Consider the following 72,089-nt stretch of genomic DNA (forward strand, 5'->3'; position numbering starts at 1 on the left):
GGCAGACTGGGGACTTGGGAATTTGCTCTAGCTGGTACCATTGCTGCCTGTGGCATCCAGGCATTCAATTAAACTCTCAGCCAGGTAGCTCGTGGGGAGCAGCTCTCATTCTGGAAGAACCAAGTTTGGACGAAGCCTAGAGTTCTGGACTCTTTGCCAGAAAGAGGTGATGTTCTCTTCTTCTGCCCATCCCTCTGCTGTCCTGGCAAAAACTGTAATCTCAGTAAAATAGGGATTGTGGGTTCCTAGCCATCTGCAATCACCAGCAACTCTCTCAGGAAGAGTTTCCTGGTGCCAGCTGCTGTTGTATTGATGCCATTGTCCTTATTGCCGAGTCCAGAGCCAGTTAGAAGGATGTGCTGCAGAAATGTCAAGAAAAATGCTCACATTGTCAGTAGATGCTTTCCTAACATAGGACAAAGCGATAAGATCAAACAAAGGCAGGTCAGTATGAGGAGGCCCATAGACAGTTAGCATGGTTGTGATATAAGGCCAGGTGGCAGTACATGTCCCACATGGCCAGGGCAGCACTGCAGGGAGGAGGATATGGGCAATATGAGGTAGAGCAGGAAGAATAAGCAGAGTGACACCAGGCACTGAGCCTGGAATTCAAGTGGAGTGCAGAGAATAAGAACAAAATTTTAACCCAGACAAGTACCTGGATATTGACAGAAAGAAGCAGAATTATAAGGAGCTTCCTTGTCGGGAGTGGGATTGAAGTCTACACATCTAACCCTCCTCTAAAGCTTAAAAACAACTATTGAAACAAGAAATATAAATGGCCTCATGACCATGTAGAAGATTCAATTTCAAAGAGACCTGGAGACCTTTACAACCTTATATTTGGGACACATTTCTTATGCATGCATTTCCATTGTATTTAATACCGAATCACTTCAGTAATCATGGCAGTGAGTCTTTGCACACTTTTCTGTAAACACTTTCCTGTTAGGAAATGGTAGTGGCATTCTGCTGATGCTCTGCTGAGCACAGTGGTCATCCTTTCATTCAAAGAAATGCAAGAAGCTAGATACTGTTTTGGCTGTTGACCTGAATTTCTGAGGTTTAACAAGAAACTGTCATGGATATTCTTCAACAGCATAAGGAAGACTCTTCTTTCAGTATGCAGTAGAGTAATTAAAAAAAGATATGCTGGAACTAGGAAGGAATTTTCTGTTTTAACATCAGCTGGCCATATATATTACATCAATGTTTTGTTTTACCTGCAAGTGCTCTTCACTGACCATCACGGGTATTGTATCTGCAGAACATTTACCCAGCTTCCTATAACAAGTCCCACTGTCTTACATATTCATAAATGGTAAGATCAGAAAGGATCATTTTGGCCATTAGTCTGACACTCTGAGTAAAGGAGGGAAGTTCCTTTCACATGAATTTTTCCAATGTGTCCTATGACCTGCAAAGGATGAACAGTGTCCAGGCTATGAAAACTTCTGGAAAACCCTCAAAGCCAGATATTTCCAGTCTCATAACTTTGTGTGGCTCTTTGGATGCTTTTCCAAGCTGACTTAAACCTCTTGACCTATGCAGCACTCCCTACAGTTGAAATGCATACCCGGACAGCTGGAGCCAGCACATGCTGTATAATGTTGCTCAAGTCTCAGAATCATAGAATCATAGCAACTGGGGATTGTAGGTCAATCCGGAAGTCATTCACTCTGTATCCTGTCCCTAAGCGGAGTCAGTTCAAGGTTTCAGTTTTACTTAGGCCTTCTCATGGCAGTCTTCTGCACAAGCATGAGTTTCATTGCATTTGTCTTTCTCTAGCTACTACAACAGACTTCCTCTCCCCCGCAGTATGATTCCTATGGAAGCTTGTCCTTTGCTTCAGCTCTTGAGTCACACATTCAGTGCTGGAGCCATGCCGCTCCTCCACATTATCTATCTTCATTTTGACTGTTAAGCCATCACAGACACCAGAACTGCTCTCACGACTTCCCACACAGAAGACAAGCAGGCAGTACTCTCCCATCTGTCAACTGTGCTCAGGAGGTGGCAGGTCTCTACGCTGGTGCATCTGTATGAGTACTCAGATGTATGGAATATGTGTGAGCATCTGATACCTTGGTAAGAGTCTGCAGTGTTTTACACTATGTTTTAGGTGATTTATTGCACTTTAGCACATTCATAAAATACATCGTGTTAAGCATATGCATAAAAATAATATATAGGTTACCACAAAATTTTTATGACCTTAACCAGATCCGTCTTGGAAAGTCGTCTTGAATATTTCACTCCTGCAGGTGAAAAAACATATTATTTCAACTGAGCTTAGGGTAAGTTGTTTAGTCAAGACAACAATATTGTGAAGAGAGCCGTTACCTTGGTAGCACTTTGTCAATTTAAGTACTAATGAGAGTGGTTGATTTCTACCTTACATCCAACATAAGGTGTCTATGACTATTGTGTCTACAGTCTGCATTCCTTGGGTGTCCCATTCTCCCACTGTTTTCAGGCAATACAGAGTCAAGAATAACATACATATACGGGATAGTTACAGTATCCCTTAATGGTAGCAATGATTTCTTTTAAGGAATATTCCATTGGTGAGAGACTGGGGAAAATGACAAGATTACATATGTGACAAGAGAAAGGATAGGTTTCTGATAAAGTGCTATACTTCAGAAGAGATTTATTTCTGATTCTGCCACTTCTTCACCCATGTAGCCTTGGGCCTTGATTTGACCCAACTAACTTCAGACATCAGCTGAGGTGGTTGCTCATGGCCAGTTCCAAAGGGGTTACTGATGTCCCTGTGCTCGTCTCTAGCTACTACACTATCACATGTTCTGTGCTTGGCTGATCTCTTCTCCAAGGGGGCAGGACAGTGCTGGAAGATGAAAAAGAAGCAGGAGTGCCTCAAGTTTTGGTTAAATAACTTCACAGCGAATGATCTCACTATGCACTGGAGAGAGGTACAGAACTAGCACTCTCCTTAGCTGGCGTGTTTACACACACATCATACAAAAATGTTAGTATAAGTGCTGACAGCCAAATAGCCATTTTAACTAAGTGCTACCCTGAGATAATAGGTACTACTAGACAATTTCAGATCACACTGGTCCAAAAACAAAATACTCAAGGCAGCCCAGGTATCCTGCAGCTGGAACAGAAAAGCGTTTTCTTGGAGAGGGGAAGAAACGAGGTTCTTTCCTTTTATTCCTCCCACCTCATGAAAAAAAAAAGGAATTTGGGGGTGGCATTAAATATCATTTTGGACTCTCAATACCAAATTAAAATAAACAGATGTAAATACTCAGTCTTAGAAGCACACCTCTGTGGTATGCAGGATGCTGGAGAGGACAAGGCTGCATCTCAAGGACTCACCTCTAGATATCTAAATCAAAAAGAGGAGTTGTGTTCTGTGGAGATTTCAGTTTTAGTTTTGGTCTTGAATTGTGGCAGAGACCAAAAAGGTCAAAGTGTCTAAACATTTAATGAAGAGTCTGACAAAATGGATTCTGTCCTTAGATTCTCATTATAGGAGACATATTGCTATGTATAGCTATATATGTGTGTGTGTGTGTGTGCGTGTGCGCGTGTGCGCATGTATATGTATACATAAAATTACTTTAAAAGGAAAAAAAATCAGGATTATAATGGAGCAGCTAATGGATGTGTCCATGTGTCCATACAATGCCAAGCCATCCCAACTTCCCTCTATGACAGATTCACAGAAGCAGAAGATATTACATATGTATAAACGTATATGACTTTAGTAAGAGTTTTAATACTTGTGTTATTATAAGAAATCTAGGGAATTATGAACAAGATAGACTAAGCTGAGAAAAAATTAAAGCTATCAGTCTTTCATTGTCAAACTGGAATTATCAGACTGAATCTTATTCAGGGTGTGAAACCTGACTCCTACCGAGGCTTTAGCTAGTTTATAGAGAGTGAAAGATATTAAAGTCATAGAGACAACCCTTTAAGCCCTGGCCCCATCGTGCGATGTGTCCCCAACTTTGGTACAGCATACAGCCTGCTCTGTGACCCATGCACCAGATGCAGCTGCTTGGGAGATTACAGATGAAGGAACATGAGAACAACCATATCTCTGTGTTGCAACGGTGCAGGATGTAGTCCAAATTATGAGAGAACAAGAGGTGTAAACCTCTCTGTGAGTCTCAGACTCACAGCATGAGAAGGTCAATAATCCCTTTCACCAAACTGTTTCAGCTGCAGTACTTAGAAGAAACACAGTGATCTTTAAGTTAATAATAATAATAAAAAAATCCACTGATTTTGAGGAGGGGCTGACCTGAGCCTGAGGTTACTGTAGGAAAAATATTTCTGTCTCTTTCTGTCTCCTTTTCTATGTGTCATTGTTTGGATAAGGCTTCCATTTCTTGTGTTTTGGCTGCAAAGGACCACAGCCACATGATGACTTGGTGGTATCTTGTGATCACCTATGTGAAGACAGTTTATCTAAATTTCCTAATTTGTCTCATCTTCAGTGGGGGAAAATAAATGAAAACTCTGCCTCAGACTCTGACCTATCTGACCAATTCTGAGGTTGAGTGAGGCTGAAGGGACTCAGGCAACTGGGCCTGATTATTCGGAGACAGCAGCCAAGTATGATAGTCAAGAGAAGCCAAGATGAGAAACCAGAGAAGCCAAGGAATGATTCAGTCCCAAGCGCAAGACAAGAGAGTGGGAAGCCAGAGTGCCTACACTGCATGTACAAGCAGGGCAAGGAGCCCGCAAGGCAAAAACAAAGTCAGGTGGGCTGGTAAGCGGCAAGAAAAAGGTGTCAGAGCTAAGACAGGCGGGTGAGAACAAGCCACGGAAACATGGCCACAGCTGAGCAGCACACTGAGCAGCCAAAAGCAACTGGTGTGACTCCTTCCTATCCCAGATGGGTGGAGAAACCACGACTTCGGTTTCCAGCCCCATTTTCAGTCTCCTGGGGGACAGGCTGTGGTCAGTTGTAATTTGAGTGGCCAAACGAAGAACAAAAAAGGCAAGGGTGGTGTTCCAGCATTTACCATGGGAAAGGGGTCAGGTGGGGCTTGAGATACTCTCTGTTAATAACAGCTAGGCAAGTCTTTGAAGGTCAGGTGCTCAGAGGGTGCTTAGGTCCAGATCGTCACAGGTAGGAAGGTGCCTCACTCCCTGTGAAGGGCAGCCAGCATCTGAGACCTCTGAGGGCTCAACAGCACAAGAAAAAGCCCCAAAGCTGATTTTCACTGAACTCAGCAGCACACAGCAATGCACAGAACTGGCATCCAGAACTAGATCTGGAACTTCTCTTGTTTTATTGCCAGACGTCCCGTGGGAGCAGTAGGAATCCTAAGCTCTGCTCTGGAGGGAAAGAGATGTATTGCATTATTTGTTCTCTCATAATACTAGTAAAACACAGCCCCAACACCTTGTTCAATGATAACAAAATCATAGCTCCCAAGGGTTCTAGAGGTCCTCCCCGATCTCCCACACTCAGTACAAGACACATCCCTGGCCCTTTTCCCCACCGTCCTCTGCACCAGACCTGTGCTCCACGACTGGTGTGCAGGGCTCTGGCGTTGCTGCTACTCTGTGCATCAGTCCCAACCTGTTGTCCTGATGTGAAAGCCAACCTCCGACAGCATCTGCTGTGGGAAATCACGAGCTATGAAGGAGGCCATGGTGCTGCTCTGCCGTGAGAGGTTGTGCTACCTTCCCACTCCTGGCTCTCCCCCTGCCAAGCTGAGCACTCCGACCTTCCCTCTGGTGTTCGGCTCGATGTTCCAGATGTATTTGCATGATCCAGTACAATGCGGCCCTCCCACATCAAAGATTATGGCTTAACGAGCTTGTTCCTTGTGCTTTCTCTGCAGACACACGCCTTTTTTAATTCTGTGTTTGTGCAGCATCGAACATAATGGGTGCCTGCCGTCTACAAAGGCAATTGATAGGTATTTGTGCAGTGATAATAAAAAATCGTTAATTGCTTTCCATTGATTCAGTTTCAGGAGAAGCTGTAATAAGCTGTTCTTTGCTCCTTTAGAAACAAGGGAAAAATCATACCACTTTCTCCTTTTTTAAATATATATATATTTTATATTTTGCTGTGGTGTGTTCCAAGTACCACGAGCTCTTGGCGGCTGAGGAAAAACATGGTGCTGCCAGAACTTTCGCTCTTATGTCTAGTTTCCATGTTTTTTCAGAGAAGATCATGCCAAGCTTTCACTGCTATTGTCTTTTCAACAGGAGAGATATGCCAACCCTTTTCCAGCCTTTGAAGGTCGTTTTATAGTGGGATGTATCATGACGTTGCATCCTGCGCCCTTCCTTGTTATTTTCCAAAACTCCGTTTTGCCAGGACCATTTGCTGGAATTTCCAAACAAGTTATCCAATGGTCATTGCTGTGAGCCATTCAAGACTTTTCTTACACTAGGACTTTTTCCTCTGAGCAAAAAACAAACAAACAGTGTCTACTATTTCTCCTTTGTGCGTGCTAAGCAAAGAAAAGGGGAAAAAAATAGAAAAGCATTTTGAACTGCTGGATGGATTGTTTTAAGTATGAATTGAAATGGAATCAGAGAAATAGTAACTCCTTATCTCTCGTAACATACCCCAGCCACAGAAGTTGACTTTACTGGGTATGACATCCATGCCATGGGACCCCAGGAATTAGGTGCTAAATAGATTTTTATCACTAGAAGAAGAATCCTAAAATGGGCTGTGCAGTGGTCTTGCATGACTAATACTTCAATGCCTAGAGAGAAAGATCCAGCAACACCATAGGACAGTCCCTTCTGGGGATTCAGGTATGCCCTTAGTGGGCAAGTAGTAATTGCTTTCTAAGAGGTAAGAGTAAGACCAGCAAGCAGCTTTACATCACCTTGGCTCTGCATTGGAGAAGGCTCTGGTTCAGAGAAAGACACGGCAGCATCATCCCAACTATGTGTAGGACCTTTTCAGGGCAACCTGCTGTGACAATAGCAGCTCTGGAGAGGAGGCCTTGGGAAAAGCCAGGCAATATGCCCTAGTTTACCAGCCATGACTGCTACTGAACAAGGTTTGTCCAGCATATGCATGCTGTGGAAAAGAAAATATGGCTGTGACAGTGCTTTCTGGCTGGTGATTCAAGCTGTGGTCTGGGACTTTAATGTCAGAGCCTGGAAAATAGAAAAGAGGCTCATTCTGTTCACTCAGGCCAGTGAACAGAACTGCAATGTGGCTTCATGTCCTTAGCTAGTCCCCAGGTGGGTCTGTGTTTTGGAGGGAGAAAAGAGGTTGGAATAAGGCACATCACCCCATCAAAACTTATTCTTCAAGAGACACTTCCTATCTTGACTGGAGTCCATGGATTTGCCTCAGAGTCATAAAGAGCCTTTACTAGCTCTAGAAATAATATTAAACTGTCCCCAAATTCTTCTGAACAAGGGCTAACATGTTTGTCATGTTAGACAATACCATCACATTGCTTCTCCTTCACCTGGCATTGCACACCCCATTTCTCCTATCTTCTCAGCAGCTTTGGGATGTCCAGGTAACAACAGACTTCAGTGCTGTGCTTTACTGGTGTTCCTGTTGTGTCCTGTAAATGAAGGATACTAGGCGTCTCAAGCAGCAAAGTATGATTCCCATATGTAGAAGTGCCTGATTTTAGCCCCTGGAGCTATCTTGAGGAGAGTTATACCTCCCCAGTTTGTAGTGCAGCGCTGTGATTTTTTTTTCACCTGATTCCTGATCTCATATACTGATCTATTTTCCAGAGGTCAATCATGACTGATACACGGAGTCACAGATTAGTAGAGTACACTTGACCTGTCACAGCATCTAGCAGGTACTATGCTTAATGAAGCCTTGTGAGAAGGCATGTTCTCCTACTGCTATCTGGTGTTGAACACCTTTTCTCCATGCATGTCCTGATGTTGAGATGTCATGCAATGGGAGAATAAAAACTTGAGAATCCTATCCTGTGGCCTATTCACCCAGCACATTCTGAAGTTACCTGTGCATGAGTAAGAAGTGTGAAATACTACTAAGAGTTTTATACTTTCTATGATCTTTCCATCTACATGAGACCTACCACATGGAGCCTGTGGACTGCTGGAGCATAGGAGTGAACAGAAGCTATGGGTACAGTTGCTTTTAGCTCTCAAGGTTGCTTATTCACTTTCCATTATGCTGACATTGATGAACAGCCAGTCTTCTGAAACTTTGTGGCTTTGTTCATGTCTCATTTCAGAATAAATCAGGTGTCATATGAAATTTCAGAACTGCCCTTGGACCAGGAATCCTGCCTCCTACCTCATTCTGCCACCCTCACTTTCATCAGCACCCATCCGTTCCTCTGACCTTGTCTCCTATTTTGTGCCCAGAGCATAAGTTATTTTGGGTGAAGGATCTCAGTTCTCTGTTTATAGAAGACATGACATGGAGGGGATGGTCTGTAAGTACTACACTTAGGATTTTTTTTGGTAATCAAAAGAGACTAATACCAGCTCAGAGACTGTGGCTATAACAGGAAGACCCTCCTCTGCCCTCTGCCCGTAGAAGAATGCTATGATATTTGGGACGATAGGTGTGAGGCCTGACAGCCTTGTTCGTCCTGCTGGAATTCCACCTGGTTTGGCAGATTATTGCTAATGTTACATGCTGATGAGCAGCTGTTCAGACAACATTATGTTGCCCTGATGATGCAAAATGTCCCTTTTCTCCCTATGGAGTTAGGTGCACCTTGTTCAGTGCTGTGGTCACTAAGGAGAAAGCCCCCAGCAATATCCCAGCATCAGAAAGTGGGTTCATGCCACAAAGGAAGAAGCCATGGACTGAGAGAGGAGGGTGAATTGCAGGGTTTGAGGGAAATTTAGAAGAAAAAAAGAACTGATATACTCAATTTGCAGACTGATATCTCTTACTTTCCTGGGGTAGCAAGCCCTGTAAGGGACACTTGGAATAGGAGATGGGGGACATGTGACACCCTGTTCAGTGGAGAAAGACAAACTTCTCCAGAGGTCAGCTGGGCTGAGGTGGGTGGTGGCTTCAGGCTCTCTCTTTTCAGGGAATGAGCTGGACGATGAGCCCTCAGATGGCTAAAGTTAGGCAACGTGAACCCTGACCTTCATCTCATGGCCCCGCAGTCCCCATCTGATGAAGTGAGGATGCGAACCTGCCCTTCTCTGGTTGCGCTACTTGGACCTCACCAGGCTCAATTATATCAATAGCAGCAAGTCCCAGACGTACCTACCGCGGGAGCTTGACAGCTCTGCCGTCAGTTTTCCTTAGCAACGGCAGCTCTTTCCACTTCTCCTCCAAGGACCTCGGCTCATGCAAGTGAACGAAACCAGGCTAATGCCTACGTGAGGGCAGTAGGCATAATCATATCCATTTCACTCCCTGGTAAACCGAGCAGAGGGGAGAGGCCTCGCATGAACCGTGCTGACCTGAGATGAACCGCAGTCAGCTTTCCTCCCCTCGCCATGTGCTCTGGCTATTTATTCCCCACCTCCCGGAGGCCCCTTCTGCATCCTGCTCCCTTCTCCTCCCGGACGCTCCTCCAAACGCTCCGCACCGACAGCTGTGCTTTGGCAGCAGAGGGCACTGCCCCCTTCTTAATTTTTTTTCCACCCTCATCCCCTCTCTCCCGCCGCTCCAAGGGCTGCAATTACGGCTCTCGGTAAGTGGTGCTGTCTGTCTGCAAGCTCCTGAGAGTTTGATTTGTCTTGGCTCCCAGCTCTGACATGCCTGGGAAGGGCAAGGAAAGGAAATGGGTGGGAGCTCCCATCTAACCACGAACTTGTCCTACCCCCCCCTTTTCTCTTTCTCCCCATCCCCTGCCCTCCCCCATCCCAACCAGAAGTAAGGATCTTGCTGCATTGTTTAGAAAAAGTCTGGTTTGGATTTTTTTTTTCTTTTTTTTTCAAATGAAATATGCTGTGAGTTTCTTCTCTTTCCATTCACTCACAATAAAGCAGGTTTGTTATTGCAAAAGACAGCATGTGTATGTGTGCGTGCCTATAATGTGTGTTTGCTTGCTCACGTGTACTTGTGTGTGGGTGTGTAGTGAACAGTGGTATGAACTTGTGAGAAGGCAGGAACTTCTAAATGTCTATGCATTTCATGAAGATTTCACTGCAGAGTGTTCCCTTGTGGTTTAAAAATGCATCCCTCTTATTGTCCTTCTCCAAATTTATTTATCTTCTTCAGGCTTTTCTTAAGCTATGGGTCCATGATGACAAGTGCTGAATCCCCCTGAAGGACAGCCAAACACACCTTTTGGGTCTGAGAAATGCAGAGGAGGATTCAGGCATCTGGTCTGCCCCTCATTTTTCTGCATGTGGCTGGATCTCACATTTACACCGCAGAGTACTATCGCCTCCCTCCCATTTTATCAACATCTCATAAGAAACAGGTGAATTTCTAATCTGCCTCATACCTGTTGAGGAATCCCTGACATAGTCTCTGTTTTGGTGATCAAGAAAGGTCATGGTACAGCCAAATCTGTGCTGCTTCACAGGATCCCAAGCCTTCACCTGACACAGTGGGTCAGATCTGTGCGTGGACATGAGCCATGGCACAGTTTCACAGTGAAACGGGACAAGCAAGAAGTCTAACAGAAGTGCAAGGAAGTGCAAGGAAGCTGTAACTACAGGAGACCCCGATGACAGATCTTCAGGGTCCTGTGTCATCAAAGGCAGCATTAGCAGACTGTAACACTGGGGGAGGTTAAACCCTGGTGGTTTAGCACCAGACCTATATGGTCCCTGCCTCTGCTGTTTTCCATACCCCATCCTCACCCTCCAGATACATCCAAGTGTGCCCAGAGGAGAGGGGAAGGCAGGGAGGATGCTAATCCAAGCTCCTGCTGTAGGCATCAGGGCCACCGAGAAGCCCTAGATGCAGTCCCTACATCTCCCCCAACACAAGCAGCATGTGCTGATGAGAGACACGTGTACCCCTCCAGTAACCATCCACCTTTAAAAGCATTGGCTGCTGGCATCAGTCTGGTGGTTAGAGAACCACTGTCATGGTCAGGGCAATGGGGCTCAATGCTTCACCCTCTGCCCACTGTGGTTTCCTTGGTACGCTTACCCAGTGGGCCTTTCATCAGCAGGCACTGACATTACTGAGGCGTGAAAAGCATCCGTCTCTCCAGCACTTACCAGAACAGACTTGTACAACTGGGCCATCTTGGTGCCACCTGGGGCTTTCAGTTGCATCTATAGCAAAAAAAAAAAAAAAAAAAAAAAAAAAAAAAAAAAAAAGTACAGATATCTTGCTGATTACACTAAGTCTCAATTAAAAAGTTGTGAGGGAGGGAAAAGCCTAAATACATTAAAAAAAACAAGCCACTGAACTTCTCTTCTTTAAAGTGTGAGCAACCCTGCAGAAAAATGCAGTGGACTCGCACCATGAAGTCTATCTCCAGAAGAAAAGTGACTGTCATCCTATCTGCCATATGCTTTCAGGAGGAGATGGTGCTCTTTCCAGTTGGCAATGGGCCACCACAGGTAAATGTTCAGAGGCCTATTTGAAAGGGAACACACCTGACTGTTCTGTTTTGCTCTTAAACCTGCACAGGCATCTTTTTCTTTTTTTTTTTTTCCCCTTGGCTCTGCGTGAGCATTTGACAGCCAGTGCTATCGTCTGACCTGTTGTCCTCTCTGCTTTGGTGGAGCCTCGGCAGGGAAGCAAAGCGAGGAAGCAGCTGGGCTCTGGTTTTCATTTTGCCAAAGGCTGACATCCTCAACACATAAGGGGTGAAAGATCCATGGGAGGGTCTCTGTGCTTGCAAACAGAAATGAGGCAAATGGGAAGGAAGAAACAAATATGCAAAATAATTTCCCCTGGTTTGGAAAAGGAAACATGAAAAACTAACAGCCTCAAAGCACAGGTTGTGGCTTTTGGGAGAAAGAATGCAAATAGTCACTTTCTCATCCTGTTTCTGTCATTCCAAGACTTGTGTGAATGGGCTGATGTTGAATCCCAGCTAGACATAAAATAACAACAACAAGTCTGCCCAGTGGCTGAGAATTGCCAATTGTGAGCTTTCTGCACCTACAACAGGGCTCAGCAAGAAGGAAGTCTGCAAAACATCCCAGCTAGGAGTGCCGAATCCTTGAAAAATTTAATCTCACCCGTGGGGACAATCTGATTAAATGAGTGTTACTTATTGTTCCAACACCATGGCAATGTCTCCAGAAGGAATACAAATCACTTAGCTGAACAAGATAGAGCCAGCTGAGCAGGTACAAGGAATGTGGGAGTTGAGTGTTAGTCACGCTGGAGGAAGACCTACTGCGTTTTTGTTTATTCACTTATATTCCCCCTTGCCCCCTCCCACACCCTTGTTAAAGGAAACTAATAAGATAGAGCCTGGTCAAGCAGATGCTGAGTCCCATTCACGTGTCTGCTGCTTCAAGTCCCCCCACTTGAAGTCGGTGAGGTATGCCGTGATGGACAGGAGCTGGCCCAGGAGTTGAATTCCCCCTTCCCACTCGTGGCAGAACTTTTCCATTGGCCGTGTGAACCAGGTGGGACCGTTGCGCCGGATCTTGGGCTAATCTCAGCGGATGCAAATCCGCACAGCTCCACTGAAGCCAGTGAGGGGTTCTCATCTATCACTTGTTTTATTAACATTGCTCTGTTTAACTCCACACGTCCAGGTTCTCCAGGAACAGATCTTCTATTTCATTGCCTCTCAGTGAAGTCAGTGTGTGAGTGCTGATTTGCTCAGGCTGAGGATATGGTCCAGCTCTTTCATTGTTTTTTTTCCTCTCTCCCTTTCTCCCTCTCTCTCTTTTATAGCAGCGTTGGAATTGCTGTAAGGTTTACAGTGCAGTAATAATCACCTCATTATTATTAATAACCATGGCAACAGAATGGAAATTAATCACACTACTTCTGTTTATCCCCATAGAAACAGAGCCAAAACAAACAAGACTTATCCACAATGCCTATTCCTAGAAATCATACATACTACATAATTACCAATGAAACGAACTAGCAATTACAAGCTGCCTAGATTATCCAGTAGCACCTCTGTAAAGGTCAAGGATATACAGTCAGGTCACTACTCAGAAGGGATGTTTCTTCTGGTTGAAATTGATGGGTGACAAATATTCTCAATAACTTTGCTCATTTTGTTGGTTGGTTTTATTCTTCGGTATTTTTGCTGATGGCTTACTGCTGTGACACCTTTAGAGGACTTATCCTTTTTCCCTTTTTATACATTTTATGGGATAAGTAGGTGTAAGCTGGTTAGTATTTGGAAGGGAGACTTCAGAGGAACATCAGTTTCTGTGGTCTTCTGAAGAAACTCCATAGACAACAGTTCTTCCCATATGCAAGCAATAGAGAAATGCACCAGTCCAGCAGTAAAGAGAAGTGGGAAGCATGCGAACACTATAGAGATATTTTTCCTTTGTAGATATCATTATCCTCGCCTACAGGATATATGGAGGATGCTCATTTCCTATGCAGAGAAGTGAAACTCCAAGACTTACTTTTGCAGGAGTATCTGTGTTTTTCCACAGCCCTTCTTCATTCAGATACAGTTGCATAGCAGCCCATTCCCCCCCAAACCGTTGCTGTATTTTATCTAGGCTGTCACCAATAGATAATATAACCCTTGCATTTTGGATTTTCCCATCTGCTTTTGCCTACAGCTTAATGACACACACAAGAGACTACTTTCCAGGCTTTCAAAGTAAACAATTCATCTCTGGGATGATCCTTCAAAACCAGAGGTTCTGCTGACTCTTATCTGCAGATGCAGCAGCACAGATTAGAACTGGTGCAGAGAGATGAGAGGCACTGGATGTAATGATGGTTAAAACCACAACACTCTGTGAAGCCTCTTTTTTCTTTTTTCTTTTTTGCAATAGGATCTGGTCAGACTAAAACCCTAAGGTTACTTGAATTCAGCTGTATGTTGTAAACCTATAATGCTCTGAGTAAAGAAGTCTGTACCATAAGTGAAACCTGACCATGTGGAGGAGGGACATGTGATTACCAAAGCCTCCAGAGGTCTTGATTCAACTTCTCACTCAACTACAGATTCTCCTGTGGCTCTTAAAAAATCGCATCATCTTCCTCTTATCTCTGCTTCTCACCTGTGAAATAGAGATAATGATCTTCACATTTTCCTAAACACCAGCAACTTCATCTACATAGAATATGAACTTTTGGGGCAGAGGACATCTTGCTATGTCATTGTATTGTGTGTTTGTGTAGTTCTGCCAAAACATGTTCAAGAAGTAGGAATTCAAACTGGAACTGATAGAGGGAACAGCTCTCAGGACAATCTGCTTTATGAGGCTTAGTTGACCTTTCAAGCTCACCAACAGAGGATGAAAGAGTATAATTAGCTGGGATGAATCCCCTCTGAATTTCCTCCAGACAGTCCTCCTGAATCCAATTAAACACAACTTTTCTGTTTCCAAGGACAGTTGAGGAGAGTGTGGTATTGCTATTGGGCTGTGTCAGGACACCCAGAAATGTTTTTCTCTGTCCTATATGGTCCACTCCCTGAATTATTATTTTTAGTTCTAAAGGCAGCAGCACTGACAGTTCCCTGAAATTACAGATCCTGTGTAACTTAAAGTCCACAAAAACACCAAATGAACCAGCCAATGCCTTTTGTAGTTCTGCATCATATATGTATTAACAGGCTCTCCACTGACCATGAAGAAATTCTGGAGTGATTTCCTCAAATGCAGATATGTGGGATGTCATTTGTTAGGTTATTTGACTAAAGGCTAATCGTATTAAGCAAAGACTTGGTGAGGATCAGATGAGCAGTGATAGGCAGAGGAACCCTAGTAAACAAATCAGTGAAAAGGAAGCACATTGAACCAGCTGCTCCTAAGACCCTCAGAGAAAAACTGGACCACTCTCCCTGGTGTGAAACCCACCGAGATGTCCCCAAAAAAGAAACTCTCCATCCACAATGCCATGCAAACTAAAGAGGGTGATTGCCCACAGCAGTTTAGAAGATGGTATGGGATGCAGGGGAAGGAGAATTTTGGGATAGTGGAAACGTCATTATGGGATGTTTTCAGGAGATTGTGAGAAGTTGCAAACCTTATTACTGGGTGTTTAGAGGAAGGCCCAAAGGGAGGGATCAAGGTGGATCAGGGAGGAATAAATGTGGAAAAATAGTTGAAAAAAGGGATAAAGGCTGGATGTAAGCTAACTGTAGTCAGTATGTTTGTCTGACTGAAACCTGTGAACCCCAGAACGGGGTCTGAGGGGCCTGTGGGTCTGGGTGCCAGCACTTGGGTAGACTGAGTGTCCAAGGCCAGCTCCTGGAGACACGCACAGTGGAGAGGCTGGATCAGCTGGAGCGGAGGAACAGGATCGGGCTGTGTTGCTCATGTTTATGTGACTGCTGCATGTTTACATCCGTGCTGATAAAGGCGCTGCTCTCATTGATCTGTATAGCTGGCCTTGTGTGTGTTGTGTATTGTGTGTGTGTGTGTGTGTGTGTGTGCGCGCGCGTGTTTGTGCCCAGTGTGTATCACACTGGGACAGGAGGAAGCCACTGGGTGCTGAAGTCCACATAGTTCAGTAACTTCTAAGATGATTCAAGTGTGTAAACATTGGTGTCCAGGACCCTGATGTACATTAGGATATCCCTCCCAACCTCCACCTTCTGATCCAGAGGGTCGCAGGCTGCCTGAAGGCAGTCGTGTGTTTTATCTGCAGACCCTAGATGTCTAGGACACCTCAAATGGTATGAGATACTCCAGGACAAATGAATTGCAGCCTAAAATATACACATATACTCAGATGAATACTCAAACGAATATTCAGATGGATCAGATGAATCCAATTCATTGTCAGTACGGGTTCAGATTGTTCACTCATCATCATCAAATGAGGATTATTCATCTTTCAATGTTCACATGAAGACTTTCCTGCAGAGGATCTGGTCAAACCTAGTTTTGAGAGGCTTAAAAGAGGAGTTATTGGCTGAAATTCTCTTCTGTGCTTCGCAGGGAATCAAGATAAATGACGTAACAGTCCATACTGGTCTTAAAATCTCCATGTCAAATTGGCAGTTAATGGTCTGATTTTGCATATGGGAAGATTGTTGAATATGTAAGTGTACAGTGATACCTGTTTCATTTAGTTATTTCAAAATCCATATAAATACATTAACGTATCCACAGAAACATTCTTACAATGTTATGCAGCGTGCATAGCACACAGCAAATCATTTGCTTTGGGGTCTGAATTATTCCTACAGATCTCAGTAATATCACAGAGAACTTTTACTGAAGATGAAGTAGGACAGAGAGACAGTGCACTTGTTCTTCCAGCTCCCAGGAAGGAAGATTCAAATGACACATTATGAGTAACAATAAGGACAGTGAAGTGCTGTAATAAGTTGCCTGGAGCGTTTGTGGAACTTCCTTCATTGGAGGGTTTTGGAGAAAAACTAGACAATCATGTGTCAGGAACTGTGTAAGTACAGTGGTTTCTCCCCCAGAGCAGGAAATTGGAGATGACCTTATTATGCACTCCTCAGCCCATTTTCGTTTGTGCCTGTGGCTAGACCCACCAACTCTCTTTGAAAATGTCGGTGCATTGGCATAGTAGTTTATCTATTAACACCAGTTTTATATCCCTGAAATTGATAACAATAGTATGATAATGGCTTGGGACTTTGCATTAGAGACCAATCAAAATAAGTACTCATGTGTCTAGAAGACCTATGTTCTGTTCATTAATCTCTGTTCATTTATATTTACTTCCTACCCTGCTGAAGCTGGATATTTTTACAAAGCTGCTATATTCTGCAGGTTCCAGCTCCTGTCTACAGAACCAGTTTTAAGACTGGCAGACTGTCATTTAAATGTTAACAATAAAGGACTCAAAAGCATTTTTTGATCCTCAATAGGCAGCTCATCTTGGTCTTTGGTACTTTAGCAAACCCTCTCCAGTAGATGTCTTAGGTATTTATTTGATGCTGCCTTTGCTGAAGACATCAGAGTATTGCTCTTGTTGGGATTTCACTACAGCTTGTCACTTCCCATTTTCATAAACAAAGAACTTTTTTATCATTCACACTTTTAAATTCAAAGGCCTTCCTTTAAGAGCTTCAGGTGAGACATTTGAGTCCATCATCAGATCTGTATGAACAAACAGGTAGGGAAAAGGAATATAAAAATACAAAAAAAAAAAAATCAATTACTTAACTTCTTAAATAATTTAATATTCTTTAATAGGTCTATATGAACAGTAAAATTCTACTTAGTATGGGAAAGTCTTGACTTTTACAATTTTTCTGAGCCTAAAATAAATCATAAAGGATTGTGTCCTGGAATAAAAACATTTGTGGAAGAGTTAAAAAGGTGAAATTGTCATTCAGCTAAACCAAGTTAAATGAGAGACACAGATTTTACACTCAGTGACACAGGGATTTTGCTTTAATCTGAAGCAGAATCTCGCACTAATATCCTTCCTGCTACTTAGTGAGGATACAAAAAACATTGTATTTCATGATTGTACTGCCAACACAAAGTAATATTTTACACCAAAGACTTTTACCCACAAACTCTGACCTTTAAAACATTATTAAAGACTTTTATTAAGAGTTACAAACAGTTTGTTAATGTTAGGAGAAACAGCGAAGGAACAAAAACGTTTTTCTTCCCACAAATTGAAGACAGAGTTTGTTAAAAATATCAGCTTACTTATGTGGGGAGGATTCATTATTTCAAATCTTTTAGCTCTGGGCTTGTCACTGAAGGATTTTGACAGAGTATTGGTACAAGAGATGTAAATATCATGACATACTGGTAATTTGGGGTTTACCCAAACAAAAGCAGGAAAGACATCCAGCCCTCAAGGTGCTCATTCTTGTTCTTAGAGGACGTTAGAAGCACTCTTTGGTGAGATAACGCTACTGAAGATCCACTGACATTTGTAAATCCCATTTGTCTGCCCTCTAATGGAAAATGATCTTCAGCACAGGGTCCTGAGGCTTTCTCTGGCTCTTTGCCAGCCCAGTGTTTAGACTTTCATGGAAGTCTGAGTAATTAACCTAAATAAGGACAAATGAAATGCTGACTGACCTCTGCCTTCTCTTCAGTTGTATTTCCCTGCTGGCTTTCTTCATGTTCAACATCTACTTCTTCACACTGTGTTGGACAATGCTGCCCCATGACAAGAAAATGTGGAATAAGAGGAGTGCTTCTCTGTGCTGTAGGGAAGGGTATCACTTTCTGCTGCCTTCCGCTTCCTCCTTCCTTTGACCACTCCTACAAGTTTCACAGCTCAGCTGGTTTCCCTGAGAAGGACTCTCCCTGAGACACAAACAGCTCATAAAACAGCCTGCAGCAAGAAGCTCCACTGCTGCCAATGACATTGACCCCTTCCAAACCTTCGTCTTCCAGAACCGCATTGAACTCCACCATCTCCCCATCATCAATACTGTAGAGCTACCTAGCAGGCTTATTCTTTTTTATGTCCATCTGAATAGACAAACAAACCCATCTTCCTGTCATTCCTCATAATGTTGCCATTCCCAACATTAAACCATTTTTCCTTTCTCCAGACCTTTATTTCAGTGATCTTCCTCTCCACAGGGAACAGGGTTACAAGCTTTCCAGCTGGCCTCATTTAATTTCTGTTGTTCCAGCCTGGTACTTGTGCTGCATTGAGTGTTTGCTCCTCAAGACCGCCAAATCAACTGCTTGCCAAGACATCATTCGGCTCAAGACTCACAACACCTTTGGTTTTAGAAAGCAAGGAAACCCAAGAGTGGAGTTGCTATCACTGCTCTGCCAGTTTGTTTTCTGTTCTGAGCTAACTCTAGCAACCGAATTAGAGCTTTGATCATTCTCACAGTGAACAAAAAGAGCCCTATATAACATTTCTTAACCAGTTGGAGGGCAGATAACAGGTTTCACTGAAAAGCCATGATTGTTTCATCTGTGTGTGGTGTCACAAAGCTAAAACAGGTAAATTACTTCGGTATTCTCAGCATAAAAAGATAGATGAAAACAAAGTAAGTCTTTTTAGAAATGGGAGAATGGGAAAATGGGCTAGAAAAGACTGTTTTGGAACAAGCCTCTTGTATGTTTTTGGAAAGCCGTGTAGGCCCTCATTTTCAAAGGTGTCTACCTGAATGGCTGCTGAAGTCTGTGGCAAAGGGACCTCAGACGTAGCCTGGAAATGGTGAGTTCCCAGATGTGTTGATGGCATAGAACGTGTTCCTTAAGGATGAAAGGATAAAGGAAAGGATTATTTCTTTCCTCTACTTGCGAATGCACACATTAAAGGGATAATTGGTACCATCTGATTGCTCTCTTTGTGGTACAAAGCCACAAAGCAGGAATTGAAGGACTGATATTGCTGATTTATGCAGATGTAAATCAGAAATTACATGAATGACTTAATGCAATTACTCTTTATCTGCTTTGTATGAGGTCACAGTCAGTCTACCACTTCCATAGCCAGAATCAGTCCTTGATGAACCTCAAAAGATTAGCGAGTTTGGTTTAGGAATGCAACCTATTTTTGTTTTGTAATACAGCCCAGGGACCCGACTTGAAATCAAGGCTTCACGGTTCCCAAAGTTGCTTTTTTGTATAGGAAGAAGGAATTTCAGCCCCCAAAGGCTTAGTGTCCTGAGACAGATGGTGAAATATGGCTATTCACATGAAATAGATAGGATGAACCAAGGCCCAGGGAAAGTACACAACATGCCTCAGGTCACAGAGGGAGTTTAAGTGAAAAAAAATGAAGCCAGCCCTTTGAATCTCCCTCACATTCAGTCCCTGGACCAGGACACAATCTTTCCTGTCATCTCACTTATGTCAGTTGTGCACTACAGCAATTCCAGTGACTCCGCTGGCGTGACTCTGGATTTACATTTGGCATAGCTGAAGGCAGCAATTGGTCCTGATGCTCTTGGTTCTTTCCGTTTTGCTCGACTGTCTTGCTTACTTGCCAAGTCAGTATTTCCTCAGTTTATGTCTCCATTGGTATGATGTGTCTGCCCTTAAGGAGTTTCCTGTGCCCTTTGTTACCATTTTTGTGTGTGTGTGTGTGTCAATGAGCAAATTTTCCACTTTCTTGAAGTTCCTTAACCCCTATTAATCACTCTGCCACAGGATGGGGATTGTTTTTTTATTTTTTTGTCAGCGCAACTGCTTCCTACTGCATGAAGTTCAGCTCTTTCCGTACCTTGGCATGGGTGTTCCCCCGTAAATAACTTTGGAGGAAGAGATGCTCTGCTTTAGTAGGGTTGAACAGTCCTCACTTCCTGAATGATTCTGGTAATACGGTGACCTGCAAAAGGAGTGTAGTACATTGGCAAGAGGGATAGTGACTGTGATACGGTTGGAGTGTGTGAGGTCGTCGTCTCCTGTTTTCCCATTTGCATCTGATCAGTTGCTGCTACAGCCTTTCTCTTACCCAAATATTGCGTAGCTCTTTGAGAAACACCCAGATGGGGTGGATTACTGATTAGTCTGAAGTACAAAGGGTAATGTCTGTTATCCCTGCGTGGCCACTGAGCCATTCAGTTCAGCAGGAGTTGCAGTTCAGGGGGAATGTTTCTCTTTCTTTTGAAGGAATTGGAGTGTGGCAAAGACCAACTATCTGTAAGGCAGGGACAGACTCATATTTATGACTTTTTTTTTTAATCTTTTTCTTTCTTCTATTTTTTTCCCAGAGTTAATGCCTGAATGAAACAGGCTATTTATTATCTGAAAAAAATGGCTTAAAAAATTTAAAAAATACTCTGAAATAACAGTATTTAATTATTTAATTTGGTTTTCTTACTGCCCAGTTCTCTACTATCATGTATAGCCCTATGGAATTGATGTATATGACAGGGTGAAGAGTAGGTGTGACGATAAGAGTAAGGGCCTTAGACCTTTTAGTGCAGGCTTGAGGTCTTTCCAGTGTGGATTCTGGAAAGGGTAATTCTGGTGTTCACGGTAGGCACAGATTCACGTTTAACTGGCAGACTCCGCCTCTCCTCTTGTTTTGCTTGTCATTTTCTACATGTGCTGCTATCTCTTTCACGAATGTTTTGTTAAATTAAATGCAGGGAAAATGGAGCAGGATAATGTTGTGGATTCCTGTGCAGGCTGTCTCTGTGTAGAGTAGCTGAATTATAAATCAGAGCAATGCCATTTTTATGGCCCTGAGGCTGGACTCAGGAGATTGAAAAGGTATGTTTCTGGTTGTGGTTGCGGTGTATTCTTTTCCTTTTTTATTGATTCCTTTTTATCATTATTTTCTCTTGAGTGATCAGGGAAAGGACAGAAAGTGGGATGAGCATTTCTGGTTTCTTTTTATGGGAGTCTAGAGGCCTTTGGTGTTGGATGGGCCATTAAAGAAACAATAACTAAGGAGACTGATCACCTGTTGGAATTACTAGAAGAGCCCTGTTACGTTTTGCTAACCTTCCCCTCCTGCTGCAATGCAGGAGGGCACTGAGAAGACCATTAGCTGGGGGGGTGCACTGAAATCACATCCTTCTCTCTTCTAATCCTAAGGTTTGTTCCTCCAACTTGCTATGTTTGATAGCTTGCTCTGCACAATCAATGGTACCTTTACTAAAGTCAACAAAGAGCCCCAAGACACGTGTTGTATGTCGCACAACCTGCCCGTTGACAACTATGTGGCTTTTTGTGGACCATCTGAAGAGAGACCGGCTGAATGTAAGTTATGCTGTGCCAGTTCTTGGGCTTGATCAGACACGTGGCGTCATGAATGATCCAACAAGCATATTAAGGTCATTGGAAAAGTTTCTAAATCTTCAGGCTTGATTTCTTCACAATAGGCAAATCTGCTTTCCATGCTGGAAGCACAGACATTCCCATTTTAACTCAGGTCCCTGGGGATGGAACAATCCGACTAATAGCAGAAATGACCTACTTGGTCCATTCATAACATTTTGAGTGAATGTGAGTGAATTGCTTTTCAGAATATATACACTTCAAAAACAGCTGGAGGTGGGGAAGAGCCAGGATTGTGTCATCTGGGAAAAGGTACCACGTAATGGTATTCATTTTTTTTTTTCCTAAAACTAGCTAGAAGAAAGCAATGCATCTCATCCAGGATAGTTTTTGGGGTTGTCCTCATAATCTGTGGTGAGAAATGAGTGAGACAAATACACCCTGGGAATGCCTTTGATGGGTCCTGTCACATTTGCATCACCAGTTCACATCTGTGTTAGTTTAATGTCAGCCAGAAGGAGTGTTTAAGTTCAGTAGCAAGGTTCAGTGTGACCACGGTAGTGGACGGATCTTGAAAGCTGACAGTAGGGATCTGTCAGGTTTTAGCTACACATTTTCTGCAAAGCAGCCCAGAACATAACACACAACAGAAGAATGCCAGCTATCAGGGCTAAACTGTTCTCCAAGCAATGCCTGAAGAATGCTGCCCAGAAACAGCTTGCACCCTTCATGCCCCTGAAGCTCTGCAGCAAAAACCAGTCTCCAGGGCTGTGGTACCAGCTTATTTCAAACTGCTTATGTTCAGTGACAAGCAAGTGAAATGGGGAACTAACAGAACTATCCTGTGTCCAAAGTGTGGGGTTAAGGAGACTTTGCTGTCCATGTAAACTGGTGCTTCACTCCTGGACATTTGATTTCTGGATAAGCACAAAGTGGTGAGTCTGAATAAATTCTTATTTCCACGTTCTTCAATTCTGAGGACCAGAGAGTCTAGCTTGTGGAGCCAGAGGGTATCCTAAACCTGCCCCAAATCCTTTATGAAAGTGCCTCAAAATTCAATTTAGCGCTCTCTGTTTATCACCAAAGTGATTCAGACATGGTTAAATCAATATCAAAAATCTAAATCTACTGTGTTGCGTTCATGTCCAACAACAGTGATGGTAAAGCAGGTTCTCGTTGTGCCATGTGCTGTTCAAACCCACAGTAAGACAATTCCTTCTTAGAGATTCTGTAATAAATCTCAGGTATATAGAGGTTTGCAGAACTGCCTATTCTGTCCTGGGAAATACTGAGATATACTTACTGGGCCAAATTTAATCTAAAATTGCAGTCATGAAGTCAGATCTAGTTGACTTCTGTTTCAAAAAATAGAAAAGTAGTTGAATTGTCTAAATGTCTCATTCTGACATTGTTGAAATACAAAGTTTCATGTTTCCAGCTCAAAAAAAGTCTTTAATATGAATGTAATGATTTTATTTCAAAAAAGATGTCATTTAAAATGAAAACTGCATTAAGATGTCTCAAACCAGATAATAACTTGCTATTCATGGAAGATATTGTGAGAGTCTCATCATGATTCAGAAAAGGAAATGCTTTGATGTCTCATTCTCATTAAACAGAAAAATAAAAGATTATTCTCCCTTTTATTCTAAATTTGAATACGCTGAATTTCCTTATAATTGTTAACACAGATACTTCTAATAGTCAGTTGATTTAAAGAAGGATATTACCTCTGCTTACGGATTTGGTGTTACTGATAGATTCTGTAGAGACATCTGTCTCTTGATGTCTGCTTTCTATCAAGATACTAAAGTATGGTACAGTGATTCTTAGAAGTTTCTTCATTTCATATTACATTATTTCCTGATTACATCATTATAATTCTCCAGTAAAACAATACTGAGTATAAGCACAACTTAAAACACAATTTCTCCTAAACTACTCAGAAATTTTAGTTATTTCCTTTTCCCAGTAGAGTCTGGAATATATTCTTTATTTTTATTTCCTTTTTTTTTTTTTTTTTAATCAGGGACTGGTGCAATCAGAAATGCTGCACAGAGTTGTGGCTACCTGTCAGCTATCTCATTATCACTTTGTGGGAAAGATGTGCTGAAAGGTTAGTAGGATAAACTAAGGAATGGCAACCCTGTCCTATAACATGAACATCGAGTAAGCGTGACTTGCTTAGCCCTCCAAAACAAAACGTAAGAAGAAATATTCGTTCTACAGAAATAAAGCAAGAGACCAGTCTCCAAAAATAGGTGAGAGCAACCTGTGCAAATGGCTGGTCACTACAACGTGTCTGGAAGAGCTGAGTGAGGCAGCAGGTTGGCAGCTTCAAATGCTACAAGCAGATGTACAAATGCTACAGGGCTTGTTGTGGGTGGGGAATGTGCGTGGGAATAGAGGACACCCTAGGCAGACATCAGACAGGCATGAAGTTCATGAAGTTCAACAAAGGGAAGTGCCAAGTCCTGTACCTGGGGAGGAATAGCCCCCCGAGCCAGAACAGTCTGGGGGATGATTGGCTGGAGAGCAGCTTTGCAGAGAAAGACCTGGGAGTCCTGGCTGATGGCAAGTTGACCAGGAGCCAGCAACGTGCCCTCAAGGCAAAGAAGGCCAGTGGTATCCTGGGCTGAAATAGGAAGAGTGTTGCCTGCAGGTCAAGGGATGTGATCCTTCCCCTCTACTCAGCCCTGGTGAGGCCATACCTGGAGTGCTGTGTTCAGTACTGGGCTCCCCAGGACAAGAAAAACGTAGGTTACAGCAGGAATTCCAGTGAAGGGCCACAAAGATGATTAAGGGAGTGGAGCTCCCTTGTTTTATTTCTGTCATTTCTGAGAAGCTGGGAGAGCGGGGACTGTTCAGCCTGCAGCAGAGAAGACTCAGGGGGGAATCTTATCAGCATATATAAATATCTGATGTGAGGGAATAAGGAGGCCAGGGCCAGACTCTTTTCAGTAGTGCCCAGGGACAGAACAAGAGACACCGGATACAAGTTGAAACACAGGAAATTCCATCTGAACATCAAAAAATACTTGTCGACTGGGAGGGTGACTGAGCACTGGAACAGGTTGCCCAGGGGTGTTGTGGAGCCTCCGTCCTTGGAGATATTCAAAAGCCATCTAGACATGGTCCTGTGCAACATGCTCTAGCTGACCCTGCTTGAGCAGGGGTGCTGGACCAGGTGACCTCCAGAGGTCCCTGCCAACCCCAACTATTCTGCGATTCTTTCTTTCTCAGGTAGCTAGACTGGCTTTCGAAAAACCCGGATGAGGCAGAAGATAGCAGGGACCTGGCCATTTCTGTCTGTGCTGGGCACGTGCTACAGCAAATTGCCTGTGAATTTTTATACAGTGATTGAAATAATTCATGGAGGGGTAGTTTATTTTTTTCCTTTCTTTTTATTCTGCTTACTTTTACTCTACAAACAGTTCAGAGAATGTTTCAGAGAGTAAAGTGCAATTGGCATTAGGGATGGTCACTTATTTACTTTACTTAGTTTTTCCAGTATAGAAACTCCTTTTCATATACAAAGGAAACTTTGATTTTTTTATTTTATTTTCATATTGCTTGAATTTTCTAAATGAATAAAACAATAAAAACAGAAAACAAAATGTTTTAGTATAAATTTGCACAACTGGTTCTTCTCAGTTGAAAACAAAATAATTTTTCCTGAAAGTCATTTTGAATAAACCAGAATTTCCTCATTGTTTCAGTGTTTATTTTTCAATGAAAACCTTAGAGGGTAAAAAAGAAACACCATGTGATATTTTGAAGAAAATATTTTACAATTTTTCTAAAAATATTTATATTTTTTACAAGTTCTGTAAAATATACATGCCCCAGATCTGACCCTTTGATTGCATTCTAGCCCATTATATTTCAGAGGGTTTTTTTTTACTAATAGACAAGAAATTCAAACAAGACAGCTAATGGAAAAGCAGTATATTTTAAATTAATACTGTAAAGTATTTTCAGAAAGTAGACTATGCCAACAGATTTGAAATTTTGCATCATAAATTTAAGTTTACCCCTACAACCAGAACATAATGTTTTTGGATGTAACTAAAACTCTGCAAAGTTGCACAGCAAATTGGCACTATATTGACCCAATCTTCATTGACTGTAATGAGAGGTTATGCCTAGCTCACATGAAAACCCTGGAATGTAGGTATCTTAGTCTGTGATACGAGTTCCAGTCATGTTGTAGGCATTTGAAAAAGCAGCTTGAGTTGTGGCTGCTGTCATCTCCGTGCAAAGCAAAAGTATATCTACTGGTGTAACACAACTGGGGTAAGTGGGAAGAAAAAAAAACTTGCATAGCAGAAGTGTTAAGGGTCCTAATTTTGCAAAAGTTGTTTGACTTAGTAGAACATAATAGGTTTCTTTAAATCAGTCTAAATCTACAAAAAAAGGAACAAAGTAGTAAATCCTACCTCAAAGTGTATTAAATAAGGAGTAATGAGTGAATACAAAAGGTCAGGGAAATTCAAAGGACAAGAGACTATGCTAGTCGACATGATGCAAGAGGAATTTCAGTAAGCCAGCAGTCCTAAGTTTTATAGGCATCTTGTAGACTCCGGAGGATTAAAGAAGGAATAGGTAAAGGACAATATGATGACTCTATAAAAATGTTGGTGGATTTCTCTTCCTGCTGTGATAGAAAACCTTGGAATTTCAAACCATTTTAGCAAATTGTCTTAACAATTCATTAATTTTGGAGAAGACTTAAGATACTCTGGGAAAAAGAAAGTCTAAATAATGTAATATGAGCAAGAATAACCTTTCTCTTAAGTTAACATCTGTTTGAAGCAGGAAAAAAGCAAAATAAGTCTTTTTTAAACCACCTACAATGATGCCTAGAATGTCATTGGAGCTAAGTGTGTATTAAGTCATTCAGATCTCTTCCTGTCCCATGCTGCAAGGGTTTGCATGGCAACACAGCCAGTTAAGGGGAATACATGTGATATAGAGGCATCTTTCAACAGGTCCCAGCTTTGGTGTCCATTAATGCAAGACACCTTAGTAGGTGGTCCAAAATACAGTCCCCAGTTATTATGGGGATCCTGCTGAGTCACTGGAAGATAAGAGTGATTCCTAGAGAGTCTCTTGCATCTCAGCTGGGGAGAGAGTTCATAGTTTACCATTCAGGTTTAGTTTCCCTTAATTGGATGAGATTAGAATGGACTGGAAATTCACTGTATCCCAAAGAATAATACAATAGTCTGTTAAAAGGATCAATGGAATTCTTATATTTATTTTGTCAACTAAAATTGAGGGGAAAGATATTTCATTTTTCTAATTGTTAACACTCTCACAATGTTTGCCAGATGTGGCCTTTAAGTGAAGGAGTGGAAAATTTTCTTCATAAAATTAAAGGCTGCAGTTGTGCAGTGTTCTGTAGAGCTGGCTGCATTTTTCTCACCTCTGTTTAGCTTGGATTGCACTTCTTAGGCCTGTGTTTCTTCATCAGGTGCTTTGCAGTGTCTGTCCTTAGCACTGATGGGCAACCCACTGAAGATGCAGATATCCAGCCTGAGTGCTCGCCTGAAGAGGAGCTGCATGATTGATGCAGGGGGGTTGAAACTGAGAGTTGTTGCAGTCTCTTTGCAGCTCTGATCCTGTAGCCTGGATGAAACCAATTATCCAGTCACTTTCAAATGTAGATGTCTCACAGAAAGAAGCAGCCTCTTTATTTTGACATTTAAATAAGCTGTTGGCTTTCAGAATTGCAAAGGAGCTGCAGCTGCTTCTGAACCCCCAGGTGTGGACTCTCGGTCTCGCTCCTTAAATCTCTCATTTCGCAAAAACAAAACTACCAAATCTGATTTAGATAAAGAGAAAACACAAGTTCAATGATTTAAATTGCTTTGAAGTGGGATAGATGAACCATAGAAAGTTCTGCCTCTCCACCACCGTTGAATGTTGGACTCTGATTGATGTGCGTAGACAGAGGTCTGATGCTTAGATGAAGTAAAATCAGCATAGCTTCAGCAAAACTGTGTTAATTTACACCAGCGAAGGAACTATCCCAGGCCCTCAGTAATGGTCCCAGAGCTGACCAATTTGACCAGACAGAAAAACCAGACACATCTGTTTCCTGCCCTCCACTTCTCCACCACCACACCCACTTTTATCTGCAGTGCAATCCATGGTATGACTCACTCTAAGACATGGGACTTTCTCTTGCTTGCTAGACTTGAAATTAGGAAGCAAAAGGTAGACTGTTTTGAGGAGTCCCTGGTGGACTTCTGGGTGGAGAGCTGAAGTTCCTTATATACATACATATATGTATTTTTTTTCCCGTGGATGAAAGATTACATTACAGAAATAATGGAAAAGTTGTTTATTACTTATGTATATTTTACATTTCTAAATAGCGTCAAGGGCACTAGTCATACGGAAAGACTACCTTTGTGTGTGGCATAAGTAATAATAAAAAATATAAATAAAACCAGATATATTGGCTACAGATGAGCTAAGAGTAGTAGATCATGGTTTTTCCCTGCATTCCTATAGTCCTTTTGCATGGTCACAGGACAAACAAAGGAAACATCCGTCAGGCCATTTAAGATGTCAAACCCATCGGAAAACCTACAGCTCTCCTGCTTAGACTTTTGAACCCGACCTTTTTGTTTTTCACTTGGCTGGATATGTTGTATTGGGCAGCCTCCAGAGCACGCACTGCTCCTACCCCAGTCCCCATACAATTAATGCTCAGGAACAACCAGAGGAAAGAGGAGAAGAATTGAATAAATTAGACCACACCCCTGGTTTTTGAGGTCCGATGTCATGATGCTTGCCAGGGCAGAAAAATGCTGTTGGGAAGGCCAATATTTTCTGAAGTGCCAAGAAAGAAAAAATCAAAGCATTAGACCCATATAAACAGGATCAGCTACGCATTAGGAGAACTTCATAGCCAGTGGAAATTTGGAGATTCCCCCAGTGATGAATGATCAGTCTCACCCAATGGACCATGCTAAATCTGAAAATTGTTGTAGGAAGGATCGCCTACCCGTTAAGAGTACTTTTCATGACATGAAGAAGTTGTTCCTGAGTGCTAGAATGAGTTGGGTTACAGTAAGTACTGACTGAAGCTGTTTCCACAGTTCTGGTATTAGAAAGGTCTCTGTTTAATGCAGACCAGCATCCAATCTCACTGCAAACCAGCAGCAGCTGTACTCACACCTGTTCTCATTTCATGGCATCCTGTACAAGCCCTGGCCTAGCTACGCCCCTTTCCATGCTTTCATCCAACACATGCTCCTTTCTCATTACTTCTGGCATTGGTGTCTCTTGTTCCTACTCTATAAACTTCTTATTACATCCCCACTAGCCTTCTGTATTCTGAGGGAACAACCCCCATTAATACTCATTAGAATTTTTTTGGTCTTCTTGAACTATTGGGAAGAAATTTAGTAAATTTTCTGTAGTGTATGAAGATGGAGGGAGAGGACTTTGGGCTAAGGAAGAGGCATCGCTGTATTTTTAACAAATGGTTGGTTTCTAATCTGGACCATCTGCATATGTGCACAGCAAGTACAGAACTGGAGCTCAGACTGAAAGCAGACTACACCTTTGTGCCTTAACTTCTGGATTATTATTTCATTATCTACTTCATGGGCATAGTGCAATTCACTTATCCCTGATGCTGGAGACAGAAAGATGTGAGTGTGCTAAAGCAGCTATATGGAATAGACAGTGACACAATGGTGATTTCAGGATAAAGTGACTGTGAGTTCCTTTACAGTCCATGCAGGTGTAGAAAGGAGACAGCGCTGGAGCATGTTGCAAGACCTATGACCGCAGATCTTGAGCACAGGCGAAGCAGCTCAAAATGCAAGGAGCTCGTGTCCGACACTGTAATAGGAAGGCAGTTGTGTAGGACCAGGAGACATCCCCTTAATGTATAACTACCCCACTAGGAGGGGTGGCCTACTTTACATGTATGGACATGTCTTCTTTGACGAGCCTTTTTCAAGTTTAGGGAGCTTGTACAAGACCAGAAACCTAAAGTCACGGCCCTCAGTGAACTACTGCAGCTCCTGAAACAGGGAACAAAGTCCATAACTGACCCCATATTAACTTTCCTCATGGCTTTGAACAAATCATTTCATTTTCAGGTTTTCCTTCCCAATATAACAGCCACTTTACAATGTGTCTTATGTACATCACAAGAACAAGCTTGAGATTAGCTGGAGGATGCTGAAGATGTCCAATTACTGTAATTATAGTTCTGGTGTCAGAGAAACCTTATCTAGGTTTGGATGACACACATCATGGGAGTTTTTCTGGTCACCACCTCTCCTTTTCCTTTCTGCTATCTCAGGAGCATAAAGGTCTCCTATTTTGGCCAGAGACTAAAGAGCATTTCTGAGCTTCATACTGATGTTCAAGGAAGGAAGTCGTATGTGTAATCTTTCTGCAAATGGTTCCAGTCCTTGGAGAGATCTCATTGATTGCTGTTCTGTACCTGCCCAGCCATTAAAGGTTGAACTCATGGCATTAATGCAGCCTTCCTTCCGGATTAGACCTTCTTGCTCACTGTTAGTCACCTGATCTCACAACCTTTGCTCCTTCAAGTGACACCACCGAAAAGGCATAAATGATGCCTGCGCTGGGAATCCTTGGGCAAGGCAAGAATTGAAGTTTACCTTTGGACAAATGAGACATTTTTAGAGGAGAATTTCATGGGAATGAGATGAAAAATTTGCAGAGAACCTCCCCTGCCTGGGTTAAAACATTGAGCTATTTAATTTTTTTATGTGCAATGACTTTTTAACTACCACAGTGTGGTAAGTTTTACTAATTCTCCATTACTTATTCAGGGCCTTTGAAATAGGTTTCATTTCCAGTTTCTGTACTTTCAGTGGCTGAGATTGGACCAATACGTGACTCATCATCTTGCCTTTAAGCACGGCCAGGCTGTCCCTCTCTATAGCTATAACAGATTTTTTTCACCTTTTCTATCCTCTAAATTTGGTGAGGTATTAATTTTCGCCCACGCTCTTTCCACCACTCTCCTTAGATCCAAAAGAGGTCTGGTTGATTCATGCTCCCTCTCCAGCGTCTCTGTGGAAGTGGTTCCTCATACATCAGATTTGGAGAAGTATTTGCACTCAGGTGGCTGGAAAACAGCAGGGAAAACTGAGGTTCTGTTTTCCTGGTGTTGCTCTTGCCTCCATGCAGAATCTAGGAGCTACCACTTTTGAAAGTTATTGTGATTTAAGTGGTGTCTGATTTTTTTTTTTTACTCTTCCTCTCAACCCAATGAAACTTATGGCTATTTTCAGATCACAGCTTTGTTCAGATATAAACTCTCGCAAAGTCATAGAAAAGAGTTATAGTGAGAAGCTGTCTGATGCATGCTTGTAGTTTCATAATAATCTCTTACACAATAATTTCTTATAGCCTGTAGCTGGTCCGCTCAGATAACTTCTAGTCAGGGTGGAGTTTTGCAAGGCCCTTTTTTGATGTCAATCACAGTTTAAATATCCCCTCCTCCTTTCCTCTTTCCTGCCCTCAAGTCATCCCCTGAGCTCTTCCTAAACTACTTTTTGCATGAACATGAAGTGAACCAAATCAGGGAACTGATCCAGCGGAAAAAAATAAATCATGATTTTTTTTTTCTGGATTATTTTTCTTCTGGATTAGTTCCTTGGTCAGGTTCAATGAGTGGCCACACAAACTTGAGTGCAGACAAACTGTGTGTGTGTTGTGGAGATGACGGTAGAGACATGGGGTACAGAAATGCAGAGATTTTACCTGCTAGCCAAGAGCAGTAACATGAAACGCAGCCACAGCCTCCCTTACGAATCTGGGTTGCTTTCATATGAATGACTGGAGGATTGGAAGATTTCAAATTCTCAGGACCTGGACTCAGAAAGATAGAGCCCGCAATGGATGCACACATATACACACATGAGCACAAGCACACAGTGTGATCCTTTGTTTCCACTGAAATAATACAGCGCAGAAATGATGAATATTTCCTTATCTTGGCTGCTTTCCTGCAACTAGGGAAAAGTTGGCTGGTACAGAAGGGAACACCCAGGAAAACATTTAGTGTATAGCCTGGTTATTCACTCCTTGCTGTACTACGTGTTCACTGAGATCAGAAAGGTTTTCTCCAAAGGTAGAAAATAAAAGAATAAAGTCAACCCCCAAAAAATAGTGGAACGGACTCAGTTATTTTCCCCATGCTATCAAGGGGAAAAAAAGACTCAAGCAAACAGAAGTCTACACACTGCATCTACCAACAGAAAAGCAAAGACTTTAACAGTAAATTCTTTCTCTTTCCATATACATTTTATGAGCCAGTGTTACAGGGGTGAGGGAGCAGCCACTTACAAGTGAGTGGGATGGAAGGAAAAAAAAATCAGCCTAATAAAAGCCAGTGGAGTTAGATAAATTACTGAGAAATGGGAGAGGCAATTTCTGTCCTGTTTAACGCCCACATGCAAGAGGGAACAAGTGAAAATCAGACCCAGACATAATTTATGGTTTCTTTTTCAAATCTACATTCGGGCTCAGAAGACCCCAGTGTACAAGAAAGTTAATCAATAACCAGCCAACTCCCCTCAAAATATTGTGGCAAAGATGGAAAAAATAATGACTTGGAAGTTAAAATGATCTGTATTAGTGGAGGTGGACATATTGGCAAGCACTTTTTTTCTCTGTTGGCATTTCATGGAAGCAGGAGATCCCATTACAAGGATGTCTCCACTGCTACTGATACCATCTCGATCAGCGCTGTTTCTGCTTATGGTTACCCAGATGCCAAAGATTTACTTGGCAAGGAAGACTGGCAAGTTCACATTATAGTTAATCAGGGGTCTGAGGGTCTTGGTCCCCTATATATGTTCTTTACACGAAAGATGACTTCAGGACACATCTTCAGCTAGAGTGCCAGATCTTTCCATAAAAGCACACTCAAGCAAATCTGATGCCTTAGTCCAAACTCTAGTGTTTTGGGTGGATTCATCATTCTCTGGCATCCAGCCACTGACCAGACGGTCTAGATCTCTTTTAAGTCTGTATTATATTTACCAGCTCTACATGGATCTCAGTCAAAAGTGGCATGAGGAACTGTATGTTTAGGCAAATGATTCTTGCCTTTTTTTCACATGGAAAGACCTTTCAAGTGTGTTTCAGCTCACTGAAAATCTGCATTGCTCTCTGGAGGGGGCTGTCTCTCTCCAATGCCTACAGAGGGGCCTAGCAAGACTCGTCTATTACATCCCATCTGAAGTGAGATTTAGGGAGGATAAGTCTTGGATTTCCTGGACCATACCTCCAGGTAGGATAAACAATTGCATAGATTTAAAAGCTCTCATTTATGGGGTTCACCTTATTTGCACCCACTGTTCAGTCTGGTCTTTTGAAATCTAGATGCAAGTCTTCCATCCTTAGCAGATGTCTCTCTGGATGCTACACAAAATGCATTAATAAGCAAGCTGGGTCAGCTGATACAACCTACTGGTCTGTGTAAACTCTGTGTGCCTCTCTGTGCCTCATCTGTTCCAGATATGAGTTTTCTACAGCTCTTGAGGCTGATTCTGGGCTCCATATCTGCAAGTCCAAGTTTCGTACTGGCTTGCTGACTGGTATGAAAGTCCGCACACTAGTAACTGTCTTCTCCATGCTCCTTGTTAGCTTTTTGTCTAGGTAAGTAAGGAGCATTATCTGTTCTAGGATTATCATGCTTATATTTTGGCCAGAAGTGGAGTCACTCTAAAGATCTTAATAACCACCTTGTTCTCTAAGATTCAGTAAGTTCTATCAGCTATTACATAACGAGGACTTACAGACAATAAGTGTGCTTCTATAGGAACCATAGCAAGGGAAGATTTTGTAAAACATAGACATCTTGTGAGCAGCACAGGTAATCAAAACCAGAAACATGTGGGAGAGACACACATTAGGACTGCCTCTCATCAGACACTGATTTTTTTCCTCTTGCTTTTTTAGGCAGCTAGTTAAATAATGGGACTTCATTGAAGACTCCTTACTTCCACAAAAACATCACAAACAGTTTCCAGTGCAAGGATAAGGTCTTAAATAATCTATGCATGCTCAAGATGAAGAGGCAGTGTTTGCTCCAGAGAAGACTAATACGGGAAATGTGAGTGTTTGCCCCAAAATTTAATGTTGCAGGCTTCACAAACAGGGTCAGGGAGTAGCTGGCGTGCAAGGAATGAAATGGGATCCTCAGACTGAATAAGTGCCAGCCCTCTTATGAGACTTGCAAAGGAAAATGGGGAGGAAGGGATGGGATGTAGGTTATATCCCTCCAAAAGAGGGCACCAGGAACTCTTTACAGCTCTTCTGAAGACAACTTGAGTCAGGTCAGGCTGTTTTCAACCACATTTAAACCTCTCTCAAGACCCAAATAAATGCATCAAAGAAATCCAGAGCAAGTCGTTTACTAAAGATAATGTGTCTGCCATTTCATTCGCATTCACTTCGGCATGCAGTTAGCCGAAAGCTGTCACAGTTCTGGCCTGACACAAGAGCAAAACTTAACAAAAGGCAGCAGCGTATTTTCCTCCCTGTGCTGCTCCTGTCACTCTCCCGAAACCCTGGCATGTGAAGGTAGACCTATTGCATTTCATGAAGAGAACAGAGAAGCTATAAATCCTGACATGGTATATTTATTGAAAAATGAAGGTAATAACATTAATCCAGATAATGAGCCGTACGTTTCACTGCCTCAAAAAACCTCTTAGCCAGCAGAAATAAATCCACCTGAAACTTAGCAGCACAGTCACTTCTTTTGTTTCTTCTTTTTTTCTTCCTCCTCCTCATCTCCGGAATTCCTTCCTCATATACTGGTGGATTTGTAAATATGGGTATGAGATTTTTTTTTTTTTCTAAGAGGCTAAAGAAGTGAAATGGAGTAAGTCATTTATTATAGAAATCTCAGTAGATGTAGGGTTCTGCATCTGAAGAAGTCACCCCAAGTTCCCTTAAGAGTCAGTGGACATCTAAACAATTAAGATCTGGGAGCCTGTGGCATAGTTTCATCTCATCCTCATGCAGGTATGTAAAATGAGGCAAGTAAATTGCACTAGGGATATACTTTTTTCTCTCCAGTGTCAATAAAATTGTCTTAAGAATAGTTCAGCTATTGCTGTCTGCTCTGTAGATATTTAAACTGAGGTGAGATGAATCCCATTTCTTAATTTCTTACGTCATAGGATCATAGGATTCGGTGAATCACCTTGATGAGCTGAGCCTTGTCTTTTCTATTGTGATTTCTATTTGATATTGTGTAATCCTTCATACAAGAATATGAAACCTTGCTAGGATAAATCTCTAAGGAATTTATTGTAAGTGACTATAAGGCCTTGCTTAAAGCCCACCAATAAAGACATTTTTTTCTCTTCTCAGGGTTATAGTCTATTGTCCCATTATTTCAGAACAGACTCAGTTCCTAACATCTACTAATCCTGCAACAGTCTTCAAACTTTACTTCCTGCTTCCTCTTTCATGAAACACTGTCAACCAAAAGCACTTTAGGAAATAATAACGATTATATATGAGTTACTTTTTCACTCAACAGAGAACATTTAGCTCCAACTGAACCCTTAGGTTCTAAAGAAATCTTACAGCAGGTGTCATAGACTAAAGCCAGTGTTGTCAAAATGGATGCCTCAAGCAAATATCCTAAATCTATATTTGACAGAGATATCTTCATCTGTTTTCCAAGTGTGCTTAGTGAATGTGAAGTGCTCACCATTTTGGAAAATCAGGCTTCTTATAAAATTAGAGAGACATTATGACCATTAATTACCATGATGAACATGTCACTTGGCTTTTCTCACACAGCTATATGCAGTTTGTTGAAGGATTTATATGACATGATTGCCCACAAGAGCACAAAATCAGAGTCAGTTAAGAGATTTATTCTTATGCTCTTATAACTCAAGAAAGGATTTCATTGACTAAGTCTACTCCAAACCCATAAGTTTCGTTTGGGCTATAGCGACCTTTCAGAAAATTAAAATGCCATTTAACAACCACAAAGCATGAGAATTCTCCATGTTTTGACATGCATTTTTCCGTGTTCTTCTTCCATCCGCAGGTACTTACTGGTCATTTTAAAATAAACTCTTCATGTTCAACTGCTGAAATTCAATAGACTGAGCTTTCATTGTCAACAAAACTGCCAGAGTGCAAATATGTCCTTTTTTCTCTTCTCTTTACGAATGAATGAGAAAGTACTTCCACAGAAGAGATGGGCTGGTCCTTCAGGCCATGACTAGAAAATGTAAAATGTGTTTCTGTATCTTTTGCACTGGCTAGGAACCTTCTTGGCTGCAATGTCCAAAGCACTGGCCTGTAGTGGTGGAGGAGAGATGACCATTCATGCCATCTCACTTAAAGCATCTGAGATACGGGCCTTTACTGGGAGTTTTGGCTTATTGTAGTCAAAGAGTTCCCCACATGGCAATTCTTGGCATGTAAGTAGCCCATTTCTCTCCTTTGAGCATAGGTTCCTAGTTAGGCTCCTATGTGAGATGCCTGAGCATAGAGAGTATGTCTTTGGGCAATATGGGTATACTAGGAGGGTCTGGGAATACCATATTGGGTCGTGTCAGTGGTTCCTCTCATGAAGTCCTCCAAGTGCACCAACAGGCAGTATAATATTACTTGGATGAAAGTGTAAGAAACTGAATGAGGAATGGATTGTCTGATTTTGCTTTGAAAAATTTTGGTTTTTTGTTCTTTACTTTCACCAGTTTAAGGATGGTTTATGTCCTGAAACATTCCTTCTTTTCCAAAATATCCTAGTTCCTGAATACTACAAATTTATGAAAATTACTTTCGTTGTATACCTAAGTCCTGTATGTTCAGGCTTTTTTGTTATCTTATAGATCTCCTGGTCTTACTCTCATTTTGTGGCAGTGGAATTCCATGGGACATAATTATATTGCGTGGTAAAAACATTATCTTTCAGTAATATTATAGTTTTCTGTTCTGTGAGTTTCACTGAAATGTACATGTCCTCCAGAAGTAAATGGAAGTGTCTGCAGTGCTGCTTTGTGCTCAGTGTGCTTGTATCCTTTGGAAGGTGATCAAAAGTTTATGGCCAGTTTTGTTCACTAGTTGTGCATGTTAGAATAGTTAAATACATAAAAATAGACAGGGAGATGAACTTTTTCAACACAACAAATCTGATGGATAAATTTCTTTTCCCTCAGACTCCAACACAATTAATTCCTGAATTTGGGGGAAAAACATACATATTTATTGAGTAAGTATCTTGGACTACAGGTTTTTTCTATGGTGACTTGCTTTTGAATTGTTCTCTTCAAGTATTTGCCATGGTAAGAAAACATTTGACCGCAACGGTTTATTCTTTCTACTTGATGGAATGACTGTAGCTCTTCAGCAGCAAAATGGAGCATTGAGATGAATTTTTTAGACACAGCACATCATGTGCTCTCCTGAATAGCTGTTATACTGCAACCATTTTTAAGTAATGAAGAGCAATGAAGTATTAGTCATTTGTATGAAATATAGCCACAAGTTTGTTCCATGTGTTTTTCTAATTATTTCATTTCATACATTATTTATGTATTTATATGTTTCCTTATGTGTCTACTGCCTTTATACCCATCTATACCTGTTTATTTTGTCATATTATCTATTTAGTCACATAATGCAAAATAAATAATTATTTGAATTATTATTAATATAATTTTGATCACAATGCTATAGAGATAACATAAATGGTGTAATAATTTTACACATTATGCAGTTATTATATAGTTTTTACAATTGTATAATAACTGTATACATATAGATAGAGAGAAAAATATGTAGGGAAAAGAGTGAGAATTCTATAAATTTAGTTTTAAGAAAGAAAAATAGGTTGATTGAGAATCTAATTTTCTGTAAAATATTTTTGTTGAATATTCTTTAAATAATAAAACTAATCCTCCTGTGAGCATAAAAAGAGCTTAAAATAAAACAAATCAAACCACCAAAAATGGTCCCTGCTCTATCTCAGACCCTTATCTTCATTAGATCCTGTGAATTGCTAGAATAAGGCAAGCTCTGTAGTAATAATAAAAAAGCCATATTCCAATCTTTCCTTGAGTTTTATTAGTCGAATTCCCATATTGGTCTGTCTGCAGGGCTGCTCTGTCAACACATGGAGAGCAAAGCCTCTATTAGAGAAGCTAGGGAGGGGCATATTCTCCTATTTTATTATTACTGTTATTATTTTTGACCACAGCCGTCAGAGGGAAATCATTAGAGGAAATCAATTCAGGATGTGAACAAAGCAAACGTTTTTAATCACAGACTTTTTTATGACTCATTGTTCTCACCAGTTGCTCTGGCTGGGTAGGCTGTTTGTCAAAGGAAAGTTCACCTTCAATTAAAAAATAAAAATTAAAAAAAAAGAAAAGTCCATGAAAGTCTTCATGGTGTCAACCTGAAAAATGTATTTGACACTGTCCTAGAGGTGAGGTTGGTTCCAATTATTCTGGAAAAAAAGGAGTTCCTGCCGGGTTCACTGGGCATCTCAACACAGACTCATTTGCAGACACACTTCTTCTAACTCTCCAGCTTGGCTTCTGCAGAGCAGATATGTTATCAGGGCAAATAATGAGGCATGTCTTTTGGATCTCATTTCATCTGCTCATATGCACTGGCTTTTCATATCCCTGAATTGCAGTGAAGGGAGCCCTGAATGAGAATAGGATTAAGCCCTGTATGTGGATTGAGGAAATAAGTCAATAGGAGGCAAAAAATAATAATAATGCAGATATGGAGTGGTTAAAAAGGGTAACGTTGTATGCCCTGAAGTCAGAAGAACATAATGATTATCTACTCTAGTTCCTATTTGGTAGGGTTTGTCAAAACAGCAGAAAAAAAAAAGAAATAACTAACTATCATCTAATCTGACCTCTTGCATCATAAAGGCCAGCAAGTGCTTTTCGTCGCGTTGCTTCTTATAACTCCATTTATAGAAAATGTTCAAGCACAGCTCTCTCTTAAATATTAAATAGGATTTTTAATGGAGTTCTCCAGGAATAATGCTGAGTCCAAAGTCATCAGGGTCTGTTTTCTACTTCAGATACAACCAAAATTTTTCAGCCTGTGGTGGTGGAAAAACTATGAAGATGACACAAAAATCTAGAATTGCCACTAGTCAAGAGTCAAGATGTCAGCAACCTCGTATTATCTGAGACTGAAATCCCACCTGAGTAGTTCAGTTGAACATTAACTCAGGTCGTATAACAGCTTCTGGATCACAGTAATTATGTGGAATCCCTACAGTAAATAACACCTCTCCTTGTACATAACACCGTAAGAGCTGTACTGGGATTTACTTCACTGCATTCTGCCTAAATCCTTACTGGAGCTACCTATAACACAAAATCAGACAAGAATGAGAAGAGCTACTTGAATCCTACTTTCTCAAGCTTGGTTTTACTTGTTATTCCTTTCTTCTGCATGGCATTGGCAAAAAGGCCAACATCTTAGGAATTAAGTAGATTTCTACTGGTAGAAATGAATGAGGGAGATGCAGTCCTAACTGGACATACTACTGTAGCCCAACTATAGTTTTCCTCTCAAGCAGTAATAGTTGTCATGAAAGGGATGACCAACGGGGCTGAAGGAAACTGTAAGAGGCAGATTCAGCAGTGATGGAGTATTTTGCCCTATGCAGAGGCCTTTTGCACCATCAGCAACAGAGATCAGCACCTACTGAAGTGGATTAATTCCACCCAAATAAAGACATCTCGTGTGTATAGGATGAATCATCTCCTGCAGGTGCTTATCGTTTGCTGTTGTCTGGAGATGGAGCCTAGGTGAATAAACAAGGATGGGTATTTGACATTTACACAGCTGAAGGTAAATGAGTTGAATCCTACCCAAATACAGAGAGACATAGGAATTATCCCTTTGTTATCAAACAGGAGATAGAAGAAATCAAGATGGAGCAATAGCATATTTATAGCTGATCAGACATGATGTTTTTCCTTGTGTTTTTTTTTCTTTTTTATCTATAAACAAGCAAGTAAAAGAACAGCTTTTCTTTTCCTATCAAAGACAAATATTTTCAGTATTTTGGTCAGAAATAACAAAGGCCGGCCAGTAAATAACAATTCTGTTTGACAAAAAAATGGAAGCAGTGCAGAACCGAAACCTGCTAAAAGAGTTTGTTGCGAACAAACGTGAAAGGGAGGGAGGGAGAGAGAAGGAGGTTCACAACATCTTCTCACCAGAGGATGTGGAATAACCAGCTCCATGAACCTGTAGTGCTTGATTCATTTGCAATGACTTGATTCTGGATTTTTCACATCCTGTCTGAATACATTAACTATTGTCTATTTTTTCTCACACTTTTTCTTCCTGTGCTGCCAATCAGACATTCCATCCTCAACTGAATAAACCTTCACAATTAACATAGAGCTGAAACCAGGATATTTGCTAGAGAAAAACACTGATTTTAAGGAACTGGTACTTTTAGACTTATTAAATAAATATATGAATATGTTATTTAAAGTTAAATTTGAAAATGAAACACATGAAAAGACTCTAACTAGACAGAATTTAGTTTTCCTTTCCACTGAAAATTGTCATTGCCAGTGGAAAGCAAATGTTCATTATGAAACTTTAAATTTTGGTGAAAAATCTTTTTCTTCTGTCATGAAATATGTTTTTGAAATGATTATTTTGATACCAGTGCTGTCTAACTTAGATTATTTGGATGGCATATTGGAGCTGAATACTTGCCTCCACTGATGTAAGGGAACAAAAAAGAGACTGAACATTTGAAAGGGTAGGAGGAAGAAGTGAAATAACTAAGGGCAATGACCTTGACAGAGAAGGAGGAAAAAAAAAATGTTTTAAACCCATAGAAACACATGATAGTCAAGAAAGTAGGGGGAGATGGATAGAATCAAAGTTGGAAAAATGTCTCTGAAGTAATACAGAAATTATTGCAAGTCTGGAAAAAGAAGTTCGTGCTGAGAAGAGAATCTCGTAGAAAGCAATGTATTGACGTGAAAGAAAAAAAAATAATACCAGATCAAGAGAAGAAAGAAAAAACAGAAGCGAGAGACGTGAGAAATGGAGAAAAGAAAAAAGGCCAAACAAATCTGAGGAAAAATAAAAAAAGAAAGAAGAGGCTGAGCGTGCCACTGGGCTAAGATCCTTCCCCTACTGCATCCGAATTGTTCACCTCCAGGACCTCAGTTCTAGAAATGAATTTATTTTCTTTCTTAGCTCCTCGTGTCTGGAAGGCTGAAAGCAGGGAGGGGAGATCTTAACCATCTGAGTCATACGCGAATGTGAGAGCTAAAGGCTGCAAAGAATTTCATCTCTGATCCTTTGGGGCGTGGGGGAAGTCTCCCCATTGTCTAGTTTAAATAACATTTGCTAAAGGAAAATAGAATACATCAGCTCCTGTTTGTTAAATGCTCTAATGCAGTCCCCTCCTTGAGTAATTGCCTGTGTAATGGTCTTTTACAGTCACAAGCTGCGACATCCAGGCTCGTTAAGTGCTTCTCACAATTCATAGCCCAGGTTCAATCGAGGGGAAGGTTTGGGTACGTGTATGATTTCAATTACCAGCCTCGAGCCCCGGTGCATAAGACGTAAAGGTCTTGCACCGGGGAAAGTTCTACGTTTTGGCTTAACGCCTGCTGCCGGAGCAACGGGGAGAGCTATTAACCCTCAGCAGTTGCACGCTTGGCTCGAGGGGGTCAGGAACCAGAAGGAGATTTGGTGCACACTTTCTCACTGTGTCCTATTAGACCTTAATGATCACAGTTAGCAAGCGTGCACTTACAGATATCAACCTGTGTATAAAAAAGAAAAGGAGAGAGAGTTTGCTTTTTTAGGTATAAAAACCTAAAAAAACAAATCCAGCTTCTGGGTCCCCTAATTACTTCTTTGAGCCCCATGAGGTCTTTTAGTGAAATTATTTTCCCAGCTGGTCAATGAAGTCAAAACATGTTGTTGCCTTTTAAAGACTGGACACTGAGGCTACCTCTATAATAATGAATAGTGCCAGGGAACTTTCATAGGCAAAGCAACTCCGTCACCTCTGTTGTTAAATTGTTAATACTGTCCCTTGCACATTGTTGGCCCAGGCCAGCTATCAAACTCCAAAATTAGCTCCCCAGCATGATTTGCATGTTAGTATGAGGCAGGAACAATCCTTAACAAATCTTGTGGATGTGTTCATCCTACGCAAGGGAGAGCAAGAGGGCTAAGGGGGTGCAGACCATTCTGAATTGGTTATTTTTAGTGCCAGAAAATAGTTCATAGTCACACTTCATTTCTAAGTATAGCTGTAGCTTAAGAAACAGAGACCCTGAACATGCAAAAATGAGTGATTCTGTGGCAAGCCAAACCAATCTGATTAATGAGAAGAAGAAGAAGGAAAAAAAGAAAGTGCAAGCACTTAGTGTAGCCTCTGAAAGAAATTAATGTTATCCCCATCCACATAATGTCATCAGCCTTTCACACGCACAGCATGCTAGTTAGCATGCTGTCACCGTGGTGATGTTTGATCTGGGTGGACACCTCAAATTTTGTTTGTCTATCCATCAGCCCGCAACCTAAGCTGCTGAGGTAATTGCAACCCAGGTCTCTTGAATCGTAAGCATGCCTGTGCTCGTCTCATCCAAAGCACACAGACGAGAGTCCGGGCCTTCATTAAGGCTCTCAGCACGAGGGTAGTCCCCTTGCATCCAGCAAAACTCAGCATAACTCTTCACCTGAGCGTGGGTCTAATGTCAGCACTGGAGATGGTGAGCACGTCTGCGTTTGGGAAGGAGACAGGCCTGGGGGAAGGAGCAAAGGGTTTGCAGCTTGCTGTTTCTGCAGAAATCAGTTCAAGATAATCTAAATTATAAACTGCTGAGCATCAGTGCATTAGCCTGTCCACAGACCAGGTGCTAAAATAAGTCCTGTTTTACAGTTGAATTGTGCAGAGAGCCTCCATGTCTTGCTTTGGCAAGTGAAAAATAAACCAATCCTCTGCCATCAAAATGTTGTTTGCCCAGGATAGAAAGCTGTGGTAGGATTCATCCCATTTTCACTTTAGACCTCTTCAATGTAGAAAGCTACAGTCTAGCTGGTAGCTCTAGACTCCCTTTGTAGTCAATTGAAAGAAAGGAGTGCTTCCAGAGGATGATTTACCTGGCTTATTTGCCCTATCTTCAGATGAAATTAATCATGCCCAAGAAATGTCCATTTCTTTCCATTAAATTTGAAGACAATCTGGACATCTAGTTCTGGTATTAAGACTCATACAACAGATTTTAAAGCTATCTGAGATTAATTTCATGATGCAAAAAACAAATATTTCAGTCTTACTTCTTTCAACTACTATCTGAAGATAGACATTTCAGTCTTACTTCTTTCAACTACTATCTGAAGATGGACAGGGCAAATCCATAACAGGGACATGCAGGATGGTTATAATGCAAGCAGGACAGAAGTCATCATGGAACAGAAGGGAAGGGGTTCAGTTTAAGTCATAAATTGCTAGAAAGTTTTTGAAAGGAAAGACATTGGAGGTACAGGCTGAAAACACCTCCAGTATGGAAGGGCTATAGGTATGATGAAGGTGGTAGCTGAGCATGTGATCTCAAACAGGGGGAAAGGCAAGGAAGGAAGGAAAAGAGAGAAAGAGAGAAAGAGAAAGAGAGAAAGAGGGAGAGGAAAGGAGGAGGGAAGGAAGGAAGGAGGGAAGGAAGGAAAAAAGAAAAAGAAGAAAGAAAGAAAAGAAAAAAGAAAAAAGAGAGAAAGAATGAAAGAAAGAACAAAAGAACAAAACAGAGAAAGAGAACGAAAGAACAAAAGAATGAAAGGAAGAAAGACAGGAAGGAAGGGAGTAGCAGCAGCTATTTTCCAGTATTGTATCTGACTCAAAGGATGTCCAGGGAAGATCTACAGGCAAAACCATCCCTGATAATCCATAAATCCTAAAGAAAGAAGCTTGGCTCTTTCTGTCTGTGTTCAGGAAAGCTCCAGGAATCCCAAATTTCCTTTTGGCTTCATCACTGTCCTTCTCAGAGGACACTCAAGGAGTCCTGACCTCACTGATAAACATTATCAGTTTTGTCATCTCCAAGGCATGAATGTGAGAAAGTGTTTCCGCACTGAGCAGAAAGATGCCCAGCATATAGCAGCATCACCTGTTTTGGGTCTTCTCTATGCTGTGTTTGGAGGTGGGTCCCAACATAAAACAAGTGCCTGGAAAGTTAAAGCCACAGTAGTTTTGACACCATAAGTAAAAAATGGATAACAGGGAGAGGATGGCTGAGGCTAAGGAGTAGTAGGGATTAGAAAGGAAAAGGGAAAGAAGTAAAAAAAAAAAAAAAAAAAAAAGTAAAAAAATAAAAACTTGTGTGTAAGTTGGCACCAGCAGCCTGTGATGTCAGGGTGATGTCAGCTCGGCAGGTGGTCACTTTTTCCAGTTCAGCCTCAAACCAGGCAGGCTTTGTTTTTGTTTACTTTTCCTCTCTGCTCTGAAGAAGGCCAGTGAGTGAGGGCTCAGACGGGGGCCCGCGAATCACGCTGCATGGACCTCTCTGCCTCACCCCGTTGGGCCACTCGGACCACGAGTGCTGGCGGAGGAGGGGGCTGAATGCACCGAGGTGAGGGACACGGTGCCCAGCAGGACCCACAGGCCACTGCCACCATGTCCCCTTTGAAAAATTCTTTTTTCTTGTTCTTGTTCTTCTTCCTTTTCTTTGTCTTTTTCCTTGTTTTTTCTTGTTTTCTTGTTTTTTCTTTTTCTTTTTTCTTTTTTGTTTTTCTCTTTCTTTTTCTTTCTTTTTCTTTTTCTTCTTTCTTTTTCTTTTTCTTTCTCTTTTTTCTTTTTCTTTTTCTTTTTCTTTTTCTTTTTCTTTTTCTTTTTCTTTTTCTTTTCTTTTTTCTTTTTCTTTTTCTTTTTCTTTCTTTTTCCCTTTCATTTTTCTTTTTCTTTTTTTTTTTACTTTTCCCTTCCTGTCCCTCTCTTTCTTTCTCTCTCTTTCTTTCTCTCTCTTTCTTTCTTTCTCTTTCCTTCCTTCCTTCCTGCTACTCCCTTTGGTACTGTGTGGGCAGCAGATATCCTTGAAAATGCATAACTATATTTTATTCTTTCTCTGAGGAAGAGATTATGGAGAAGTTTAAGGTGACACCTACATAGAAATCATATTTTGCTGTGGCCCAGAATCGTAAATGTTGCTAATTAGTCTATGGAAGGGTTAGCTGAAAAAATGCCTCTATACTAGTCTTGCTTTTAAATTCACATTGAGACAGACCATGATGCCTGTACTTACCACAACCTTCAATTACTCCTTCAAATTTTAACAGAATTACTTAGAGAATGAAGGGTTACTGAGGGTGATTTAAAATTGCCTCAACCACACAAGTAGAAATGCAAGCCTCCAAAATAGGGAGGTGACAACAGTGGTGGCCTCTAGCAAAATGTATACTACTTACTTAAATATACTAAAAACCGTGTAAAAAGTAATAAGTAATAAAGGGCATAAACCGAAAGAGGAGAGCAATTCTGTCACTCTAAATCAGAAACAAGCCTGGTGATATCAGAGATATTGGAGACATGATGTAAAAACAATATAAAGCAAAGACAAAATCAGAGTTCATCTAGATACCATTTCTTCCACGCTCTATTCAGGTACAAATGCCAACACTCACATATACACATGCATGTGCACACATGTAGAGACACCCAAAGAAAGGCAAACTACTATTTCTTAAGACTGATTTATTTAATAACTTTTTGCACTTGTTTCCAATTCTGTAAATCCTGATTCCTTCCAGTCAAGGAAATTCTTTTACTAGAATAGAAATATCAGTATTAGGTTTCTTGGACTCATTGTACAATTATTTGAAACAGGATTCTTTCCTTTCTTTTTCTTTCTTTCCTTCTTTCACTATCTTTCTTTTTCTTTCATTTTGTTCATTCTTTCTCTCTTTCTTTTTTCCTTCTTCCTTCTTTCCTTCCTTTCTTCCTCTTTCTTTCTTTCTCTTTTCTCTCTCTCTCTCTCTCTCTCTCTTTCTTTCTTGATTCTGATTAAATGGGTAAACCTTAATAATTTACTTCTTTTTTGAAAAAAAAAAAAAAACCCTTTGAGCTGTATTTGATTATACAGGTGCCTGAAGACCGTTTTCAAAATTTATGTTCCAAAGATATTTTGATATTTTTTCCTATTACATTTCATTGGCAGAATGGGGGGGGGGGGGAATCTCTCTCTCTCTCTCTTTTTTGTTTTAATTTGACAAAATCTAATAATAACACATGGATGGCAGCTAAAATGTTCCTATCAATTTTTACTGGTTTGGAGATATTTCCTGTGCTCATAAGAAAGAATACAACTAAGGCTTGTAAAATGCTTTAAAACTAGGCAAACCTTCAGGTTTAATCCTGTCAGTGGGTGTGTGGCTACTGACTTTAGGGGAGCTGAGATTTCACTGATTTAGGGTGAGCTCTTTTTCTAAACACCTGCTTTAATCCAATCTGATTTATGCCTGAAATCTGTGGAGGTGGGCAAGGGAAGGGATGGACATAAGCTTTCGGGCATGGAGGTTATTCTCTGCCTGTATAATAACAAATGCCATGCCATCCTCAGTCTTGGTGATGATTCTTGTATAATAAGAATATAATAACTACATTAGGGTGGGGGTATAAGCTTGAGTCCTGGCTCAGGGGTAAAGAATTGCGAATGCAAGGTCTGTTGTGCCATTGCCTTTGAGACCAGAGAAGAAGCCCCAATATGTGCTATATACTAGTTTACATGTTACATAAACCTCCACTGTAAGATGGATGTTATTGTTAATGTTTTCATTATTATTCTTGTTAACTACAATAGCTAATCAAATAGAGCAGTGACACTTACACAGTCCCATATGCTGGCATGGCTCTCTATTTTGAAGACACTTTTTAATCTCACAAGCATTTTGACCTCTGGAGGACCGGGTGATCCAAAGCTCAAGTTGAAAGAGTTCCAAGTCCCCTACAGTGATACCAGCCCATGACGCTGTGATATGAATTTATTATTGTTATTGTTATTCTTATTACTATAGCACCAGTACCAATTTATCTATAGTCCAAGTAAAGTTTGGCACCATGTGAAATACAGTAGCAATGAATAGCTTGATGGGTTACTCCTTTTTTCCATAGCCATCTTATGACAGAGTGTGAGCTGGACACTGATCTGGACATGGATCAACAGGACAGCTTTAATTTGATCTTAATTTGTTCTCCTGACAAGCTGTTAGATACAGTGCTGGAAGCAGAAAAGAAAATACAAAATCTATAGTTCTTGCCACCACCACCCCTCACCCTCCAGGAGACAGGAAGAAAAAAAACCCTGTGTTTCTATCTGCTTGAGATCAAAATCTTTGGGGAACAATTGGATAAAAAATAACACTGATAAATGGGAACAAGTCACTTGGTGCAGAAAGCTTAGTCATCTAGTTCTGAGTTATATTTCCATGCGAGTGACTGTGAGCTGAGAATGATTCCCTCTTTCTCCACTCTCCCCATAAACCAGCCAACAAGCCATCAGAGACCAGTTAAGGGACTAAAACCCCAAGCCATCAAGTTTTCCAGGCTAATGCTTTGCTACTTAAGCCTCAGGGAGAGCTTATTGAGGCTGACCAAAATGAAAAACAAAACAAAACAAAAAAAGCCATGTAACAATAATATCTTACATATATATAGCACCTTATGTCCCAAAGGATTTCAGAACACTTTATGGGCTGTGCACCAGTGAAGTGCTGCCACCTGTTCAATAGGACCCAGCAGCTTGTTAACTGTGCAGCAGTTTTCTTCCATATTTCAGGACGTGAAACGGAGTCTTGTTGAACCTGATAATCTTATGCTGTCAGCTCCCTTTCCGAAATTTATGCTACAGTGGTTTGCCTGCAAGAGATTACCTCCAGCTGAAACTGCTGGAGGAACCATAAGAATTAATATTGCCTATACTGGAAATTACCCAGGACGGGGACTCTTAACACCATCCAGATCTTTCCCCTCTTCATCCTTTCCCCATTTCTGCATTTTGGGGCATAACCACAGGCCAGAAACTTTCTTACCTCAAAAACATGGCTTTTAGGAGTTACAGGAACACTGACTGAAGGAGAAAGGGTGGCTTTCCCTGACTTAGGTATTACACTTCTATGCAGAAACCAGGATCTCTTTGGAAATTTCCCATCCAACTACTGGTTGGACCCAGCTGTTTTTGGCTTAGAAGAACCAGGAGAACCACATCACTGAGCAACAAGACTGCAGTTCTGCTCGTTGTTCCCAAGCTAAGTCCAGGACTTTACAGTAAGAGGTACTGTCCCGCCAATGACCTTCATGCTGTTAGAGAAGATACACCCTTCCTCGGTCTGAGGAATCCTTTAGCATCCAATTTAGGTCAGCCCTGGAACTTTCTGAATAGAATCTGCCAAATGTCTGCTACGGCATAATTAAAGAGTCTGCCGGCCCTGCCAAAGCTCAGACTTGCTCTCCTGAGAGGCATAACTCAGCGCTCAACGCCAGTCATAGGTATGAGGGCCTACTGGGGAAAGAGGTTCAGAGAACAATTAAAAAACGTCTGCAGACAACAAAGACACTCAAGCAAGCCTCAGGTGTTACTTCGCTGTATTATTATTCAGTGGAAAAATAAAACTTGTACAGAAGAGTCCAGAGGATCGTCAAGGAATATTATCATGCCAATAATACGTTCTCTAGCCTGTGTCACATTGACTGACTCCTTCCATTCAAAACAAGAGTATTGTACAGGAAGGCTACTTCATTTGGCCCACAAAACTGTTTTGTCTGTTGGGAACCCTGAAATTACACCATTAGATCACTTTTATATTGCTAAAGGGAACGGAAGAGAGAAAGAGACAGAGAAAGACAGAGAGAGAAAGAAAGAAAGAAAGAAGAAAGAAGGAAAGAAAGAAAGAAAGAAAAGAAAGAAAAGAAAAAAGAAAGAAAAAGAAAGAAAGAAAAGAAAGCAAGCAAAAGAGAAACAGAGAAACAGAAACAGAGGAAAAGAGAAAAAGAAATAGGGAAGAGGGACGTGTCTTTGCAAGACGGGAAAGTATAAAAGTCAACATTTCCATGAAGACTAAACAGGTGGAAATCAATCAAGCCAGAGAAAGAGGAAGAAAACGAGAGAGCAAGCCTGGGGTCCATAACGAACCCTGCTCTGTTTCAGGTTGCCTGCAGCTGCCTCCATAGCGGGGTTTATGACCAAGGTCAAGCTGCTCATTCCATCTGACTTGTATCCAAAACAGCAAAGTAGTGAAGGTTTGTGTGTGTGATGAATATACTCATCATAAAATAAAATGTGAAACCTGACAGCTCTGAAGATTAATTCTGTTAATCTACTGGGCATGCAGCTCTACTTCTGTTCAGCTTCAAGTCCACTCTATACTCTTTCCTTGCGCTTGTTGGTAGGGTGTGTGTAATTGTGTGCATATGTCTGCTCTTTCTGCTCGTGCCCTCCTTCTCTTACTTGGATTAGAAAACAGGTGAAACAAAGCAGCAAAGTGACTTTCTCAAATTAGTCAATCCTGGCTAGAACAGACAGGGGTTTTAGTTTCTGAATTAAAGGTGAGTAGTGAAGATACATTATCAAACCAGCGGATGGAGTAGTAGGGTCTAATTTGTTCCATGGGTGTATACCTAGTTTCAGTTGTCTGTTTTTTATAGATAAAATATAAGAGTATAAATCAGGGTAGCAACCCAAGAGTAGTTCTAGCCATATCTTAATTTTCCTGTAGCAACATGGAGGCAGTGTGTGTGAACTAGAAATGGAAACAAACAAAAAGCAAGCAAAAAAAACATAAAACACAATAGAAAGGCAAGAGAAAAATAGCCTAATGAGCAATGGAACAGGGATAAGGATTACATTTTCTAGCAAATCATGACAGAGAACAAGAGTTTCCTTTAATCCTCCAAAAGATAAAATACTTTCACTGAAACACAAAACTAGACTAGAAATGTGGGATTATTCTACAAGTCTGGGAAGAAGGAAGAAGGAAGAAATGAAATAGCTCTATTTTTATAACCAGTTGCATGGTAAGAAGTTCACAGTTCTGGCAAAAATAACCAGATTATAAAATTTTAAACTCTAGGGGCTTGGAGCCTGAGCCTTGACTGGTCCCTGAGAGATACTTGTGGGCTCTGACTCCTTAGTGACCTTGAAGTAGCTCACCCTGCCAACAGAGAAGTATTGGGCTGAACTTAACTAGGTTTGTCTTTGGCACTATTTGCAGTCTCTGAGTAGTCAAGATTTAATCACTGATATTGAATGTTGATAGCTTAAATGGCAGGTTAAGGACCTCCAGACTGAAAACCCTTGTAAAGCAATCCACAACAGATTGGCAAGAAGACAAGTCTTCTTTAATCTCTAGGCTTTCTGTTCAATTCTACTTTAGGTCTTCAGAAAGGAGCTGAAAATTTTCCTCTAAGAGCTGTTGGGTAGCACAGCTGGTACTTGATTGTCAATGTGAACTGGGAAAACCAGAATAAAAGAACATTTGCATGTGTTTAATAGATTCTATATGTCAAAAGAAGGCAGGAATATCTCCAGTTAAGTCTTGGTTGCATTTCTTGGCTGGTAACAATTAGCTTCTTAGAGCAGAATAACAACCCTAGCAAAGCTTTGAAAGGTTTAAAGTTCAAAGCCACCAGTTTGAATGACCAGAGACTGTCAAGATTCCTCCCACAGTCTTCCCGCTGGGTGGGTTTCTGGTTCCGACTTCCTAAAATTGCTGTGAGGAAATTAAAACTGATGCCAGCGCTGCCTGAATATCATTCCCCTGACTTAGCTCTCTGGGTCCAGCAACTACCCTGCTTCCACATGGCCATCCAAAACCACTTCTCATTCTGTTTCTCTGCCAGATGCCTTTGCCAATGCTCCCAATGGAAAAGGACTTGTCCCGTGTCGATGCAGTCCCTGTCAGACCGGGGCTGATCACTAGCAGCATGTTCTATTTTGGTAGCCACGTGAACAATAACCTCTTTCTCAGCTGGAAAGCTTTTGGCATGTCCTTCCATTTGTGACTATTTCTCCTTTCTATAGAGATTCTTTCATTTTTCAACCTGCCCCTCCACATGTCTTCACGGTTCAAAAAAATTAATAGGTAGGGACAGACTGGACTAAACCACCAAGAGATATCTATACCGTCTGTTGCACTGACCACCTCTATATATCTAATTCCGCCAGCTGAGGATTATTGAGCCAAAAATGCTTGCGTCTGCATTTTTCTCTCAGTTTCCTGGCTGTTGATGCCAGCAGGTGAAATGGGCATCACAGCCCTCTCTGATGATGTATGTTCTTTACAGACCAGCTGTCTTTAACAAGCCACGTTGTTCAACTTACCCAGTCTGGCACGACAAGCTGTATAATCAGAATGCCCAAGCTCAAATCTCCTGCTATATGCTTCATCATCTGGTTGACCTTATAGGAAAATTTCAGATGGAAAACCCTTTTACAGACAAGACCAGTCAATCAAGAGCAATCTGCCAGGCACTGTTGCCCAGTGCTGTAATTTCGGGTTATTTATTGCTCTGGTGGACTTCAGGGAATCTCCGGCTGCAGGCAATTTTATCCTGTGTCCCTGGTGATTCGGTTGGGTCAATGTGCAGGAAAGAGCCATTCTCAATCCTTCATGAACATTGCTCCAGCGTCAGCTGTCGGCATGTCTGGCACATGATATGGGGCAATGGCACTTGTGTCACTCAGGGAACTTCCTTCCAGTGTGTGTGAAACATGCAATACGGCAGAGACGGAGATTAATCACTCCCTGCTGAAAGTACACGTGTATCTTGGCAGTTCATGAGCAAGCCTTGCATACATGTTTGTGAGAGGTGATAGAAATTCCTAACAACCATAGCCAAATACTTCTGAGTGGGAGGCTGAAAAACAAACAGGCAGGGTACTAGAATAGGATATTCTGGGGAAAACAAATGCTTATTTCAAATATTAAGCAGGAGGTTTCTCCCAGCTCACAATTCTTAGCCACTGGGCTACAGGGTCAAATTTCTTTCTGTCTACTAAATACTCCTGAGTTTTGCACTCATCATTTCTGAGTGATTTAGACTGAAAGGAAGGGATGGAGGATGCCATCACTTTTAGCGTGTCCTGGAATTTGCATTTCCTACAGCATTAGAAAGAATTGAACTTCTAACCATTACACTACATTACAGAAGCTCGGCACTCTCTCTGTGGCTTTACGGAGGTCCTGGTTTCATTAAGGTCTGTGAAGTTATGCCCAGAGCACACACACTGCTCTGGATATCCTTAGGGTTTCATCAGGGCTTAGACGGTCAGAAGTGACAGGACATATCTCATGTAGCATCAGGCATCTCAAGGGGAGGTATCCAAATCTGCACCAGTCACCCCAGGATCCTTTTATAGTAACAGGAGAGAAAGAGAAGGTCCAGAGAGTGAAATATTAAACATAAGTGTCAGATCTGCTTCTGGAGGTGCCTACTTCTCACCATGTTTATGAAAAGCTCAGATTTGGAGGTCAACATCTGACATTCCTGAAGTTGTCTGTGAAGACTCCCACCCTAAGTGTCTACCTGCCCGAGCTAAGTCAGTCCTGGGCATGGCCAGAAACAGAACTGTAGCGGAATTTAAGGTCAAAACAGGAGGTGCCCAGCAAACAGCCAGATGCTGGGACAGGGTGAGGAGAGAGAGCTGGTTTAGAGTATGGACATTCGTGCCTGAAATTGCCTGAAGTCCTCTTCAGTCTTGTTTCAGGCTTCTGAGCCTTGTTTTGTTTTGTTTTTGTTGAATTAGCTGCTAACAATGTTGCCAGGATTGTAGTCCAAATTAAAAAAAATAATTATTTTTTGCACCAGTTTAAAAGTAGAGAAAAGGCGGTCAAAACTGTACCTGCAATGAGTACATGGCACTCTCCATGACTGGATGTTTTTAAATCGGCACTGGAATTGCTCCATAAGATTTGCTTTAGCTCAGGAAGAAGTTATAGTCTCCAAGCAGGAATTACTGCATGAAATTCCCTTGCATGTGTAATGGAACAGGTCAGACTGTATGATTATAATGGTTCCTTCTGGCCCCTAACTCCAGACTATGAAATCACGTTCATTGCCAATACCACTGAAGGGACAGGAATTATCTGAGTTTTTATTTATCATCATTACCAGAGCCAGTGTCACTCAGAGTCGCCTGAGATTTGCAGTGTAGAAATCCATTTACTTTAGTTTGATGGGGCTATCAGTTTGTTTTATGAGCAATATATATATATACATTTATGATGACTTAAACTAATTTTTGTTTCCCTCCCACACACATACTCCCTGTCAAACTCAAGGTAAACTTTAACACCTCCCCCTCCCATTCTGTATCTGTGCTTGGCTTTGTGATTTATTTTCATGAGCAAGACACTGAAGACAGAGTCAGTTTTTCCAAAGAAATAAGCCTCTGGAATCTTATGAAAGGGCAGTCATACAATACACAAAGTGGACATGACAGAAAATTAATCACACACAAATAAATCATGAATGTAAGAGAGGGCAAATAAGTACTTTGCTCCTTTGCCTGTGTTTTGTCATGTAGTGATGTGCTCATTTTTGCCTAATTTGAGGCCATTGCTAGACCACTTTGTGCTATCCACTCTGTTATGAAGGTCACACTGGAGGAGGATAATGCTGCCTCCTGACTTCAATATCCATGGACATGAATTATGAACTGCATTCCTTTCTCTCTCTCTTCTTTCTTTCTTTTTCTCTCTCTTTCCTTCTCTCTCTTTCTCTCTCTCTCTCTTTCTTTTTCTTTTACTTGCTTGCTTCTCTTTCTCCTCTCTTTCTCTTTCCCACTTCCTTTCTTCCTTTCTTTCTCTTTCTTTCTTTTCCTCCCTTCCTCCCTTCCTTTTTCTTTCTACTTTTCTTTCCTTCTTTCTTTCTCTTCTTTCGTTCTACTTCTCTTTCTCTTCTTTCTCTTCTTTATCTCTCTCTTTCTTTCTTTCTTTCTCTCTCTCTCTCTCTCCTGCTTTCCTTATCTCCTGCCTTCCTTCCATTCCTCCCACCTTCCTCCCCTCCTTCCTTTCAACATTATCCATGGATGGATTCATATTCTTTCTCATTATCTTCCACACAAACTTAATGCTTTTGATTTCTAATTTTTTTTTTTAAGAATGGCTTATGCTACCACACTTCGGTACTGAGTGTATTTTCATGTATTTGTTAGTTTGTTTTGCTCTGTATAGATGTAGTTACTCATTGCTGATTCTCAAATCTCTTTGGTTGCGTTACCCTGTCTTTTAACCCCTCTTTAAGTCCTGAAGATACACTGGCCATGAGATAAATCTTAAAATAGGACATTTATTGTTTTGTGTTTAAACACTTATTCCTATTCAGCTGACTTTATTACTAATTTAATTGACAACTGGGCTAGGGGTGCCAATACAATACATTCGGCCGAATATGAGAATAAAGAGAGAACTATGCCTTAGCTCAGGACTCTTATTAGGCTCCTGAGGTTTGCACACACCTCATGTCAGGGAAAAAAAAAAAAAAGGAATCTATTTCTGCAGAGAACTCCATTTTTATAGGTTTATCTGTCCCTTTGAGGACATAATGGATGAAGAGAAAAAAATAAGCAGAGGACAACAACTTGCAGCTATAAAAAGATGATGTAGCAGCAGATAGTTAATACCAGTGCATCTAGGAGGCATGGCATTGCTTGACACTACTTAAATTCAACCAGCTCAACCAAAACTCAGCCAAATTCAACCGATACTGAATATTTCTGTGAATCTGCAAGGTCATGGCGAGACGCAAGGCTATAGCTTGACACATGCAATTGCCAGAGTTTTACTAGAGATTGACAAAAAAGCTCTAAACAAAAGCCTGTAAGTATGTTATCTTGGAGGCAACACCAACTGATACTGGACAGATTTTCCTTAGATGAAAAGGTTGCCTTGAGCCTCCCACTTGGTTTCGGTTTTGTTACTGGTTTATTTATTTACTTATCTATCCATCCATTTATTTGTTTGTTTGTTTATGTATGTTATCTGTGAAATCATCAGGATGTCCTGCTATATATTCCTGGCCTAAAGTTAGCGAGGGAAGGGGCTATCTCATGAACTGTTATGTATAATGGACCAGGAATTTTAAGTGGAGTTCCTAGACTTCAACGTAATGCAAAAGACAACCGGAGAAGTGTTAGTCATGTCTTATCTAGTGCCATCCTCTTCATGTGGCACATTTGTGTTGTGAAATGCTAAGGGTAAAAATTTGGGGACTCTACATAGGTTTTGGTGTGACAGACACAGTCACAATGTGCACATCTTATTCAGCCAGCTGGGGAATTATCCCCTGGCTATTGTTCTGCTCAGAGTAAAAGGGAACATATGACTTCATGAAAACCTCACTGGCAGTGTCTCCAAACACCATGAATTTTCATTGAGAAACTAATAGAGTTCCCATTTCCCTGGGAAAACATTGAAATGATCTGAAAGTTATAAAGAATAAGATTTTACAAGAGTTATTCACTAAGGAATGATCTTTTAAAATTTATTACTAGGATAATTATCTGATATGCCACATGAGGACATAGCCCCAGATGCATGGTGGGAAATCTGTGTGTGAATATCCTTGTAGATCTGGGTCTTACTGCTGGCCCTTTTTCTTCTCCTTCATGGCATTTCTTTTCTGGGTCCCTTTTCCTCTGACACGTACTGGCCTGCTAGATAGTCTTTTTAAACTGGAGGAACCAGATGAAATAAAGAATTGTCTGTGTTGTAAAACATTTATATATATTGAAAGGGGAATAAAAAAAAGAGAGAGAGAGAGAGAGAGAAACATAAAATGGAAAGAAAGAAGATTTCCTAAGGGCAAAAGCTGTCAGCCCTGCCTGGTGTGAAAAATATTTGATGTATAATCATATGATGTGGAAAGAAAAAAGCAAAAAAAAAGCAACAGAAAAGTCAGTGTAAGAATAAGCAGTGCTCTCTGATAATGGGAACCATATTCTTTAGCAGATCGTGATGTATGGTCAGAATTCACACTGTGATTACTTCTCAGGCAGGGGAAAAAAGATAGAAAAAGTTTCTCTAAACTGCCCAGAACAAAGTTTTCCTGACAAGCGACATGGGAGTCATGCATCTTCAAGCTGCCAGACATCAGGACGGGATATTCTTTGGCACGAATGAAATAAATTGACTCAACTGATGTCAAAGGGAGCTCACCCATTAGACATCAGTGGTAGAGGCACCCTTAGATTTTCTTGTAAAGGAAGTCATATTTTGGAAAGCAAAGGGAGGATGGGAAGAAAGAGCATGGATGAGGTATATAATTACCATCACCTTTTACTCTCTGAGAAGCATCTTTCTGGAAGCACTCAGACAGGTGGGAAGTGAGACATCACGAGACCTGTGCTCTACCTCACGTGATTCCTGTGCCACTGCAAATTCCACCTCTCAAACCTAAGGACAATGAGGAACAGAACCACTGATGTCCATGTTCAGGTGACATGGCTCGTGCCTGGATTAATCCATGTCAAATAAACCACTAGCTGTGATAAAAGCTGTTGTTGGTCATGGTCTGGATTCCATGGGGATTCCCTGGTAGCAAATACTATGGCTGAGAATATGATGCAGCCTTGTTTTCTCTGTCTGGACACAGTTTTACAACATTTGCAGATACTTAATATCCTTGAAATCTCTACACTGTCAAACTTGAAATTTATTAAAAAGGTCCTAAAGGTATTAGGAAGAGAAAAACAGGCAGATAATGAAAGGTGGTTTGTGCTTTTTTTTTTTTTTTTTTTTTTTTTTTTTTTTTTTTTAGGGAAATAGCTGAAAAATTAGAGGACAAAAGTTAAAATATGACTTTAAAAGTTCTTAGTTTGGTGTCTTATTCTAAGGCAACTGTTGCTCACTTTCACTTTTTACAGATAGACATGGGAAAAAAAGAAATCATTCCCCTGTCAACATATGGAAAAATCTTCAGGGAAATCCTGTTTTGTCAAACCAGGCTGGTGCCTGACCAGAGAAAAGCAAAGGTGGTCACTACTTAAATATCTGTAGAGATTGAACTATTTCTGAAATTAAATGTTAGCTAATCTGGAGGACATTTACTCTTTCCAGCAGCCTGACTCTCATGCACACAGCTGATATAGGCTTTTCCAAGAGAAAACTTCACATAAGGCAGTATTTATTAGATTTGCTGTCTTGAATCTTCTACTTGAAGTGGGAAAATGAGATAGGGTGGGATGACTTATCTCATTTAATAGTACAATTTGAGACTCAACAGCCTCAGAAATTTGACTTAAAGCAAAACCACACTGAACCACATCAGGATTTTGGCTCTAGATTTTACAGTCTTTTCTATTATTGTTACTATTTTAACATCTCTGTCCTTGACATACCAATACAGCAGAGCTTTCCAGTGAAATTGCGGTTGGAGATGCTGATAGGATGGTGCTTCCCAAGGGAACATCGTCATAAAAGTGTCCTTTGGTGTGAAAGGAAGTCTCTGAGTACTGAACAGGAAAAATCTGGGGCAGGTGAAAATACAGATTTTTGGCAATTAAAGTAAACGTGACATTAAAGGCAAGAATTCTGCTGGTCTTTTATCACTGGTAAAGAAAAAGCAAAAGTGATTTGCCTTCAGCCCATCAATAGCAGAGTATATTGGAGGGAATACCTGTCTATTGCCCAGAAAAAGTGCATCCAGTTAAAGCAGGGAGGTGGCTGGCGTGCTGGGACACCTATAGATCTAGGCAGTCCTCAGAAGGAGATGAACTGGATCATCCTCTGGGATTTAGGTGGGTGCTTTAGTCCTATCCATCTGAAGTCAGTTCGCTGTGTTAATCCAAAGATACACTTCCTTTTTCAAAACTGCTTTCACTCTGCCATTCCAGCTCACAGATATAGTTCTCCTGGATCAAATAAAAGGATTTGTAGGTCTTTGCTCTGTTTTTTTCCCATTTCCATTCCATTCAACTTTCTATTTCCAACAGGTCTTCCACCCTTTCTTGTCTAACACAGCTTTCTTTATTCTGCTTAAAAGCAAAGATGTGAGAATATATCTTCACTTCCTTTCTTGGCTATTTTTTCCAGCACCATTTCTACAATACCCTGATACGATTATATGCCAGATGGTACTGTATGACAAACACAACCTACCATAACAAATCAACTCTCAATCACTGCTGTGGAGAACAGGTTTCTGAGAGATTTCTCAGCCATCTGACAACACATGCAAATTGCTGTGAATATGGTGATAAGCAGAGGAAGGGAACTGCTCCTCCAAGACGTGTTGCACACACACGTTTAGGAGGGCAGAGAGTGGTATCAGGTCTCATTCTCTATGTGATGGAATAAATATGGAAATGGGAGTCATGTCCATGGTTCTTAACCAAGCCATCATAAAGAAAATTGGGAACAGTCTGCAGTTTCTAGATGGTGCTGGTGTAACTACTGTGAACCAGAGCACAAAAAGACAGACTTCTAATGGCGTCTGCTAACACTTTGCCTGTGTTGTACAGTGTGTGCATATTCCTTTAATCATAATACAGCTCTAGTGCAAGTACCCAAGATGATGCTGCTGGCACGGATCTCAATCACTGAACCCGACAGCAGCCATAGGCTGTTTATTAGAGATATCCTATTAGCACCTCCACTGAAAGAAAGGCTAGTAGAGTCTTGTTCTCTTTAGACAACAAAATAATCCTTTCTGGCTTGTTACATCTAAGACAAGTACTAGCTAAGGGTAGATCAGTTTATTTCCAAGAGCAGACACTTCAGGCGGCATCCGGTCCAAAATAGCCATAGCTCCAGGACTAAATCATCGTATGTGTAAAACTACTGTCAATCTTTTTAAAAAACAGTCCTCTTTGCTTTCTCGACTTTTGGGTTGTGTATATGTATTTTTATATATACTTACACATTTATAAAAATTGTAAAATGACCTGATTCTCAGAAAATGAGTATTTCAGATTTGGTGACAACTGAGCCTCATTAAGCAGAGGTATTTTGAGTGACCTTAGCAAAATAGGAAGCACCCAGGACCATGAGTCACTTTTGAATGTTTGTAGCTGGATATTTAAATACCATGATGTTTACGTTTACAATGCTACACCCTGTCTGCAGAACTGGAAACTCTGTGAATACTCCAGGAAATATCATTATTGTGTTTGGCAGAGGTCCAGGTCCTATTATTGTCATCTGCTGACCGGGTTGTTTAGGGCCCCAAGAAAGAGCCATGCCACATTGTAAAAGACCTTCTATGTACACGTGAGATGGGATGCCACCGGAGGCCAGTAAAGAGGCAAGACTGATAAATGAGTGCTCATTATTCTCATTTTGTAAATGTCTCAAGTTCCAGGCATACACCTTACATGAAGGAATATATGTGCATATTAGCTGAGCTTATTTTTAAAATATTATGAATCCTATGAAAACAGTTTTTCAGAACGCCTATCTGATTTTATTGCCTTGAAAGGGTTATCAGGAAAAAAATGCCTGTACAATTGAAGAGTTGACCTGATCACTTTTGGAGGTGCTTATCCTTCCCAATTAACCTACCTGTGGGAATGATCTACATGACCAGTCAGCTCTTAGATGTCTAAAATTAAATGAATTGATTTCCCTTCCTAGTTGACAGAGCACAGATATGTGATTCTCCTATCCAGAAATCCTAGGTTTAAATTATACAGCCGGCTTGTCCAAGCATGTTGTGACATAAGCCTTTGCATTTCTAAATGTCTATCTCAGATGAAATACTTACTCCTTTTAACTTTCTCCTACCCCTTCAGAGAAACCATTAAATCCTGGACACTGAGAAACTGTTTTGGGACTTCATTTAGTCCCAGGTTCATCCCACTCAATCTCAGACATCTTGCTGGAGCTGTAAATGAGGAGCATCCTGGACCTAGACTCTTTCTATAGTCAACACAGAGAGAGGAGCACCTCCAGACAGGGTAATTCATTCCATCCAAGTTCTGAATGACAGTGTGGAGCTGCTTCCCGCTCCTCATTGACTACAGAGGTAAGATATACCTGATTAATTTAGGAAGTAAAGATAGAAAGGATAAATTCACATCTTCCCTTCTGTTCCCAAGTTCCTTGCCTGGGAGCATGCAAGGACAATAAACTTTCCTGATCTCAGGCTGCTGGGACGGTCAATGCATTCAAGATGCTGGATGTATGGAGACGATGGCAATGCAGGACATAAAAATAAGCTGAATGGGTAGTTTCCAAAAGAAGCCTGGGGAGCATTTCTTGCTGGATGAACCTTCTTATAGCACTTTTTCCGTTTCTCTGTGTTCTTTATTTTGGAAGGCTCTAAATCTTTATGTTTTCTCACACACACTGTAGTGATTTCTGATGCACATGAAGACTCCTGTGTTCTTGTTGAGTTGTCCTCCACCCCTATACAGAAGAAGACTCCTGTGATTAATGACTTCCAGCTGGGAAGCCATTCCATGCTTTCTTCCAGGCCTGGCAACATCTAGGTCTGGATTGCAGCCTGAGACTGTCTGCACCATGTTCATGTCCAACTGCCTTCCCTTCTGAGGCCCATGAAGCCCTGTAGTTTCCCAGTCTTTTTGAGTCACCATGAGATATAGCTGTCTCACTGAAGTGTCACTAGCCAGAAAATGCATCAGGGGATGTGTTTTTCTTATGGCTCTTGAGGTTTTGTACAGAGGTATTTTATTTTATTGATTTAATAATTCTTGTGTTTGCATGGTATGAAAAATAGAAGTCTTATGAAACAGTTACAGTTTATCTAGATGATGCCATGCATACTAAAAATCCAAGCTCATCTCTCCTAATCACACACCTCAGCAGAGAACTAAGCTTGAAACATCTCTATTCATCTGCAAAAAAAATTTCTCTTCCTATGTCCTCTTTCACACACTCAGGCTATACTTTTGCTTTATAACTTCCTTGCTGCAGACAGAATTTTGTTCCTCGATTTTGTTTGATTTATTTTCCTAGTCCTGGGATGTGTACAAACCCAGATAACAGAATAGGTGCAAGAAGTGAGATTTCTCTCACCAGCTGTCAACATCTCATCACGTCATACAAGGCTCCTGCAATAGTCAATACAGGAAAATGAGTAACTCCACAGGGGAGATCTGAAGGCCAGTTTTGAAATTTCTCTCAAGACCCTGGCTGCGTTCATCTCCTGTATTTTAGGACAAGGATCTCAGATGTCTTATATTTAGATATATGAATTAGGCCATGGGAATCCAGCCCATGCTTTTAGAGGGAATTAGGAAGAAAGCTGGGCCATATCAGAACATACCTTTCTGATTCCCACCTGCATAAAGGGAAGCACATCTCTGAAAGCCAACTCCTCAGCTTTTACAAAGAAGAGATGTGGCTACAACAACTCTAACTATTATTATTACTGCTAAAAATGGCAATACTAACATTGGAATTACCTGTTTGTATCATCATAGTGCATAGATATCCCAGGTGATGAATAAAACCTCATTTTACTGGAGACCATTCAAATATAGGGCAAAGAGATGGTCCCTGACTTGAAGAAATTGCAATCCATGCTGGAACAAAAGACTTGGAAAAAGAGAAAAGAAAAGACATGTCAGGACATGGAATGTATGAAACCAAGTTGTTAAGTCTACAAGACAGTGGTCCATGCAGAGAAGCAGTTTAATCAGAACCCCTTTTTCCTCCCTTTTTTTGTAGTTATCCCATAAAACCAATCTTTTAAGGGGGATTTTGAAGGAAGAGTTTGGGAGGAGCAGCAACACTGTCCTGAATATTGGCCAGCAAAAACACTTCTGTCAAAACCATGTTTCAACAGCAAAGCGAGCTTTCACTTAAACTATATTTTCCACAAAAATGCATCTGTTTTCTGTAGACTATTTTGACATTTCACTGAAAACTTCAATACACAAAAAGTGAAATGCTTCCAGCTGAGAGGTGTTATCCTGCCCTGCTACCAGCATCCCTTGCATGACTTGTTTCATACATACCTTCTGGTCTCACTTTTATTTATGGACCAGGTTCTCAAGGCAGACTACATCTCCCATGATGCCTATGGTTATTAACTCCCACAGCACAGATTACTCGCACTGATTTATAACTCTTGGGAGCTCCTTTGGGATGAGAAAACAATGTAGTTTGTTTCTACCTGTAGTGCCTTTTTGATTTATTTTATTTTTAGTTGCTGATAAATACCAAAACAATTTCAGGCCAGACCAACAGCCATCATTTCAATTTGCGTTTTAGATGTTCGGTGATGCAAACACACTGGAAACACCATTATTTTCACACCCTGACTTCAAGTTAAGTGAGTGGCTGCTGGTTAATCTCTGCTGGGGCAAGAGTGGTTGCTGGGGGAAGAGGAACCTTTTTCATTTAAAGCAGATTTAAAAGAGAAAAAGAAGTTGTTCATCCCCTCACTCTTAGGAGGAGGGAGCAGGATCCCGAAATTAGAGAAAAAAAAGATGCAGATGTCACTGAAAGCAGCAGCCAGAAGATCTGGATCAAATCAATGCCGTAAGTCGATAAATCAGCACTTCCACTGGAAGATTGGCAGCTCATGACTGGCACAGCTCATGCCAGTGGTAAATGTAGATGACTCTCAACTCACTATATTAACCCTTTCTGAATTTGTCCTTGCTCCTTCACCTCCACCACTGTCTCCCACACATCCTCTGTCCCTTTCCTTTATCTGAAAAGCAGTGGCTCTGTGAAGCCCATAGATCAGAAGTGGTGGTAGACATGTGTATATTGGTCTGCATGGGAGGGGTGTGTCCGTGCGTGTCGGGAGGGCAAGGAGGGACGGGGTTTCATTGCCGTTGCTAAAAGAGGCCTGAAACAAATGCAATGAACTCTGTGCTCCAGCGTACAGCTGTGTAAACGAAAACTGCAGGCCTGCTCTCGTGTGGCCAGTTACTTACGGAAAATGAGTGAGGTATAGCTCGGCGCCAAGGGACCTGCCCGTCAAACTGCTTCACACTGTTGGTCAAACAGGGCTCTTTGAATGGAGGAGAAAAAAAAAAAAGATATTCCCTGATTCCAAGGTCTAATAAATTGAATCCCTGCACCTCTCATGGCCTTGGAATGACTACATTAATTTTTTGCTACATAATCATCAATAAATCAAGCATAGCCCATTAAACAATAGATGCCTCCGAGGCCTCTCTTCAAATGTGCTTTTGATAAGAGTCAGAGAATTTTTTTCTGGGCTTGTAACGTTTTTCTTTCCTCTGTTTGTTTTTACTAAGGGTCAAATAATGCTGTTAAAAGAGCAGTTAATATACAGATCTATTTTTCCATATTCCCGTCACGGTGTTTGACTTTGGGAGATTTATGGAATATCTTTTCCCAGTTCAACAATAGTATGTTTTGTTGTACTAAAGAGGTATTTTAACATGAGTGGAGATTCTTAATAACTTCACTGCTGTCTCCTTTCCAAAACAGGCCCCAGCCAAGACAGAGAACAGTACAAATATATATATACACCTATATATAAAGAAAGAGAGAAAGGAAGAGATTTATACATATAACACACTCATCTGGGTATCAGTCGTTTATTTTCATACGATGAACTTTAAAAGGTTGGTATGTTCTGGCCAGAAGCCACAGTTCACCTTTCTCATGAGGCATAACACATAGCTACATTGAAAGTAGGAAAAGCTAAGTGGTCTGGACCATATCTTCAGATGGGGTAAATGCAGGGGAGCTTTGTTAACGTTCATGGAGCTTTGCCAAGCTATGCGAGATGATGATCTGACCTGGTACCTCCAAATACGGTTCAGATATTATGTCTCTCAAAAGAAGGTGTATCTTCAGCCAAGAAAGACTCACATGCACTCATCCATAACCCAAGATTAGCCTTAGTTTTTTCATCATACTAAGACTGTAGCCTTAGATTTTGAGATGCGTGAGACAGAATCATCAGCTCTAATGGGTTTCAGCCCCTAGACACACCTATATATGTATATTGTATAGGGGGATTCACCAACCTGTCTCATACTCATTTAATGTAATTTAGCTTGTCTGAGTTTGCTACATGTCCATGCGATTCTGGACAAATGGAGGCATTCATTTCTGCTCATTTACAAGAAATATCTCATAGCTTCAAGTCAGGGTTTCAGGCAAGGCTGCAGCAGGTTCCTTTTTCCCAAAGTCTGTGCCTTCATTTTAGGGGACTCCCAGAAGCCCTGCAGCTTTCTTTGGGGAGTGAAGTAGATCTGTGTTAGGAGAGTGTTGCATCTTATGCAGAAAAACTAGGGCAAAGTATCATGTTAAGGTAACAACTTTCCCTCTAGGCCCAGATTTAGCTCACACTGTATTAGCTTACAGAGCTGTACCCCGTGTTCAACACAACATGCGAATAAGCCCTTTGACTAGTCTAGTAGTCGGTCCTAAGTCCTGGCTACATGTGGTTCACCAACCACAGAGCTGTCATGCAAGACAAAGATGTCAGCTTGGCTATTTTTAAATGCTTGGTTTTGGGTGCAATTCATGAACATTACTTGACAAGGACAAACTCTGGCTTTTTCAGCCAAAAGAAGTAGCCATGGTGATATCTGACTAAAACACAAGCTGCTTCTGGAGAAAACTCCCAGGTAGTTCAGGAGCAAATGCCTTTCATCAGAATGTATCTTGTCATTTTCTTAGATTTTGTTTTCCTCTGCAATTGTTTCTCACACAAAGCTTCACCCATTCTTCGAACATCAGTGGCTGATCCTGTACCCTGTCGCATTTTTAACAGGCCACCTTTCACCACAAGGTCAAAGCTAGACTCTGCCACAGATACTGAATCTGCAGATACATTTGTGACTTAATGCAAAGTAAATGCTACTGGCTTCTGGCACTGGCTGTTAGGACTGAGTAGCATATATCCTAACTGCCTCATCCTGGGAAGATCTCAAGAAATTCCAGGGATCACACTCTGTGGAATGAAAAAGGGAGAGGGTTGTCTCTCATGCAATATCTTCCACTCTCTGTAACAAAGGAGAAGCTTTATTGCTCATGCTGCTACCTGATTCAGCGCAAGACACCGATTGTTTTCCAGGGCAGTTTCTATCAGCAGCTCAGGCTTCCAAATGGATCTGTTATTGAAAAGAAATTCCTTTTTATTTTGATTGTTATGCAATTAATAGGGAAATTTCTACTTCAGCAGATGCCAATGGAAGCAATGCCACTGACTTCAAAGAAACACAGGTATTATTGCTTCACTTGAAACACAGGTATTATGGCTGCAGCAGATGACAGGTTTGAGCAGGCACCCAAAACCCTGTTCTTGACGTTCTAATGACTGAGGCTGCAGGATTCTTTCTGGACCCCAAAGTTGTGAAATCAAGATGGATATTGCTTCATTTTTCCAGAACTTTTACGGCTGAAAGAAGAAGAGAGTAGCACTAATATTAATGTTCCAGTCCCAGCAAGGTTGATGTGTCAGTTTGAGATTCAGGAGGTTGGATTTTCATTTCTCCTCCACTTGAGAGATATTTGGCCTGTGATAAGTTGCTCAGGTTCTCTGGCTTTCACCTTCCTATCTTTAAAATGTTAACCTTTCTTTTCACTCATAGTTTGTCTACCTAGAACAGGCAATGCCCTATGCCATGAGTTTGTACAGTGCTTAGCATTTTTAAGTATGGCCTAAAACCACTTTTTTTTTCCTTTTGAAAAAGGAGCAGAGCAGAGCAAAGAGGAGAGGAGAGCAGAAAGGAATGAGGCATTTTCCAGGTTCAAATGAAAGTTCAATTTGGGTTCAGGTTTAGTTCAAAAGTGGATGATTAGGTCTTGTTTTTCCTCAGACACGTTCATCGTTCAAAGCCAAGCTCCTCTGAACTTGTCAGCAGGGAGCCTGAGGAAGAAATGGCTCTGTTTGATTTGAATCGGAGCACCAGCCTCACTGTCTGCCAGAAACGCTGAACTGTCTCCATCCAATCTGAAATGTCCTGAATCTGCCCGTTTTCCACATTTGCTCTGCTGGCACTGCTGCTTTTAGCCTTCCCCATGAAAAATCAGCTTAGGGAAGTTCACAAGAGTGTCTTGCATGACGCTTGCTTCCCCAAGCTCTTATCTCATCCCAAGGCCCAGTCCTCAGCAGCCAAAATAATTACCTCAGCTGACGCCTGCTTGCACTTAACAGTAGGTGACATCCTGGTAGCAAGCAAAAAGTGCAAAATACACAAAAAAAAAACAGTTTAACATCTGTACATCTTCTTGCATGAAAACTTCTCTTATGAGAAGTGAGGTGTGGATCTCCCATACGCTGCTGGACTGAAACCGCTGCAAGCCTGAGTGACCTGATGGTTTCCTCTGGGAGTCTCCTGTATATTTACATAGCATGTAGTCCATCAGCTGGAATAACTTTATGGAACATCTCACTTCATTATTTGCAGTGGAACTACAGCTTTGTGTCCTGATGGTGTAGTGTGAGGTGAAAGAAAGAAAAAAATTAAAAGAAAAAAAGAGAAAGCATCTCACTTAACATGTCTTCCATATTCATTTCAGGACAAATGAGCTCTCTGTGGAGTACATGACTTATAATTACACCCCAAAATACACGTTTGGGTGCCATTGAGAGTCTGGATTAAATCCACTAGCAGGAGAATAGTTTATGAAGTCTTGGTTTTCCATTAATCTTCAGGTACCTTTCTCAGGGGAGTTGAAGGGGAAGGTGGTTGGATGGTGAAGGAGCAAGAGAATGGTTCAAGGAAGTATGAAATGGCTGGTGAATGGATGGCTCAGGAGAAGGATAAACAGTCAAGACAACTTTAATTTCTAAACCCCAAACCAGAAGGGAAATCAATCTAGGCTAATGGCTAGTACAGTGAGTCAGGGTTTCAGAGTGCGGTGCGAGTTCCCTTTCTTAGCACTCCTGCTTCATTGTTTTGTGACCGTGGAAAAGTCTCTTTATTCCTGCTTTTTGCTTTTCCACTGTGTTTAGACTGCAAACTTTTCAGAGCTCAGATTGCTTCTCGTTGTGTGTTTACACAGCGCCGTGCTCTGAGGCAGCACAGTCCGGGATGTGCCTTGCAGGCACCGTGGAAATCCCGGTCATTACTGGTCACATTCCTGCAACAGTTAGCTGTCGTTCCCCCAGAGATGAATATGTTCATCACCGCTTTTTGGAAAGTTTTGATATAGTTTCTAATGGCACTGACCCAGACTCGTCCCACCCAATTTTAGTTGCCTTTAGAGGCACAGAAAAGAGAGGTTGATAGAGAGTCTTGGATAACCATATTCTTTATTCAAACATGTGAGCCCAATTCCTGAGTCTAAGAGAGAATCACTTTTCCCTTGGCTGGAAGTCTCACTAAATAGGGAAAGCATTTACGACTGGGTCTTCAGAAATCTGGTGCCTGGGTGCCTGTCATGCTGAAAATTACCTTGAAGTTCAGAATGTCATCCCGGCTTCATGTCCCCTTCTACCTCGTTGATAACCTCCACTCAGACATCCTGCCATAAAGGTCTCCATGGTAAATACTGCTAGGTTATTTCCTCTGGTTAAAAGAAGAGTCAGCTAAACCTCATGAAGTCCAGAGCTCAGATGAGAACTGAACATTTTACAACTGTAAAAAGAGTCCTGTTTAACTTTGAATGGAGACACAAGTATGTATGAGGTGAGGCACAAGCAGAGCTTTGTGAATATTTCCTATCCAAGCCTTAAATTAAGAACTAAATAATAGCCATAAAAAAGTTGGTTAGACTCTGCCTCCTTAGCCTCCAGCTCTTAACAATTTTTTCAGAGGCTACTTTCCAAAAAGTCTAATAGTCAGTAGTTCAATTTACAGGAAAAAAAAAGAAAAGCTTCAACATGTTTTCTCCTCACTGGAACGAGAAAATGCAATTAGTCTTATAATTGTTTTGTAACACTTTTTGTTTTCATAGGTAACTCACGTTACTTATCTTAGTTGTCTGCTTAGCATGAGATGAAAGACGCTGAGGACTCTTCTGACCGTGGTGACCAGATCTCCATTCTGAAGAGAATTCAGTGTGACTATCCTAGGCATCAGTTTCTCTATTTAGATCATGACTCTCAGTCTCTTACTGCTTCTTACAAAGTGAACCTAATTCTTGCTTTATGATTCAGCAATCTTATGTTAAAGCTTACCAAACAGCAAGCCACCTTTATAAACCAACACGCACTTCATAAATAAAGATTTTCAGAACGTCTCCAGATAAATAGGTGCTTAAAATTAGTAATTTGAAGCTTAAAAATTCTCCTCTTCACCACTTTAAAGTCATTCAAGCTTTCCTCTGAGATTATTTCCCTCAACTCATTTATCAGGAATCACACTGGGGCATTTTAAAGTGCTGCACAGATTTGTGAGGGAAAAGATGTGATATCACAGTATTTCCACTGAATTAGAATTGGTATGATACATAGGGAGGTATTCCTTGGCTATCTTTACCCCTAAAGCATTTCTACATACCTAGATTCAATGGTTTAAACTCTCTGCATGAACTGAACTGCATGAGCCAAGTTACAATCCCAATCAATAAATGAATGAATTGTAGTTTCCACAATCTAGGGAATGGATGACTAGTCAAAATCACATTTGGGTTTGATTTGCATTATGATGCATCATTTCCCTGAAGCTGATTTGAATCCAATATTTACAACTTAAATAACTTGTCTTCTGGATAATTTTTGAACTGTTTTAATGATATTTGAGCTGTTGCATCGCACTTTATGACTTACGTGCTGGAAGAAATATGTGTGTGTAGAATAAATACATGCTGTAGACGATATTACAGGGTGTGTAACCATATGGAGAACAACCATAATGCAATCAAGGAAAAAAGATGAGTGAACAAATGTTTCCATATTCTGAGGAATAGGCTGAAATAGGGAATTGTCTCAATGTCAGTGCAATCCTGAAAGAAGGAGCCAAAGCGACCTTCCATTTCAGACTGCAAGGTTGTAGAGCAGCTGTGATTAGGCACCAGTATTCTGCCATTTTTCCCAAACTGAATTGTCCAGGATTATTAGAATTACTCTAGAGGTTTATTTCTGTGCAAGGAGACCCTTATTGTCTGGGAGATGAATAAAGATCAGCTTCTTTCCTCTTACAGGCATGCCCATTAACCAAAAAAGCAATGATACTTATTTTTATGATTCCTTAGGATTTTAGTTGTGTATATATATATATGTGGATGGAAAGTACTGTGCTTAGACTCCAAGGCAGATACACAGAATTCCCTGAAGACAGCACCTTGGTGTTTAGTGTCTCATCCAAAATACTAACATCACAAATGTGACAGATGAAAAATGTAATTCTTACTGCTTTTCTGGATGAACAGGAGTCATAGTCCTTTCTCCAGCAGAAAACACCAGTGAGTGTAACTTTTTGTGTCTCTTCTGGGTGGCAGATATTTTTTTCCCCTTAAGCAGCTAGAATTAATACTAACTTTAGCCTTTCTTTTCCATAGTACAAGTCAGATTCTTATCCAGAAGGGCATGTGGAAGTATGAGCCCACAGTTGTGGGGGATTTAAGGAACAGGAAAGATGATGATGAGATTCAATGCATCTAGATTTATACATCTCCAGGATGGACATCTCCAGCTGACCTAGTCACCAAGGGTGCTTTTATGGTCACTGGTGAAGGCAAATCTTCCTGTGGCCACATTCATCTGCTTTCCAGCACTTCCCTTGTTGGCAGCCAAACCATCATTAGCTACGGGAGAAAGAGAGCGGTGGTTTGTGAATGATGGTCTCTGAGAAACCTCCCACTGTGACAAAGCTGATGTCAGGAAACATCAGCCTTGTGCTTTAGTGTGAGCAGGATGGAGCTCAGCTCGTCTCCCTGGTGTGTGCACATAGATGGTCAAGTCATCTACTAATGAGACAACATCTGTACAGCTCTCCCCTCACTTCCTTTTGGTTTTATTCCAACTACTAGGGTTGCAGCATGCAAGTTAACTGAAGAATGGTGATGATTGATTTAACTATCCCAAACACTACCAGGGCATTTCCCAAAGATGATGTCAACTGTGCTGTAATTATTAAAAGAGCAACTGTTTCATACAAGCAGTTTAATGTAAGAATTACAGATCATAGACTGTGAGAGACCAGAGCATTTAAAGCACAGGAGGAAATACACATAAAAAAAAATAATAATAAAATAAAATAAAATAAAATAAAATAAAATAAAATAAAATAAAATAAAATAAAATAAAATAACTAATTTTAGGTCCCAAGGAGACTAAAGCAATTTAGCTGATAATTACCACAGCACTTTCTTTACAGCATAGTTCCCAGATGAAACTGCAGATTGCTGCGAGGTCTCCAGGCTAAAATCCACCTTTCTAGGTCAGGATGAGGGTTTGTACAAAACTAGGCTCTTGAGCTAGATTTTGTTCCAGGTAAAGTTTTCTGAACTTTTAATTATATCTCAATATATTTCCAAATTAGACATAAACTTCTAGATGTCAGCAAATTATAAAGCTGAGAAGACTTCTATATAAGCCAAGCTTTGGAGTCAGACATCCCACCTAAATATAGCTGGCAGAGAGTTAGGAGTCTAGGCTACTTCTTCAGGTTCTCCCAATAGCAAAGAAAGAGATTGAGCACTTCCTGGGAACAGTTGCCCACAGCCTGAGAAAGTCATCTCAGACAGACAGAATAAATCACCAATGGGCAATGCCTATCTCTTTGTAGTTAATACAGGAGTGTCATGAAATACTGTTTTGGAACTGATGCCTAACTTTTAGATTATTTAAGTTAAACGAGATTAATTTGGCATAGTTCTACCAAAATAGAATCTGATCTCTCTCTGACATAAGCTAAATGAAGATTCAAAAGTGACTGTTTTCAAGCCAACTTTTCAGCTTCTTGAATCTCACCACTTCTAGACATCAGCCAGTCAGTAAACACTCCCACTGACAGTCACACAGAAGACTTTTCTACTAAAACATAATATCTCTAGATGAGCCTATTGCATGAATTGCTAATGAGTTTTAACACTGTGGAAAATGGGATAGGTCAGTCACAAGCTGATTGTTAGCTAATGGGGTCCAGTGAAAAACAGAAACCAGAAGAAGAAACTTAAATGATTCACTGCCAGTGAGTTAGAGAAACTAATATACTAACCAGCTTGCTCACAAATCTGCAATTCAAAAAAAAAAAAAAAAAAAGCTTCTGTTTCTCTGCCATTGTTGTTCACTATTTTGCTCTATATATAAAAAAAAACCTGTCATATTTCTACAGAAAAATATTTCTGACTGGGAAGACAGTTTTATTGGCATCATTTTACATTTGCCTATTTATGTTCAACTGCTTCACAGTGTAAAATTTTATTTTTGTTTCCCCTGGAAGTTTTATGTTTGGTATAGTTTTGGTCATTTCACAGCCATCTCTAAGCACAGATAAAAAGGCCATTTTATGAGGAGGCAAAATAAATCCAGGAGTCAAGGAAAAGAGAAATATTTTCAACAAAACTCCAAGGAAGTCATGGGAAACAATTAGAGAATTATCATGATGGTAGATGAAGAGGTTTTGGCTGTCTTTCTCATGAACTCAGTAAATATGAAAAGGGCACATAAACTAAAAAGAAGCTAAACAAAGGAAAAGGTAGTTTGAAAAATCGGAGAGGGAAGGGGCAATTTCCCAGTGGTGATGTGTATTACATTGTGGAATGGTCTCTGAAGGAAAAAGAAAAAGAAAGAAACAGGTCATGGGTTTGATCCAGTTCTTCTTGATTTCTGTTAAGAAAACACCTATCAGAGACAAATTTCTTTTCCATGGGGCCTAGCAGGGCCACAGCTTATAAAAATAAAAAGATGGATGAAAAGACCAACCTCTTGTACTCTGTTAGGTTTATAGCCTGTATGTAGGAAAATTGCAAAGCCATGTCATCATGGGTGGTGAACACAGGGTTTGTAGTGGTACTCACCAGGTTAGTTTGGTGGGAGTTTAAGTGATTTCTGAACACATATCGACACTGTAAGCACAGGTCTGGAAGGGGCCTCAAGGGACCCCTTCTCGGATGCAATCTCAGTAAAACTTGTGTCTCTCCAGTGCAGCTATATGTGAAAGCTGTGAAGCCTTTGTCAATGGACTCCAACCTCAAGAGTGAAATTGTACGTGCAGCTGTCTGCAAAAGTGGGCTCAGGTGGCTGATAGATGTTGATCCCTCTGCAAGTGGAATCGTTAAGGTGATTCCACTATTTTATGCAGTCAACTTTTCTTCATTAAACGTAGGAATCTAGTTGGACAGGAGTCTAGTATCTCTCAGGTATTTGTTCCTCCATCAAATATGATAGCAATGGGTCAGGGGATTCTAAAGCTACCAGTGAAGGGCTGCCCATGTTGTTTAATTGTTAATGTAGGTTCCAATATAGTTTTGGCTTGTGTCAATTAGCTCTTTCTTGGACAGTGTCTGGCCATGGGATGGCATTGGCAAAAGACTGTTCCCAGTAGTTGTTTTTGATGAGACCACCTCTTTCAAGATGGAAAGAT

Source organism: Dromaius novaehollandiae, chromosome 2 (genome assembly GCF_036370855.1).
Source record: "Dromaius novaehollandiae isolate bDroNov1 chromosome 2, bDroNov1.hap1, whole genome shotgun sequence".
Lineage (NCBI taxonomy): Eukaryota > Metazoa > Chordata > Aves > Casuariiformes > Dromaiidae > Dromaius > Dromaius novaehollandiae.